Below are 72,089 nucleotides of genomic sequence, written 5' to 3' on the forward strand. Positions count from 1 at the left end.
GAGTGGCTATGCCGGACACTCATCTGACGCCCATTCACGAGTTCCTTTCTTGTTTGCAGGTGTCACCGAAGTCATTATCTTCACTCAAATTCCTAAACACTAAAGTACTGATTTGATCCCGTGGAGCCCCTTTACCCAACTCATCCATTTCATCGAGATCACATCATTGGCGCCGTCTGTGGGAACTTGAGACTAAGACGTTGATATGGCTCCAACCAGAAGAACTAACAAGGACAATTCCCGGGCTCCTGGAGATGGTGCACATACTTCGGGACAAGGTAGTGCTCCTCCCACAGGACTTAACCTTATCACTATGTCTCCAAAAGATCTGGCTCGAATTGTATCTGATGCAGTGCGAAAAGCTATGGCCCAGAAAGACCACTCACATCATGTTACCATTCCAGGGAGGGAGCAGGAGCAGGATCAAGGAAGGAGGGAGGAGAAGGAAGTGAGAAAGGAGGACGGGGAATCTAGTGCTGGGTCAAAATCCCCAACTGTGGAGGAAGAATTGTTAAGAGTTAAGGCAGAAAATGAAGGTCTTGGAAGGACAGTTGGAAAGTCGGGTTACTTCTTGGACAATTGCCAAAGGATGCCCGTTTGCTGAAGTCATTGTCCGGTAACCTCTTCCCGGGAACTTCAAATCTACCAAAGTGAAAGATTACAAGGCAATGCAGACCCCGAGGAGCACCTAGCCAGGTTTGAAAATATGGCCATGTTACACTGATCGAGTCAAGTGTAAGGTGTTCCTAACAACGTTGTTAGATTCTGCTCATTAGGTGTTTTTACACCATTTTAGCAGCAGCAAAAAGTACAAGAAGACTGCATTTAGTCTTTTTGAAGTCAAACAGAGCCCGGAGGAGAGTTTGATGGCTTATGTAAGGAGATTTAATAGAGTGTCTTTGGATGTTCCCACTTGTGCCACCGAGGCAAAGACAACTGCTTTCAACCAAGGTTTGAAAGAGGGTGAATTCTTTCGATCATTGACTAAGAAGGTGCCCGGAGATTTTGAGTACTTATTATCTCGAGCAGAGAAGTACATTAACATGGAGGAGGCACAGAGGTAGAAAAGAGAAGCGGGGAGGAAGGAGAGGGGAGATCGGATGGTAAAGCCCGAGGAGAGAGGTCCGAGGAAGAACAATCAGAGGAATTTTTCTCTTCATGTGCCTTTAAAGATTACCCGGTATAGGAAGGTTCAGGAGTGCAGTAGAGATCTGACTCCGGATTATCAACTCACCCAGCCTGAAAAAAAGGGATTCTGTACTCTTTATGGGGTCTGTTACCATAATACTGAGAAGTGAAAAACTATGAAGAGAGACTATGCCCCGCCCTCTACCCAGGGACATAGCCAATCCAACAAGAGGCCAAGAGGGTCACCTTGGACTTCTCGGGAGCAAGGACCCAGCACCCGGGTTGATGCAAGAGATGTCCTGAGGAGTGACCCCGATAAGAGGAGAGATTAGGAGACAGAAAGGAAGAAAGCCTCGCCCCCCGCGGCGGGGTTAATAAAGATGATATCGAGAGGCTCTACTGATGGAGACTCCAACCGGGCAAGGAAATCAAGAAGTAGGAGGGATTGCATGGAAGTGGAAGGAATGAGGGGGAGTGAGACGGTGATCAGTTTCGGCCCTGAAGATTTAAAGGGGATAAATCTACCCCATAATGATGCCCTGGTTATCCAAGCCCGGGTGGCAAATTATGATATTCTGAGAGTCTTCGTTGACTCGGGAAGTTCCGTGAATGTTATTTTTAAGGAAGCCTTGATGCATATGGATTTACAAGGATTTCAGCTGGAGACCGTGGAGACTGCACTTTTTGGATTTGCTGGCTATGTGGTTTATCCGGAAGGGGAGATTGTCTTGCCGTTCACTTTGGGCTCCCGGGATCTCAAGAAAACAGTGATGACCACTTTCACTGTGGTGGATTCCCCATCATCATATAACATCATTCTGGGGAGGCCCGCCATGAATGAGCTGAGGGCCGTGGCATCCACTTACCATCAAAAGATCAAGTTTTCCGTGGGTAGACAGGTGGGTGAAGTCCGGGGAGATCAACCCTCCTCCCGAAAATGCTATGTGGAGGCAGTCCGGGTAGATCAAAGTAAAGGGAGGAAGGAGGGGAAGAGAGCAAGAGTTGATGAAGTAGGAAGAAAGTAGTTGAGAAGGGGGAAGTGCATTTTGTAGCAGAAGAAGAGCAGAAGGTTGTGGAGATTGGACCAGGCCGACAGATCCGGATGGCTCGGGACCTCAACTCATCCACCCGGGTCAGTTTACTTAACTGTTTAAAAACTAATATTCATGTTTTTGCCTGGTCCCATCAGGAGTTGGCAGGGATCTCACCCCTGATGTCCGAGCATCATTTGAACATTCTCCCGGGATCTCACCCGGTGAAGTAGAAGAAAAGGAACTTTGGTTTGGAGAAGGACAAAGTTATTGATGTGCATGTGAGAGAGTTGTTGCAGGCCGGCCACATTCGGGAAATCCAATTTCATACGTGGCTCTCGAATGTGGTGTTGGTACCCAAGTCCACCGGGAAGTGGAGAATGTGCGTGGACTTCCGGGATCTCAACTTTCCCCAAGGACCACTATCCATTGCCCCAGATTGATCAATTGGTGGACTCAACCTCGGGCTATGAGCTGATGAGTTTCATGGACGCTTACCAGAGGTACCATCAAATCCCATTGGCAAAAAATGATCAAGATAAGGCCAGCTTCATCACTTCGGGAGGTACGTTTTGTTACGTTGTAATGTCTTTCGGGTTGAAGAATGCCGGGACCACATACCAGCGTCTTATGAACAAAGTCTTCGAGAAGCAGCTGGGCAGGAATGTGGAAGTATATGTGGATGATATTCTGGGCAAGTCTAAAGAGGTTGCAGACTTCATTACTGATTTGGAAGAAACTTTTGCCACTCTGATGCATTATGGAATCAAGCTTAACCCTGCCAAATGTATCTTCGGCGTGAAGAGTGGCAAGTTTTTGGGTTTCATAATGACAGACCGGGGAATTGAGGTGAATCAGGAAAAAGTCAAGTCTGTATTGTGCATGCCATCTCTCTGATCTGTTAAAGAAGTGCAGAAGCTGACCGAGAGGATTGCTTCTCTTTCTCGATTTATATCCCGATCAGAGCTTCCTGTACTGGTAAAGCCGGAGCACGGGGAGAAATTGTTTGTATACTTACCTACTACAGAGTATGCTGTCAGCTCGGTACTGATAAAGGAAGAAGGCTCTGATCAGAGGCCTGTCTACTATGTCAGTCATGCTCTGAGGGGCCCCGAGCTTCGGTACAGTGAAGTAGAGAAGGTAGCTCTGGCTTTGGTTATTAATGTCCGGAAGCTGCGGCCTTATTTTCTGTCGCACCAAATCATTGTTCTTACTAATAGTCCTCTGGGAGGATTATGACTCATTCGGAAGTATCCGGGTGGATGATCAAGTGGGCAGTAGAGTTGGGCGAGTATGATATTGAATACAAATCCCGGGTGGCCATCAAAGCACAGGCCTTGTCAGATTTTCTATTCGAGATGGTTCAGCTCGATGAAGAAGAAGTATGGAGAGTTTTTGTGGATGAGGTGTCTAGCCTTGCTGGATGTGGAGTAGGGGTGGTGATAATATCTCCCCTTGGATAAAAGATTAAGTTGGCCCTCGGAATTGATTCCCGGGTAACTAATAATGAGGCTGAATACGAGGCTGTCCTTGCCGACATCAGAGCTGCCCGGGAAGTTGGAGCTTCCCGGATCATTTTATACTCTGATTCACAACTGATTACACATCAGATCAAGGGTGTTTATGAGGCTAAAGACGATAGAATGCTCAAATATCTACAACTCATCAAAGCCCAGTCAGAAGTCTTTGTGGATTGGAGTATTGAATAAATACCTCGGGAAGAAAATAGTGAAGCAGATGCCTTGGCAAAAATGACTGCTTCTCTATCAGAAGCCAATACCCGGGAAGTGCTACATGTTTCTCGACTAGTCCTCTCCGTAGAAGAAGAAACATCGCCGGTACCTGAGGATTCTTGGATGGCCCCCCTGATCAACTTCATTATAAATATTGAATTACCTGAAGACAAAGTCCGAGCTTAAAAAATCAATAGACAAGTTCTCAGGTTTGTTCTTTTAAATAAAGTCTTATACAGGAGATCATTTCAGGGGCCCTTATTGAAATGCTTATCTGAGAGAGAAGTGGATTATGTCCTCCGGGAGATTAATGAAGGGTGTTGTGCTGAGCATCTCGGGGAATATCTTTGGCCCGGAAGACGATGCTTGCTGGATTCTGGTGGCCAACTATTAACCAAGACTCGGCTCGAGTGGTCCGGGCTTGTGAGGGTTGTCAACATCACTCAAATTTTCAGCATAGCCTGGCCACTCCTATGAAGCCTATTTGGGCATCTTGCCTCTTTGACCAGTGGGGTATGGACATCATGGATCCTTTTCCAATTGCCTGGGCTCAGAAGAAATTCTTGCTGGTGGCTGTGGATTATTTTTTCAAGTGGGTAGAAGCCGAGCCTTTGGCCAAAATCACTGAACAAGAAGTTTTAAAGTTTTTGTGGAACAACATAGTGTGCCGATTTGGATTACCCAGGAGACTGATTTCAGATAATGGAAGACAGTTCCAGGGAAGGGAGATTACATCTTGGTGCCGGAAAATGAAGATCACTCAGTCTTTCATCTCTGTTGCTTATCCTCAAGCTAATGGCCAAACAGAAGTTATGAATAGGATTCTTGTGCAAGCACTGAAGACTAGGTTGCAATGCAAAGGAAAAGACTGGGTGGAAGAATTATCCAGTGTTATCTGGGCATACAGAACCATTCCTCGGGCACCCACTCAAGAAACTCCCTTTAACTTGGTATATGGCTCTGAAGCAGTCCTACAAGTTGAAATTGAGCAAACTTCCTCCCGGGTAGAATCTTACCCAGACAACAATGATCAAAGTCGGGCCATGGAGTTAGACTTGGTAGAAGAGAAGAGAGATCGAGCTTTAATTCGAATGGAAGCATAACGAGGCCGGGTTATGAAATCGTATTACAAGAAAGTCCGGATCCGAGACTTCCAGGTAGGGGATCTGGTTATGAAGAAAGTTAATCCAGCAGGAGATGTGGAGAAGCTAGAAGCTCGGTGGGAAGGACCTTACAAAATAACCCGGAGAGTCAGCTCAAGATCCTTTTATCTTGAGGATGCCCAAGGACAGGCTCTCAAGAGTCCCTGGAATGTATTTAATTTAAAGAAGTATTATGCTTGATAGATGTAATTATTTGTTGAAAGATATAATAAAAGATCTATTTTCTCAAAGAAAAGTGTTATGTATGGTTCTTATATCTTAGCCCAGGAGGTACAAAGCCCCGGTTTATTATAAACCCAGGGCACTACACCCTGGCTCGGAGAATCACACATCGATCAACAAAAAGCCCAGGAATCCTTCATTAATTGCATCCCGGGCCTTGGCCAGATCTGCCTGAGCCGACTCTACAGAAGCCCGGAGGGTGGCCACCTCTTCTTCACGAGCAATCTTAGCCTGGGCAAGCTCGACCTGGAGTTGGTCATGAAGCTCTTGAAGTGCCCGGGATTGGTTATTCTTTTTGGTAGCCACCGCAGCCACCTCCTCGAAGGCCGAGACCATCATTTGAGCTGCCTGTGCAAAGGAAGTTAAAAAAAGAAAAAAAAATAAAAAGAAAAGAGAAGATAAAAGGAGACTCACAGATAATAGAAGTTTTGAGCCTTCAAGAAATCGGGTAGCCGGCAGGGAGCTCTTCAAATGAGCCTTCTCAGCAGGAATGAGCATCTGCTTAAGGAGTTGAACTCCGATCGGAATAGCTCCCGCCGTAAAAATACTAGCCCGGGTGGGCTGTTCAGTCAGCAGGGGCTCTTGGAGAGGCTTCTGGTTGGATTGCTGGCCGGGAGGGGTATGTGATTGACTTGCCCGGGAGGAACCCTGACCTCCTTCACTCTCAACCAGGATCGGCCCGGGGCTTGAGGTAGCCTTTCGTTTTCTCTGGCGGAGAGGAATGTGATCTTCGGAATCCTGGGACTCCACCCGGGAGGCCTGCTTCACCGGGGGGGATTCTGCCCGGGTTGATTCTTTTGTCCGGGACGCCTCTTCCTCGGCCTGTTTTTTCTTCTCAGCCGCAGCTTTCCGGGCGGCCAGCTTCTTCTCTTTTGCCGTCCTCTCAGCCTCCCACTTCTTAAGGAAGGCTTCTTGCATCTTGTCTGCATAAGAAGAAAGGGTTAGTACAAATTACAAAGTATAAATAAGATGCAATAACTATAAGCACAAGAAAATGGGAAATTACCAGGTTGAGAGCCCGAGCCAGCCACCTCATAAATTACCCGGTCCAATGGGTCCTCAGCCCGGACACTCAACCCATAAGCAACCAAATTCTCCTGGGAGATAAGAGTGGATGAGGAGTATTTTTTGCCCTCCACCAAATCTTGGCTTCGGGTGTAAAAGTCCTCGAATTTTTATGCTTTGGGGAGGGTAGGTTGTGGAGGCAAAGAAGGAAGGAAGCCGGTAAGACAGGGGAGGGGGCCCGGGAGTTGAATAAAGAAGAATCGTCCTTTCCATCCCTTCTGAGATGAAGGGATATCATCAAGGAACCGGGCATTCAATCGGGCAGTCTGGAAGAAAGCATTATCCCCGAGTCTGCAAGAGAAGAATTAGTGGAGGATGAGAGGGTTGATGACAAGATTGTTCATCTTGAAAAGGACATAAGCCGAGGCCATAATCCTGAAGAAATTGGGGTGGAGTTGGTTAATAGGTACGCCAAAAAACTTGGCCACCTCAATGTAGAAAGGAGGGGCAGGGAACCGGATACCATTCCTAACTTGGTCCCGGAAGAAAGTTATATACCTGGGAGGAGGGTTATCGGTCTTATCAGATGGACCGGGTTTCAAAATGGGGAAGGTGGAAGGAATGGAGCCCAGAACCCGAATTTCCTCGTCCGCCCCGAGCGCAAAGTTCTGCTCATTGAGGAAAACCAAGGAATTCCTGGAGTCTCAGTGGTAGGAGGACGTGAAGCCCGGGCTTTGCCTTTACCCTTGATCTTTTGCAGATCCCGGGAGTGGCCAGAGAAAGAAGGCTTTGAGAAAGATGGTTTGGTTTGATGGGCTGAGGGTTTTTGGAAACTTGGGTAGGAATACGATGACGAGAGGGAGATGGGGGTGAATCAGAGCGAAGTGCGGTGGACTTGTCACCAGGCGAGCCTCGCGCATTTGCTCCTGAAGTGGAAGAAGTAGAATCATACATTGCTAATGAAAAAGGAAAACTTACGAGTTTGGGGAAGGAAAGCGGTGGAGGATCGCCGGAGGTGGATGATTTTGCGCGACGGAGCTTTGAGGAGAAAATTTGCAAGGGCTTGGCCGAAGTTTTGAATTTGAAAGTAATTTTCGAAAAACTGGTGAAGTACTATATATAAGGGGAGTGAATCAATCTCCACCGTTGATCTAGGTCGTATCGGGCGATCAGAATGAGTCTAGGAAATTGTGCAGGCAGATGAAAGGACGCGTATGGATATCGAGGAGACATGCTCATTATTACCTCGGAATAGGAAACGCTTTTTCAGCGGTTTAAATGCTAAAGCATGCGTCAAAATGACACCCCTCTGACCGCCCGAGAATACTAAACGACAAAAATATTCAAAGTCCGGGAGATATGAGGCCCCGACACAAAATTCAAAGTTTGGGAGATATGAGGCCCCGGCACGATATTCAAAAACTGGGAGAGTTAAAGTCCCGACATATTAGATATGAGGCCCCGGCACGATATTCAAAAACTGGGAGACTTAAGGTCCCGGCATCTTATCCTATATCCGGGTGATATCAGATCCCGATATCTCGTCACATCTCTGGGATATTTGAAGCCCCCGACGTTCTTACACACTCTAAATTATTTTGCTATAAAAGCACAAGTATGATAGATCGAAACAGCGAGTATGACTCTAGCCCGACTATTTTAAGGATGAGTGGTGATATCTCCATAAGGATTCGGGTCATGAATGACCCGGGATATTAATTGGATAGCCCAGATCAGAGCAAATATGCCGGGTACTCTCCTCATTAACTGGGCATTGATTCTCCTCCCGGGTAATCGAGAGCCCGGGCTCTCATACAAGTGCCCGGGAACTTCCACCCGATCTACCTCGAGAATTGCACCACACCCGAGTGTGATTGATACAGGCTGTCAAATCTGTCAAAGCAACATGGGTTTGGAGTGTTCAAAAAATCATCAGAAGCTATAGTACGGGCAGTCGACTTGCCATACTTAGTTGGTGGCACTGGAAACGAGGTACCTACCCCATTTTCTACTATAAATAGCAGGTATTAATGTCATTTACAGATTCTGAAATCTTTAAAACTCTCAAGTACTTACACATATTCTCACGTGTTCATCTTCAACCTGCTGACTTAAGTATCGGAGTAGTTGCGTTGGACACTCATCCGGTGCCCATTCACGAGTTCCTTTCTTGTTTGCAGGTGTCACCGAAGCTATTATCTTCACTCAAATTCCTAAACACTTAATTACTGATTTGATCCGGTGGAGCCCCTTTACCCAACCCATCCATTTCATCGAGATCACATCAGTACCGTTTAAAAGATTTTAGTTGCACATTTATGATCAGATATAACTTTTGCTTAGTCCTGCATATTGGCTACGCAAATTGACTCGAGATGTTAGCATGCACATGGGAACAACTAGCATGGAGCTTTCAAAACCATGATATTAATTTCATATTTTTATCCACAAAATTTTGCATGGGGGACCAACGTTATCTCCATAATAACAAGAAAACGAAACAATTAATGAGACTGAAATCGTGTTAACTCTGCTCTCTTGATTCCAACTGGCCAAAGAATACGACCTTTGCCCCCTTCAACGGAAGGGATTTTCCATCTATATATTCCGAAGTCATCACTCAGACACTGATCTTTCCAACACATATCTTGCTATGGCAACTTGTTTTTATTCGAGGGTGAGTTTGGATAGAGTAATTTGAATCGAATACAACGTGCATGGTATGAAAAATGACGTCGGAAAAGTGTTGTTTTATTTTCCGGTCACGAAACAATCCCTTGAAAACCGTTCAATCTCATGTTATTCGAAATTTCTTGAATCTGATATCAATTATTATCGTACATAATATTGGTTTTGACGATTTTATTCATTTTTCATCGGAATTTTGGCATAACGTCAGAAAATCATGACTTGACACTACGATAAAAAATACTAAAGTTAGTGAAAAAACCGTGAAAATTGATCGATAACAAGAAAAATAAGTTTAAAAAATCCAAATTACATGACTAAAAATGTGATTTTTTTGCTTAAATAATTATACTGTCAAAAATCATATAAAAAAATATTCATATAAAAATATATTCTCTAAAGCTCTAAATTTTTATATAATTTAAAATATTGTACAAAATATTATTTATCAAAAAAATATTTTAACATAAAATACCAAATTATTTTATTAGTGTGGATAAAATGTGTGCAGAGAACCCTTTATATCATTGCGTGCGGCCCTCTGTTCTGAAGACACCAATCTGTCATTGGTAGGCATTGGTCAATATCCCACACCTTAGTTACAGATACACCAACGAATATTTAATGTGCATCTTATTCTCCGATTTAATTCTTTCAATTAGAAGTTTTTCGTGAAATAGTTTCGTAAATTTTTATCTATGATACAGATCAATCTTACTGATATTTACAATAAAAAGTAAGACTTTTAGCATAAAAAATAATACCTTTTCATGAATGATCCAAATAAGAGATTCGTCTCATAAAATCCGTCACACAAATTTTTGTCTTCTTTCACATGTACACCAAAATTTTAATTTATTTTAAAATTCTTTCAATTTTCTTTTAAAATTAAATTAAAAGTCAAATAATATTTAGTAAATATCTTGTCAGACGTTTATCCGTGAGACGGGTAAGGCCAATCTTGTCTATATTTACAAATAAGTAATATTTTTGACATAAAAAATAATATTTTTATAAGCGATCTAAATACAAGATATGTCTCATAAAATTGACTCGTGATACTGTTTCACAAAAAGTTTTTGTGAATGACATTCAAGTAACCCACCCGTTTTGTGTTAGGGTATTAAATTGAAATTACTTTAAAATCTATGTTCAAACTTTAAAGCGTATAGTTTTCGAAAGATATATAATCATTGAATATTCTCATTTAATTTTTAATGTATGGAATCCGTAAGAAGATTTATATATAGGCTTTCCGAATGATTGGGGGCCGATTCTCGAAAGATTAAATGCGTCTAAGAATTAAAAATAATGACAAAAATTTGTGTGAGACGGTCTCACGGATCGTATTTTGTGAGACATATATTTTATTTGGGTCATTAATGAAAAAATAATAGTTTTTATGCTAATGATATTACTTTTTATTGTGAATATCGGTAGGGTTGACCCTCTCACAGATAAAGATTCGTGAGATCGTTTCAAAAGAGACCTACTCAAAAATAATAATAAATTTATTTAAAATATTATTTTATTTATTGTATTTATCGAAAAATATATATTACATTTTTTAATAAATAACATATAAATGCCAATTTCTTTTGTATAGTTGAATAAAAACACTTTTATTTGTGGGGGCAGCATATTTAAATATTCTTTTTATAAAATCAATTAATAACAACATCTATTCATAAAATCAAATCTTTAATTTGTTGACTTCAAAACTATTCCTTTCCCACAATCCAATTATATGTAATGTCAGAAAATAGACAAAAATAAAATAATAAAGAATGGGAATTGGATTTCACTTGATTTGGATCCAAATCCCTTCACCCGGAATATCTCCATGAACCACGAATAAAAGATAATAACCGGCCGGGGCGAGATTACTCGAAACTGGTGTCACGACCCGAATCCGAAACGTAGAGTTTCCCACTACGGAGACATTTCCGCCACCAAGAACCAATAGCCTTTGGTTCATTGAAAATGAATGCGTAGTAAATGGTGGAGCCACCGTTGTTACCATGACGGGAGCTCCGTTTACTATGCCTTGCGGAATGGAGAATTGGATATCCAATTGTTGCGCGTACCCGAATTTGGAGTGCGAGACGGGTAAAATTATCTTGGGTCGTAAGTTGACTGAATTCGAGTCCAAGTACGATGGAGAAAATGTTTCTAAAGATAAATCGGTCGGAAATAGAACTCCAGTAAAATTATAATACGTGTGAGGATTGCTGCCACCAACTAGTACCCGACCGTCACGTAACAAGACTGCGGTTGAGTGATACATCCGAGGGGTGGTGCTCGGGTTTTGCACCTCGAATCTCGACCCGACCGGGCCATCAGGCCTGTAAATAACCGGGGTTAGAACCGGGTTCCGACCCAATTCCCAACCGGCAGTACCCAAAGCCGCCCCGTTTATTATCAAGACATTACCATTGGGTAACAAAACCATATCTCCCATGACCCGACCCATTGGCATGATCTCCATGACCCATTGAGGATTCTGGTCATTTATTCGGATCCTCCCGCATGTATTGAGCGCCCCGGTAAAATTACCATTATTTGCACTGATGAAAGCTCCCTTCGGAGCGCCGCCACAAACAAGAACTTCAGCTGCAGAGTTGTTCTTCAATGGCAGCAAGACGGCGGAACCCGAACTCGGATAGCTCCTCGGATCGCCTCCCGGAATCGCCGGGTAGCTTTTCAAGACGAGCCCTTTTACATAATCGAATAATATAGATCGATTGTTCGCGAAAATGAACAAATTCCCGTCCACATTCAGGAAAACAAATGGATATAGATTGTTCTCAATCCTCGGATCATTTGTCTGTACGAGAAAAGGTAGATTATATGACCTTTCAGAAGGCTTTTTCGGGTAGAATTCGTAATTGAACTGCCTCCGGCCGCCGATGATGATCTCCCTGCCGTCCGGCAAGATATGATTCGTAGCATACCATCTTCTCTGCGCAAGCCCATTTGTGATCTCTCCCCAGTCGCAAGAACTATCAGCACATGGTTTGTAAACTCTAACCACGTGATCCCCGTCGTTGAATCCGCCGGTCTGTATCAAAGTCCCGTCCGCCATAACCGCGGCGGAGGAGCACCACACGTCGGTGAGAACCATGAGGGCGCGGACCGAGTTGGCGGCCACGTCGTACTCGACCGAGTGCGCGGTGCAGTCGTGCTGCAATGCGGTGTCGTTCAGGTCGTCGCGGCATCTTCCGTCGGGGAGGGAGATGTTGGAGCTGCCGAAGTCGGTTCTGTCAAAGATGACTACTCGATCGGTGTGGAGGAGCTGCATGTGCATGGCTGATATGCCGATGTCGGAGAGGAGTAGGTCCCATTCTCCGGTAGCGGCGTGGGCGAGAATATTCCGGTGAAAAGGTGGCGGGATGAGGAGAAAGAGGAGGTGGGAGAGTATAAGAGTTGGGATTTTCATGGTTGGGGTGAGTTTTTTTATGGAAGTATTGAACTTTAAATTGCTGCGGTGAAATGTGAACTGAGTTACCATCACAACTTCACAAGCAATAAAATTAATGAATTACCTCTCTCGAATAAAAGAGTATGTGATTGTTTGATCAATGATAGTATATTTGTTTTTCTCTGTTAATACGTTTTTTGGATAAGTGTGTCGTACATAGTTGGTCACAATATAATTTATCTGTTTAATGTGATTTGTAGACTACTACGTTAATATGAGATTTACTTAATGTACCCATAAAAATAATGACTATGGGTTCCATTGTCATTAAAAAAAAAGTTAGTAAAGTTGGGCATCTTCTTTTTTTTTTTTTTTTTTAACTTGCAATAACCTATGTTTTGTTAAAAAAAAAGTATTTTGACAAAATTTAAATTATTTATTTTTTAAATTTAATATTTCTATAAATAAATTTTATTTAATTTTATATTTTTGTTATCATATGAATATGTGGTCCCTCATAATGTGAAGTGGGAATGGTGACTTTTTGGATCTGGACCCTATGATAAATGACAATGATGTAGACATTCAAGCAAAGATAGAAATTTGTGTGAAACGATCTCACGGATTATATTCTGTGAGACAAATATATTATTTATGTCATCAATGAAAAAATATTATTTTTTATGCTAAGATTATTACTTTTTATTGTGAATATCGTTAGGGTTAACCTGTCTCACAGATAAAAATTCGTGAGACTGTATCACAAGAGACCTACTCTTAACTAAATAGGTTTATAATTGTCAATTTTAAGTGTCATACAACTTCATTTTCATAAATCAAATATTATGAAAAATAGAATACATATGATTTAGGTATATATTTCTATTCTAATAGTTTTTGTCGTGTGGAAACAGACAAGTAACATAAATTTTTTTCATAGAAAGCTACATATTTGTTTTAGTAGAATTCTAATATAGGAAGAAAAATTATATTTTATTTATATGTTTTTTTTGTCATATCATTAGTTAATTTACGATCTTCATCAACTAATTTGAATTTTTTAATTGATGCGATATTCATCGTGCTCGTGCTCGTGCTCGTGCTCAATCTTATTGTCTACCCATGGTTTTCTTTTCGGATCGTGCTATATTATTCACTTTGTTCATTTAGTCTTGTGATTGAAGGGTTGTCGAAAGTTTGAGAACAACGTGCCCTAAAAGCTGTTGAAGGAGCCAATTCGATTCTCTACACTGCCCAAAAATGATTGCAGTGTACATATATATTTTTTTTTCAGAATGAGTGGTCAAGGAATATATGTTATTTTTCTGATAAAAGGGTGAATTTGCATTTTAGCTACTTCTTTTATTTTAAATATTTTGTTAAAAAGGAAATTTATTTAATTCGCTACAATCCCAAATATTTTAAAAATTTTGTAGTTAAAATCCACAACAACAAATTTTTTTATGATAATGAATGATAGGTAGGGCCCAAGAGTGGAGTACTCAAACTAAAAAAATGATAAAATAAAAACCAATACGTAACATATCTTTTATACATGATCGAGCTTAAGTCGAGTTCGAATAGCTCGAGTCAAGTTTAGGTTTCGGTTGCTTATATTTGACTAGTTCGATTTACTCAACTTGATTTGACCGAAGTTAAGTCGAGTTCGTATAGCTCGATCTTTACTCGCATCGATTTTTAGTTGTTTAAACTTCATTATGTTGAATATTTAAGTTTTGGTAAATGAAAAATAACAACATCAAACTGTTTCAAATTCCAACTACTTTTCTTATGTATATATAGGTTTCTAGACGTTTGACAACTCAAGCCGCTCAACATAATAGCAAGAGGTCAAGCTACAAAACATCGGAAGATCATCTCAAGAATCTGCTTCAAAATCGGACTACTGAAATTATCAATGTTTAATTGTTCAAGTCTAATCGGTCAGACTTCAACAGATCAAGGTGGATTCTGCAACTCGAGCTGTTCTGTAAGGACCTCGTATCGTATTATCATAAATCATATTTTGATTCTCGATAATTCATGAAATTGTCGTATTATTAAGTGTATGAAGTATATAATTCATAATGAAAGTAAGAAAATATGTTGTAATAATGAAATATTGTAATAGTAATTGATTTGTGTTTGAATGGTGTGTTGAACTGCAATAGAGAATGACACATGTTACATTTTTCATCATAATTATCTGAGTATTAGTTCAAATGAAATGAAACTAATGTCATTAGAAAGCTAATACATGGTACTAAAAATTTCATATTTTGAACTTTGTCAAAATTTGTAAGGCTCGAGATGTATTAGTCTTCATTGATGTGATATTCGGAAGATATGAGTATGCATGACATGTAATGAGAAGCACTAAATGAGATTATGAAGTGGTGCATAAAGTCTAGACCGCACCCGCGCTACGAACAAGACCGCACCTGCGGTTGATGGACAGAGAGTTGGAGATTAATTACGGAAGTGACACCGCACCCGCGGTGCTAGACAGACCGCACCCGCGGTTCTGCTACAGTGAGGTCAGCGCACCCGCGGTCGTTGTTTCTGAAATTTTGGATGATGATCAATATGCCTAGCGCATCCGCGGTGTGAGAAATGCCGCACCCGCGGTGAAACGTGCAGTAAGCACATTTAGCCATGGGCCTTACATGCAATGTGATCTATATATATATATATATATATATATATATATATATATATATATACCTGCATGCAAATTCATGAGAAGGAAGGGAGGAAAGAGCCGAGGGAAGTGCAAAAAAAGAATTGAAATATTCTTACGCCTTTTGTGAGAAATCCGTCCGTCTGTTTTTGAATTCGACTTCAGTACTGTGTTCCTATCGACACAGGCTACAACTGGACGTAAGTTTCTTTACGTTTAGACATGATTTGAATTTATGATATTATCAGAATTGAATATGAATCAGATATGATGTTTCTGCTACAGTAGACATGGTATAACTGAAGTCAGATTAAAGAATAGACTGTTTATGGAATTGTTATGAATTTCAGAGTTGATTTAGTTGAGATTTTATATCAGAGTTGTGTTATTATTCAGATTATGAGTTGTACTGATACTGGTTTGAATTCTGGTATTATATCGGTGATGTTGAGATAGACGGGGTTATCGTGACTGTATTTTTATGCCGTCGAAACATCAGTAGATTGATGTTGATCAGATTCAGTAATGATTTCGATTGTATCATGATATCATTGATATGAATTAGATTGTACCTTGTTCAGATATGGATCAGATTATATATTGATTTGAGTATTGATCAGAACAGGTCTTGAATTGAATTATATACTGATATTGTATTTATACGATTGTCATTGCCAGACTGGTTATGGACAGATTGGAATACAAGACTTCGTCTTCGTCAGACCGGGAAGACAAAGGTATAATTCATGTTTTGTTTTGGGGGAAGACACAACTCAAATGAGATTCAATTTGAGTTGCCCAACAAAATCACATACTAGGGTTGTTGTTTACCTTTTGATATAATTGATTTGTTTATGAAATTATATTCAAATCTCTTGATATGACGATGCCTTGTTTATAGATTTATATTCAAGCATTTGACATAGGAGAGTCATTGGCAGACTTGCCAAACTAGATGTTCGGTGGTATCGACGCTTCGGATCAGATTCAATCCGATTGTAGACATTCGATACAGACAGGACCGAAGTCTAGGAATAAGACGTACAGTTACCCCGATTGGGAGGGTAGGTGACAGACAGTGACGTCTTATTCACACCGGGACCCCTAGAGTTAGAGTCGAGTCGAGTCAAGATATGAATTGAATTGAGTTGCATGCTTATTTTATTTTGATTCCAGAGATTATGGAATCCATTGTTACTGCATGCTTATTTTGATTTGGTTTCCCAGACTATGAAACCTATTGTTATGAATTTTATGCATGATAATATGCTTTATGATTTATATTGTGTATATGCATGTATACATGTTTTATACTGGGATTTATTCTCACCGGAGTATCCGGCTGTTGTCTTGTTTTGTATGTGTGCATGACAACAGGTGGGACAGGATCGGGGTCAAGAAGATGATGAGAGAAGATGAGTTAGAGTGGTGATTCCGGACTTATTTTCGACTTGGTTTAATACTTGAAATTTAGTAGTTGAACCTTAGACTAGTTTGAATAATTGTTGTACATTATTGTACTTTTATACTGAGATGTATAATAGATTGATTCCATTACCTTCCGCATTTTAAAGAAAAATTTTTAGACCCTGTTTATCTTAATTGATACTTAAATCCCAAAGATGATTAGCGTCCGGGTCCCCACAACAGGTGGTATCAGAGCGATAGATCCTTTAGACTGAGATAGAAGAGAATGAACGGGGTAGATTGAGTTTTCTTTCTTTGCATGTGATTGCTAGCATGAGATTTATTTTAATGTTGACTTACATTGTGTGTGCTAGCATGACATTATGCTTTATTGCTTTGAAATACATGTTTACCTGATTATCTGATTTGAATTGGTAATATGTATTATTGAGTATGAATCAGATCTGATTCATGATCAGCAGTAAGATGATCAGAGAAAGATTGGAACAGATTTGTAGTATTTGAGTACTAATGCTTTGATAAGCAGATATACCTCCACGGAGAATTCCAGAAAGGGGTAGTGCTTCGACTGAACAGATAGATGTATCAAAAACTCAGATGGAAATACAGTTGGAAGAATTTCAGTTATTTCAGCCGCCGATTCTGAGTGGGGCCGAGATGTCTGAAGATTGTGAGAACTGGTTTTATGACATAGAAATACTGTTTGATTTACTTGATTATTCAGATGAGCAGAGAATTAAACTGATATTCCACCAGTTACGAGAGACTGCCAGAAGTTGGTGGATTACAAGTAAAAGAATGCTAGAACAGAGAGGTACAGTGATTTCGTGGGAAATATTCAGAACTGAATTTTATCGAAGATTTTTCTCAGTTTCGTACCGGGAGGACAAGGAAGCAGAATTTGAGAATTTGAGACAAGGCCAACTGAATATTGAAGAATATGTTGCGAAATTCTCTACTCTACTGCGTTTTGCTCCTCAGGTAATTGGAAATGATGAAGCTGTAGCGGATCAGTTCATCAGAGGATTGAACTCGGAGATAGTTGCATTGATGAATATGCAGCGACCTTATCATTTTGCTGATGCCTTGAGTAAAGCTAAGAGAGCGGAGGCGATTCTGATTAGACAACTAAAAAGGGTGTGTGCGATGCAACCCCAGACACAGCAATCCCCTCTCCGATTTGATCGTGGCAGCACGGGTGGAAAGCAAGATTTGCTGAAAGCTCGAAAGAAACAGTTTAAGAAGTTAGGGAGCGGACTGAGTGGTTCGTCTAGCTCCAGTAGTTCCAGCCCGAGTCATACTGGAGTATATTGCAGAACTTGCGGAGGGAGACATTCCACAAAGCAATGCCAGGGAGTGACTGGTAGTTGCCATATTTGTAGACAACCAGGACACCTTGCTAGAGTTTGTCCTCAGAGAAGTTCCCGAAGATTTTAGGGAGCAGAAGACCGAGGAACAGACACCGGACACACCTGATGATAGAGTGGCAGGTACTATTTTTATGATTATATTGCATATGTATTGATATATACTAATGCATTCCCTATGATTACCTTTGACTGAGTTGCATTGAGATATGCGGTACCTGTTGAGTCTGATTGTACTGTAGTATTGATTCTCTTACTTGTTGAAAAAGAAAGATTGATATCAGAGATTTCTGTGAAATATTATATACTACAGTAAGATGAGAATGAGGTCGAGTTAGATTATGATGTGCTTGTATTTCTGAGTTGACCGCATTATTTATATTAATATGCTGAACAAGTACAGAACTATTATAGATTCTTGTCAGGAGAGTATAAGATTCAGACCAGGTATGGCTGATGAGTAGAGATTTCACGGTAAGGATTCTAGATTCAGAATTCCTTTGATATTTGTGTTGTCTAGGGACTCGATTATTACAGAAAGGAGCAGATGTCATTCTTATGTATTCAGTAGACATACTGAAATCGAGTCTAGCATTGACAAATTTGCCAGTGATGTACGAGTTGGCTGATGTTGGCCCAGATAAGATTTCAGATTTGTTTTATATCAGACAGATAGATTTCAGAATTGAATTGATACCAGGTACTGTTTGTTTTATTAGAATTCAGTACAGAATGATATTGAATGTGCAGAATGTCACTGAATGAATTGAAAGAATTGAAAGATCAGTAGAAGAGTACCGACCAGGAGTTACATCTGATTTAATGTTTCTCTTTGGCATATTTCAGTATGTTCGGAGATATTCTGATGATTTCATGCTTGTTGTATCTATGATAGCTTGATATACTTACAGCATCTGAGTGATTGAATCGAATATCTGAAGATTGTATTGAATACTCTGAGAACTGTGATTATTGTATACAGAAATTATTCAGATATGAATCCTGCTTGAAACAGAAATATAATCGGAATATGCGATATCTGAAGTTAGTATACCTATTGATTTTGACACAGTTGAGATCATGATCAGTAGATAAGAATAATACCGATATCAGACAGAGCAGAAATGTCAGAAATGTCAGAAATGTCAGAAATTTATTTTAGTCTGAATTGACAGATTTTCGTATACGATTGTTGTTTTTTGTCTGTCTGAGTATTGTTATTGTTCTAACACAATATTTGAGATAGCTTATATTGTTTGAGGACATACTATATTTGCAGATGATATATAGCAGTTGATCAAAACGACATGAAGACGTGATTGATTAGTCAGAATTGATAATATTGCCAGGAATTGCCGTTTTATGAGTTTACTAAACTCACTAGATCAGTATAGATTATTGATATTATGAATCTGATTTGATAGTACTGTTATTCTGAGTCAGTGTTTGATATAGATTATTCAATCCGAATCAGAGTTGAATTCGAGAACTTCAGTAGAATAGAAATATAATCAGAATGTTCAGAGCTTAATTTCAATAATCAGAACAGAGCATCGATCAGAGTGACAGATATGTGATTGTACGGTATGAGAATGATTATCTTGTGATGTCAAATGTTTCAGAATTGTACAACAGAATTTGATATCGACAATCAGAACCGAATACCAGGTAGGTATTTTTCTTTAATTCATATTATTAACTGATTGTTTGTACCAAATAGTTCGAATTGGAAATGACAGATAGGGTCAGAAGCGCACAGAAATGGATTCAGTAGTCGTTCAGGTAACAGAAAGTATATGATGATTCGAACAGATAGTTTTAATATAGACAGATTAAATCAGTTATGGCAGAATTTATGCTGAAATTTTGGCAGAATTTGTACTGAAATGTCTGAATCGCCAATAAATGAAGATAGAAAGATAGAGATCAGAAGATTTATTACAGAATTTGTATATTCTTGACTAGACATGGGGAGTATATTTCGATGAAATTCGTAATGAAATTACTGCAATACTTTCCAGATTGTGATATAATATGATTGTGATTGACAGATTGTTCAATCTATATCTATTAGTTTGTACCAGATAACGTACAAACATGACCAAATGACACAGATCGATGTCAAAGAAAGAGTCAGACTGATCAGAATATAGAACTAGACTATATCAGACTATGATTTTGATTGAGTTTGTAATTGTGGTAGAATATACCATGAACTCATTCATATATTATCCACCGACTGACAGATAGCCAGAGTGTACTATCCGGATATTGAGAGATATCCAGGGAGTGGCAGTGCTGGATGCTAGCACCAGTTGATATGACATATTGTCACTGTGTGAATTATTGTACGATCATAGTTATCAGATAACCAGATGGATAATGAAATAGTTACAGACGATATATTGTACAGTGAGTACTGCAGATTTCTTTGGTATAAGAATAATATCTCGAAGACACCTGAGATAAGATTTGATACGGTCAGAGATATGACAAAGAAAATGTAGCTAATTCAGAAGAGAATGAAGATAGCTCAGACCAGACAGACTTAATATGCCAACGTCGGATGATGACGATTGGTATTTAGGGCCGAAGATTTAATATATCCTTGACTGGGATAAACAGATCTGATATCAGCGAATGATATTGATTTGGTATGAGCTATTGATTGGTATATACAGATGTTGTATAGCCAGTATTGTAAGATTAATTCGGTCAGAGTTATTTCGAAGGGTATTATGATATTATGCTCTTGAATTATTATCCCAATTTAGAATCACAGATCCGTACAAGAAAGATATTTCAGAATGAAGACTATTCTATTATTAAAAATACAGTAAGTGACAGGGCCTCAAAGAGACTATCTGAAAGACAGAACTTGTCATGAGATTAAGATTTCAGAATGGATTAATTGAGATGAGTTTTGATTTAAACTCTGTATACATTTCCTCTGATATGTGTGAATTGATTACTTGTGATTTCGAGGACGAAATCATTTCTTAGAGGGGGAGAAATGTAAGGCTCGAGATGTATTAGTCTTCATTGATGTGATATTCGGAAGATATGAGTATGCATGACATGTAATGAGAAGCACTAAATGAGATTATGAAGTGGTGCATAAAGTCTAGACCGCACCCGCGCTACGAGCAAGACCGCACCTACGGTTGATGGACAGAGAGTTGGAGATTAATTACGGAAGTGACACCGCACCCGCGGTGCTAGACAGACCGCACCCGCGGTTCTGCTACAGTGAGGTCAGCGCACCCGCGGTCGCTGTTTCTGAAATTTTGGATGATGATCAATATGCCTAGCGCACCCGCGGTGTGAGAAATACCGCACCCGCGGTGAAACGTGCAGTAAGCACATTTAGCCATGTGCCTTACATGCAATGTGATATATATATATATATATATATATAGACCTGCATGCAAATTCATGAGAAGGAAGGGAGGAAAGAGCCGAGGGAAGTGCAAAAAAAGAATTGAAATATTCTTACGCCTTTTGTGAGAAATCCGTCCGTCTGTTTTTGAATTTGACTTCAGTACTGTGTTCCTATCGAAGCAGGCTACAACTGGACGTAAGTTTCGTTACGTTTAGACATGATTTGAATTTATGATATTATCAGAATTGAATATGAATCAGATATGATGTTTCTGCTACAGTAGACATGGTATAACTGAAGTCAGAAGAATAGACTGTTTATGGAATTGTTATGAATTTCAGAGTTGATTTAGTTGAGATTTTATATCAGAGTTGTGTTATTATTCAGATTATGAGTTGTACTGATACTGGTTTGAATTCTAGTATTATATCGGTGATGTTGAGATAGACGGGGTTATATCGTGACTGTATTGTTATGCCGTCGAAACATCAGTAGATTGATGTTGATCAGATTCAGTAATGATTTCGATTGTATCTTGATATCATTGATATGAATTAGATTGTACCTTGTTCAGATATGGATCAAATTATATACCGATTTGAGTATTGATCAGAACAGGTCTTGAATTGAATTATATACTGATATTGTATTTATACGATTGTCATTGCCAGACTGGTTATGGACAGATTGGAATACAAGACTTTGTCTTCGTCAGACCGGGAAGACAAATGTATAATTCATGTTTTGTTTTGGGGGAAGACACAACTCAAATGAGATTCAATTTGAGTTGCCCAACAAAATCACATACTAGGGTTGTTGTTTATCTTTTGATATAATTGATTTGTTTATGAAATTATATTCAAATCTCTTGATATGACGATGCCTTGTTTATAGATTTATATTCAAGCATTTGACATAGAAGAGTCATTGGCAGACTTGCCAAACTAGATGTTCGGTGGTATCGACGCTTCGGATCAGATTCAATCCGATTGTAGACATTCGATACAGATAGGACCGAAGTCTAGGAATAAGACGTACAGTTACCCCGATTGGGAGGGTAGGTGACAGACAGTGACGTCTTATTCACACCGGGACCCCTAGAGTTAGAGTCGAGTCGAGTCAAGATATGAATTGAATTGAGTTGCATGCTTATTTTATTTTGATTCCAGAGATTATGGAATCCATTGTTACTGCATGCTTATTTTGATTTGGTTTCCTAGACTATGAAACCTATTGTTATGAATTTTATGCATGATAATATGCTTTATGATTTATATTGTGTATATGCATGTATACATGTTTTATACTGGGATTTATTCTCACCGGAGTATCCGGCTGTTGTCTTGTTTTGTATGTGTGCATGACAACAGGTGAGACAGGATCGGGGTCAAGAAGATGATGAGAGAAGATGAGTTGGAGTGGTGATTCCGGACTTATTGTCGACTTGGTTTAATACTTGAAATTTAGTAGTTGAACCTTAGACTAGTTTGAATAATTGTTGTACATTATTGTACTTTTATACTGAGATGTATAATATATTGATTCCATTACCTTCCGCATTTTAAAGAAAAATTTTTAGACCCTATTTATCTTAATTGATACTTAAATCCCAAAAATGATTAAGAAGATGATTAGCGTCCGGGTCCCCACAAAATTTATTTGGAAATTGGGGCAAAATCATCCCGAAATGTATCGTGTGCATTGAAATTCTTGCACTGACACATTTTGGGAGAATGATCATAACTCTCGCGTTCAATATCCAAATTGAGTGAGGTTGGTGACAAATGAAAGACAAGACATAGATCTACAATTTTCAAGTTGATCAAATTTGCTAATTCGAAAACAAAAATAGCGTTTCGGACATAATACAGTGCGCCCCTGCAGAGGAACCCGCGCTCGTGGCTATGTAAAACATGTTTCGGGTAGAACTAGGCGTGCGGCTGTGCCACTTCTCACGCCCTTGTGCGCATACCTGGGCTGCACAACTTTTAATGTTGATAAGCATGAGTTTTTCTATACGACTCTTTTCATTTCCTCTTAAGCTTCGAAGGGAAAAAGTTGGAATTCACGTTCTATCGTTAGAATCCACCTCGAAACTTTGTCGAAACTCGAAACAAATTATATATTCAGAATTCTTGTGTTGAGATCGTTCTTTTGAGGTAAATTTCTTCTCGATTCATAACTTTTATTTATTAAATCGTTGGAATAGCATGTGTTTGAATTTGAGATCAATATATGTGATAGAATAACCAGCGAGAAACTAACTTTCAAAGTCCGAATTGAATTATGTTTTGATTTCAATTTTATAGGAATTTTCAAAGTTTCAAAAAATTTTGAAACTTCAAATTTGATTATAAATGATTGTATAATAATAAGTTATTAGGATTTATAATACAATATAATTATCCTAATAACGTAAAAGTTAAACTGAATAGTGTAGAACGAATTGATACATTCAAATACGCTATTAGAGTTGCATTTAGATGAATTCATTGATTGAAATGAATATTTTGATTATGTAGACAGATTTTCTGTACGGAAATCCTAAAGCCACATTGAACAAGAAACGAAGAATTGGGGTATGTTGCGACCGAGTAACATACGACATATATCTGTGTCATATGATATATGATTGATTGATTTGACTGAAAATATGTGTCTATATGCCTTATTTATTGATTTGATGTGGCATACACGATATTCATGATTGGTAGATCGATGTATAAAATTAATATTTTGTTAACACACGTCATTTTATACATACATCAATACTTGACATGCACGCTGAGCTATGATCCTTGAATACCTTTATGTCATTGGATTTTGATTATGGGGTTTGGAGCACGATGCTATGTTTGGCATTATGTAGCATTTAAAAATATAGTCATTCGTGGACCCTATGATTGATTGGTTGAGATTTGGGATTTGATGGCGCTTTGTCGACGCTATCATACGGATATTCCCTTATACTTGACTGAGGCCGGTGTGCCAGCTCGACAATTGATTTGATATCGATTCGATTGGTGCCGATATTTGCTCAGTGGATGAGCATTTGACCTGATATCTCCACGACATGCATTGCATATCATATATCATTGTGTAGATACATGTTGTAGATATTATTGTTGTTCCATACGGAGCGTTTGCTTACCCCCAAGGGTGGCTGTTGTTGTCTTTTTGTGTAGATAATGGAAGGCACTCCAAGTTATCAGGAGACCGGAGAAGGTATTTCTGGAGGAAGTCACATATGAGTTGAGGTTGAGTGGTCAATCCTAGTATATATATGCATCTATATACTGGGGCATGTCCCGAGGAAATGATTTGTTTGTTTGTAATTGATGTCAGTCGTGTGTGAGCATATGTTATGATGTGATATGTTTAGACAAGAATTTGTTATATACTATTTTTAGTATTATAATTATAGTTGACACATTTGGACTCATTGTAAATAAAATTTTTACTCGATTTTCGCTGTAATTAATTAAATCTAATAAAATTGCATTGTAATAATATTTAGGAGTTAAGGGCCTCACATGTTCAATGACCACTAGTCGGAGTAATCAAATCACAATATCCAACTTACTCTCTATTGAAATAATGTTTTCTAAAAGGTCAAACGATGAATCAATTTTTCAGAGGTTAAAAGAGTTAGTAGGAAAAAAAGTGACATTAAATGGAATTAATTTAGTGTATGGTGATTGAAAGCAACGAGTTCATTCGGTAGGAGTTAGTATATATAGTCGTTCAAAAGAATTTTCTGACTGTTGAAGTTTTTAAAATATAAATATGCAAATTCAGAAGTGGAAAACAACGGAACAACAATAACCAAGAGAGAATATTACCTTTAAATTTTTGGGGCGTTACATCTAATCTACATTATAAGATCTTGAGCATACTTATTATTTCAACATTAAGCTGCTCACTTAGAACATGCTCATAAGATTTTATCAGATCTTTTAAGGATCATTTGAACTACCCTACTAAATCAAACCGTCAAAGCTAACCGTTGGTGTTTATATTGTTTTCTAGTGAATTGGTGGTTCTTAAACAAATGGAAGTTGTTGAGTGATTACTAAGAGTTTTGATTTAGATAATGATAAATTCTAGTAGCAATGTGTTGTTAAAAAGTATTGTAAACCAAAGTCCTGTAATGAAATCTTTACTAAGTTGAAGTGGAGGGAACATAAGAGTATCCATCTACGAAATCCATAAACTTTGTTTCTTTTACATCATACACTTTATACTCTCTATTTGCATATCTAGTCATTTTGTTAACTGTTGCTTACGTTAATATATATTTTATCACTTGTCTAGTCAAACCATTTTTGTTCAAGATATTCCGCTGTTATTGAAGGATTCCGTGATACAAGCTGGATATTTAATGTGAAAGACTCAAAATCTATAAGTGGATTCATATTCATTTTAAGAGATGCAACAATTGTGTGAAAATCTTCTAAACAAACTGTAATAGTCAGATCCACGATAAAATCCGAGTTTATAACTCTTGAAAAATGTGCTGAAGAGGCTGAATGGTTGCGTCAATTATTAGAAGATGTTCCGAGATGGGAAAAACATGTTCCAACTATATGTATACATTGTGATAATCAATTTGCGATTAGAAGGGCACAAAACAATATGTATAATGGTAAGTCAAGTTATATATGTCGTAGACACAATATCATTACACAACTATTCTCAATTGGAGTTATCTCTGTTGACTACGTAAAGTCAAAAGGATAATATAGTGGATCCGCTAAACAAATGATTAAACAGAAAGTTAGTTGCGACATCGTCAAGAGAGATAGGGTTTAAGCCTATAGAATAAATTGGTGAAAAGGAAAACTCAATCTACGCTTACTGGAGATCCACGAACTAGGTTCAATAGGAAAACTTAATCACACTAATTTGGTGGATCATTGTGGAGGTTATCCCTAGCTCATTCCTATTATAAAACAGTGAATGTTGAGGATAATTATATGATTTTTAATGATTCTGATGATTTGCAAGGTTAATTAATTCTATAACCTCTTGCAGAACCAGGAATGTGTTCATGGTCAAAACGAACACGATCATGAGAACTGCATAGTATCATGGAGAGTCATGTGTGAAATATATCTTAATTTACACAAACGGCTGTACAGTTCAAAAGCATCATATCTACTGTCAACTAGTGAATTGTTGTGTTTTCCCAAGAGAATGTTCAAAAGGTAATACCTACATATCCTATGCAAGATTCAAGTGTTGAACTTTGTTGGAATATTTCATTATCGCAATATTGATTTTGATGTTCACAAAACTTGTTATTTTGTTTCTAATAATTTTATCTAAGTGCGCAGAAACTGGAACTGATCTGGATTCGAACTGATCAGTTATCGAGCTAAAACTAAATCTATCGAGACACAAACTGAAAGCACCAACTGATCGCCCAAACTAAACCATTTCAACTGATATATCAAAAGACCAGTTCAACTGATTGTCCAGCAGATAGGCAGTTCAGCAGAAGACCTTCAGAAGTCTGGCCAGCTGATGAAGAGCTCAACTAATGAAGAGTCCAGCTGACCAGTTCAACTAAAGCAGTGAAATCAGTTCAGCTGACGAGCCAACTGATTTCACTGAACCAGTTCAAGATCAGTTCAACTGACCAATTCAGAACATCAGTTAGAAATCAATCAGTTTGTAGAACACGACATTCAATAGAATCTAGTTGTGCGCACTTAGGAAAAGCTTTTGTCCAGTCAAAGGACAATAATAGAAGTTGCAGCAGTGCTTAAAGTCAAAACGTTCCAGAATAACTGTCGGAAAGTACAAGACAAATATCGAGGAACAGATTCAAAATGCAACGTTCATATTTGATGAGTTTAGGTGTACGGTCTCATTGTCTCTATAAATAAGATCAAATGTGTGAAGATCGAAAAGAAGAGAAAAAGGGCATGCCAACTGCTTAGTCTAGAAGCAAAATTCTCAGTGTGTGAGAACACTTTCGTTTTGTATTCATAGATCAGTTTTCACACAAGCACACACACAATCACTCACATATACAGAGAGTTGAGCTTATTGAATAGCTGAGTGAGTCTTGCACAAAGACGTAAAACTTGTGCATGTAGTCTTTGACAAGTAGATGTTAAATAAGTGTTGGTTGGAAGGTGTTGTCTTTAGTCTAGGCTAAGAGTTCAGTTAGCCAGTAGGGTAAGTCCTAAGCTGAGTGGGTTTGTACAAGGCATTGTATAAATCAAAGTATTCTAGTGGAACCTACCCGAGGTGGTAGAAGGAGTGATGTAGGAGCAGTTGAAGTCTCCAAACATCCATAAACATATCTTATGTACTTAAATGTTTAACATTTTTTTTCAAACTGATTTGATCAGTGAGAGCTGTTATCAGTTCAGTTCTTACCATAAATGAACTGATATATGCAAGAACTGATCCCTCTTATATCAGTTAATCAGTTTACACAAGTTAAAATCTTTAAACTGATTAAATTTCTTAACAAATGATTTTTTCGAGTATTTTCCGCTTGGTTTAAAACCAAACTCGATCTAATTTATCGGTATTTATATTCTTAGAACACGAGCTATTGCAGCTCACTGAGAATACTGTGTTTGAAGCACCTTCAAAGGTGCCTGAACCGATCCATCAATTGGTAGAACTTTATGACAAGAATATAATTTTCAATTTCCATTCATGTGGTAGATTGTTGAACTTTGGACTTTGGAGGATTATTGGGCTTTTTCCATTTTTAATAGAAATTGGATAAGCATCTTATGGCTTTGATAAATGGATTATTAAGTATGGAAAAATATTGTCTCACACAGTAAAATAATATAAACATGAGTGAGCTTATATTGAGTTATACTTTGTGAAAATATAAGAACGATCGGTCAAGAAGTTCTCTTTCTCTCCCGCTTGCACAGGATGGTGGAAATCAAGGGCCCGATTTCACTGGAAAAAGCTTCACTTGTGTGTGAGCGTACAAGAGCGACGAGAGTGCGTCGAATGTCGGACCAATCAAAGCAAAATTTCCCATCAAAATTCACTTGGATTTCGCTATTTTCATGAATTTTTATTTTCGAAAATTCACTTCAGATCTTTCAGGATGTGTCCTTTCACCTACCTGACTATAGGTGCTCCATATGGCTGACTGTTGATGCTCCAGCTGAGCTTGGCCTTTCGGATGGTCAATCTATGACTATCCATATGCAATAAGTGTCTATATATAGAGGCAGTCTCGAGTCCTTCAGACATATCTCACACTCACCGGATGAGACGAACATATTTGAAAGACATTGTATTTCACACAGGCATCGGTTTACTTTACTAGTTTCACCTACTGTATTTTCATGCGACATCGTTCATTAGTTTATATTCGGCATTATGTAGCTTTTAAAAGTTTACAATACTTTATTTTTTTTTCGAGAACTACGATATTAAATAACTGAAATCCTCATACGCAAGACTATAAAAGTAATATATTCGACAATCATGATTCTTATAAAAAACAAGAAAATTGATGGTACCATCCCCATATCAGTCCATTGAAGAATAGGAATTTACATGTGCAAACACGTCTTATAACAAAGAGAAATATATAAGCAAAATTTCGTCTGTATATGATTGTCAATTTATCCTTGTTCTGTATCCAATATTTTGTCTTCGACATCACCACGATGAAACTCCGATATCCCACTTGGTTGGCATCCACAACACACCATTTTTTCAAATTCTTTCATCATCTTCAAGTTTTCGTAGATTTCAATAGATTTTTGCATCTATGTAAGAAAAAAGCATCAGCATATGAGCAAGAGAGAAAGACATTTTTTGCATCATCTGGGAGACGGATCAACCTGTCCATATATTTGAAGTCCCATCTCCCGCGACGTCATTTTTTGCAGCTTCTCTTTCTTTTGAAGTCCCATCTCCAGCGACATCATTTTTTGCATCATCTGTGAGACTGATCAACATGTCCATATTTACAATAATAAGTAATATTTTTTTGCATTAAAAATAAATTTTTTTATGGGATAACTCAAATAAAAGATTTGTCTCACAAATTGACCCTTGAGACCATCTCACAAAAAAAATTTGTGCTTTCTAGACGCATCATGACATAGTCGATTTTTTTACCCTACAAAATTACATTTAAGGTCAACATAAGAAAAAAATATACAACATAAATCTCGGTAAAAGAATCTGCATAACACTCGAAGGGGAAATAAAGCCTTAGCCCTAATCACAAATTTAAAATATAAATTCATTCTATAAAAAATGCATTAAAAGATAATTTATATATATAATGCATTAAAAGATAATTTATATATATAATGCATTAAAAGATAATTTATATATATATAAATTCAAATCTACTATAATTTATTTGATCTAAAAAATTCGAAATAATATAATAAATATAGTATGATTTCGTTATAAATCTTTTTACAAATCCATCTCTAATTATAAATCTTATTTCATCAATAAATCAATCCCATTTCTAAGCTTTTGACCAAATTATAGATTTAGTAAAAAATTAGAGAGAATCATCAAATCCCATCTCTATGACCGAATAGTAACACTAGCATATTGAAGATGAAATTTAGTTTCAATACCAAAGCTAAAAATTTAAATAAAAAAATTTCATCAAATCTCTGCAATGAATAAATACCTGGTTTTAGCCTATCAAATAAAAATTTCTCCAAAAAAATCTTAGATATAGCTACAACAGCCAAGACCACGTGTAAAAAGGCAAAAACTTGTGTGGGACGGTCTCACATGTCGTATTTTATGAGACAGATTTCTTATTTGGGTCATCCATGAAAAAGTATTACTTTTTATGCTAAGAGTATTACTTTTATTGTGAATATCGATAGGGTTGACTCGTCTCACAGATAAAGATTTAAGAAACCGTCTCACAAGAGACCTACTCGTGTAAAAATTACAAAAAATAAGAAATTTATTTTAAAATACATTGTGCTGTTTCATTGAATGTATTATCTAAATACATTGTACCATTTTAAAAACAAATATAAATATAAATGTTAAAAAAAAGAAGATAAAGAATGGTAATTGGATATCACTTGATATGGATCCAAATTCCCTCACTCGGAATATCTCCATGAACAACGAATAGAAGATAATACCCTTCCGGAGCGAGATGACCCGAAACCGGAGTCGCGACCCGTATTCGGAACGTGGAGTTTCCAACTACTGTGACAACCTTACCATGAAGAACCAATAGTCTTTGGCTCATTGAAAATGAATGTGTAGCAAATGATGGAGCCACCATAGTCGCCACAATCCGAGATCCATTCGCTATTCCCCCGGGAATGGAAAATTGGATATCCAAAAGTTGCACGTATCCGATCTCCGAGTGCGAGTCCGGCGAAATGATTTTAGGACGTAAGTTAGCCGAATTCGAGTCCAAATATGAAGGAGAAAACGCTTCCAAGGATAGATCAATCGGATATAATACGTTCTGGAATTTACTATACTTGTGAGGATTACTGCCACCAACAAGTACCCGACCATCACGTAACAATAGAGCGGATGAGTGATACATCCGAGGGGCGGTGCTCGGGTTTTGCATCTCGAATCTTGACCCGACTTGATTATCGGGCCTATAAATGACTGGGTTTAGAATCGGATCTCGACCCAATTCCCATCCGGCGGTACCAGAAGCCGCTCCATTTATGATCAAGACATTACCATTGGGTAACAAAACAATATCCCCCATGACCCGACCCATTGGCATGGTCTCCATGACCCATCGAGGATTCGGGTCGTTTATTTGGATCCTCCCACACGTGTTAAGCGCCCCGGTGAAAGTACCCTTTTTGGCATTGATATAAGCTCCTTTTGGAGCGCCACCACATACCAAAACGTTAGCTGCAACATTGTTCGTCAATGGCAACAAGGCAGCAGAACCCGTGCTCGGATAGTTCCTCGGATCGCCGCCCGGAATCGTCGGGTAGCTTCTTACGACGACCCCTTTTACGTAATCAAATAGTATTGCTCGATTATTCGCAAAAATGAACAAGTTTCCGTCAACATTAAGGAAAACAAACGGGTACAAATTATTCTCAATCTTCGGATCATTCGTCTGTACGAGAAAAGGTAAAAAAAATGACGTCTCTGAAGGTTTCTTGGGGTAGAACTCATAGTTAAACTGCGTGCGGCCGCTAATGATGATCACCCTGCCGTCCGGCAAGATTTGATTCGTAGCATACCACCTTCTCTGCGCCAGCCCTTCCGAAATCTCGTCCCAGTCGCAAGAATGGTCGCTGCAGGGTCTATAAATCCTAACGACGTGATTGCCAGACCTGAACCCGCCAGTCTGGACAAGAGTCCCATCCGCCACGACTGCTCCCGACGAGCACCAAACATCGGTGAGGACCGTGAGGGGGCGGATGGAGTTGGTAGCCACGTCGTACTCAACCGAGTGTGCTGTGCAGTCCAGCCACGACGCGGTGCCGTTAGAGTGTTTGAGGCATTTTCCGCCGGGTAAGGTGATGTTGGAGGGGCCGAAATCGGTTCGGTCATAGATGACGACTCGATCGGTGTGGAGGAGTTGCATGTGCATGGCGGATACACCGATGTTCGAAAGGAGCAAGTCCCATCTCCCGGCGGCGGCATAGGCGAGACTGTTCCGGTGGAACGACGGAGGAACGACGACGAAAAGGAGGAGCTGGAAGAGTACCGGAGTTGGGAATTTCATCAGTTTGTATATCAAATATTTTGTGGGAAAATGGAGCTTTAAATAGTTGGAGTGAAATGTGAACCGAGGTAGCATCACAAGCAAGAAAAATTAATGGCCTTGTGAAATCAGGAAAAAAATTCAAAATTTGATTTTCATATATTAACTTGATTGTTTTATGTCTTTTTTTTCGAAACCACTAAATTCATCAAATATAAATTATTTGACACTGATTCAATCTTACGTGTATACGTGACAAAAATAAAATTATATTACATACATTAAAATAGACATAAACAAAAATAAAAGAACCGTCAAATTTTTTCCTTCTGATTTTGAAGTATTGAGGGTCGAATTGCTTTATTTTTCCATTTATTTTTATCACATTAATTTTAATTTGAGTAATATGAGATTTATTCCTTCTACATATGTCATGTATGATAGAATCAGTGTCGAATAAATCATATTCAATTCATTTATTGGTTTCGGGCAAAAATGATCAAAACAAAAAAATACAAATTACCATATGAAAATCAAATTTTAACAAGTTATAAGATTAAAACAAAAAATATGTCAATTTATGGAACTAAAATTATAATTTTCCCTTTAATTTATGTTGGAGGTGCATGTGCTTTCAATATGGAAAAAGTGGACATTTGAATGGTTAATTTTTTTTAAAAAAAAAGTACATGAATTTAAACAACAAAATTTTTAAGTTGGTAACTTCAAAAAAATTTAAAATATTATATTTTGTCTACCGGGAAATTATATATTAAAGTTTTGTCCCACCTGATTCCGTAATTCTGGTTATATATATCCTTTTAGAAAGAAAAAAAATAAATTCCAGATTTTCAACATACTTTGACTAAATCGATTTTACGCGTTAAAAATAATTAATTGTGAAGTGATTACTTCAATATATTCTTGAAAAGAAAAGAAAATCTAAGAATCTGATTAATGGAATAAACCTTCCACCCTATTCAAAATGAGTAGGTATCTTATGAAACGGTCTCACGAATCTTTATCTGTGAGACGGGTCAACTCTACCGATATTCACAATAAAAAGTAATACTCTTAGCAAAAAAAACAATACTTTTTCATGGATGACCCAAATAAGATATCTGTATCAAAAAATACGACCCGTGAGACCGTCTCACACAAGTTTTTGTCATTTAAAATAGTTTGTTTAAGACAAAAACTTGTGTGAGAATGTTTCATGGGTCGTATTTTGTGAGAAGAATCTCTTATTTGGGTCATTTATAAAAAAATATTACTTTTTATGCTAAGAGTATTACTTTTTATTGTGAATATCGGTATGGTTGACCCGTCTCACATATAAAGATTCGTGATACTGTCTCACAAGAGACCTACTCTTTGTTGAAATATCTTATCAAATTTATATTTGGTTAATTAAATGGTGCATTTAGGGCGTAAAGTATAATCGTTCGTGTATTCAAGAGTTCATATTTCAATATGTAAGTATTATTAATTAATGTTGTTAGTGTTAATAGGACAAAAAATAAATCGTTAGATTTAAAGTTAAGAGAATATCTTAAAGATAGCTTGAAATACCCCACCTCGTATGCTTAGATTAAATTATTTTATCAAACATATATGTTTCATAAATACCTCTCAAAACATTAAATTAAGTGTGAGAAAAAGAAAAGTAGCTAGATAAAAGATAAAGAGTAGGTCTTTTGTGAGACGGTCTCACGAATCTTTATCTGTGAAGCGGGTCAATCCTACCGATATTCACAATAAAAAGTAATACTCTTAGCAGAAAAAATAATATTTTTTCATGAATGACCTAAATAAGAGATCTGTCTCACAAAATACGACCCGTGAAACCGTCTCACACGAGTTTTTGCCAAAGATAAATATTTTAGATTTATAAATTTTTGACAAATTATGGGTTTTTCTGATCATGTATTCCAAAACAAATATATGTGACAAAAAATGTATGTGGATTTTGATGCGAGTAGCGGTCATACTAACCGTTTTCTGAATTTTGTGGGCGTGCCACGTGCATATAGTACGAATTTTGAATGTGAAAAATAGAAAATCTAACTTCTTACCCGAGTCTTAAATTTGACCTTTTAGTTCTAGCTTCTTCGATTATGCAATTAAACGATAAATTTACTGAAAAATAGAAAAGAAATTCTTCCAATGGCACGAACACGAGGTTAAACCAATAAGAATCGAAATCAACAATTTTGCAAACTATAAATATGAACGATGATGTGTGGATAATTTAAATAAATATGAACAAAGATGTTAAATTTCGAGAGCTTGAATATTTGTCTAGTGTTCGCAGTGTTGGAGTGATTGTGTTTCCAATACTTAGGTTAACTGTCCAGAAATCCAGCTTCTAACTTTCTTTTGCCCTAATTGGGCCAAATCAATTTATTTTTCTCAAGGACTATTTCCTACTAAGCCAAAAATTATATTTTTAGGAACAACAAATGCCCCAAGGAAATTTGGTCAATATGCCAAATTTGCCTATTTTTATGAGTTATGCTCGTGTAATGTCTGAAGTAAATATCACAATTTGTTGATTTAGTAATGTGAGATTACTAAATAATTAATGCTTTTTAAAAAATGAAATATGACATATTTCGGACATATGAAGTCCAAATGATTTGAAATTTGGACATAACGTAGAAAACTCAAAGATATAGAAGTTTCATGTTTTGAGTTTTGGCAAATTTGATTGTTTGACTAGTCCAAATAGGTATACCTATGTTAAAAATGTTAAATATGATATATTATATTATTTTATTAATATAATATAATATAATATTAAAAAAAATTGCATTGATTCGGCCAAATTCAGCAGAGGATATCGACAGAGAGGTGAGGCAGTGAAGATGATATATCATTTTAATTTTTTGTTTCGATCTTGCGACTTATGGGTTTATCCAATCGACGAACCGACTTCAGTTCTGGAATCATTGACACGAGGTCTTCGATTTGAGGTATAAATTTTATATTTTTGGTGATATTTGAAATTCGTCGATTTTTGGAATAAATCCGATAAATTGTTAAATCATACGGAAATTGAAGATTGTTGAATAGTATATGATTTTAACGAAGTAGAGAAGATTATAGTAGTGTTATTTTGAATTATTCTCAATTTATTATAATTAGGGATTTTTAATCGTTGGATTGAGATTGGAGAGTTGTTTGTCAGTTGTTATTAATTCTGATTATATATTTGAAGTCTACGAAGTATAGGCTACACATTGATATAAAATTTTCGTAATTTGACGGATGTTGTAAAATAGCCTATTATTTGAAGTTAATTAATTAGGATGTATTTGATGGTAGTATTGTGAATTAAATACACTAGAATATTAAATTGTTGAACAATACGAATTTATAATCGAGTTTTATATTTTGTTGAATTAATTGTTGTTGGGCTATTTGTTGTTATATGTTGAGGCTGTTATGATTGTGTTGATACGGTGATAATGATCTGATATTGTTGTTGAATTATTTAGATACATCACAAGCCTCGGGATCAAAGAAATAGCCAGATTTTATATATACTCGATTATCAGGTACGTGTTGACGTACAAGCATACGTTGTTATTGTTTAGTATTGATAAATACTATTGTGTTGAACAATGATAAATCACCAGAATTGGGTGATTTGATATTATATTTACTGTTGTTTATTATTGTTGATGTTGTTGGCTGTCGTTGATGGGAGACGTCACGTTGATGTTGTTCGTTCAACGATATTGATGTCGCCGGAGTTGGGGTGCGACGTATCGTTGATGTTATTCGTTCGACGATATTGCTGTCGTCGGTGTTGGGGTGCGACGTATCGTCGATGTTGTTGTTCGTTCGACGATATTGCTGTCGCCGGAGTTGGGGTGCGACATATCGTCGATGTTATTGTTGCAGTGTGATGTTGTTGAGGTTGTTGAGGTTGTTGATGGCTGATTGTCTAGAAACGGCAAACATGGTATTTATGTTATCATTTCATTTATATCTTACGTTGTTGTTAATATAACTGTTATGTATTACGATGATGATTGTTGTGTATGCTCACCCTTTGGGGGCTGTTTGTGTTGGATAGGTTACATGATTATGCCGTGAGACATGATAGTGGTGAAGGACTAGATGTGTCTAGTCAAACATTCCTGTAGTTGATAGGAGATAGAGACAGTATAGCTTATTGTCTTATTTGAGTTGTATATGTGTGTTTATTATACTGTTTCTGCTATACTGATGTAGATAGTGTGATGATTGCACTATTTTGTCGTATATGCATTATATTATTACGTCGTTGAAAAGAAAATTTTTATGCATATGACATCACATGTTGTTTGACTACGTGGCGAGGTTTGGGGCACCAAATTGGTGGTATCAGAGCATATGTTAGATGTCTGTGATGGTTAGGAGTTGGGTTTGTGATAAGGGAGTTGGATGGCGATATTATTTGTGTGTGTCTGTGCATTTGAGTTGGTCTTTATGATTTCTTGATATGATTGATTGTTCTTTAGTTGCGTGTGCTTTCGTGCGAAAGGTGTGATGATGATTACTGGATTGTAATTGTTAAATGTTATGATTAACAATTTGATTTCTAGTGATTACATCTAGAGAACAGGTACATCCACACGAGGAAATGGAAGAGGTTGAAAGTGGGTTTGGACAGATAAATCCATTGCCACCTCCTCCTATGGGACATGCACCTGCAGATCAGCCTTTATTGCCTGGTGAGTTGACTTTGGCACAGTTTAGCAGTTATCTTCCGCCAAGATTTGATAGCTCTGAGATTGGTGAGCGAGCAGAGGAGTGGATTGAGAGGATAGAGAAGATATTTGTGACCACTCCGTGTGCTAGGTCTGCTTGGTTACGATTGACTACTTTTCAGCTTTCGAGGAATGTACTATTGTGGTGGCAGACGACTGAGGCCGGATTGAGAGCCCAGGGCCGTACTGTTGATTGGGATGTGTTTCGCTCTCGTTTTCTTGATAAGTATTTTTCTATAGCAGTCAGACAAAAGAAAGAGAGAGAATTCGAGGATTTGAGACAGGGCAGTATGTCTGTTGCTGAGTATGAGTCTCGGTATTCTGCATTATTGAAATATGTGCCACATGTTGCTTCGAATGTTCATGCTAAGATGAGGCACTTCTTGAAAGGGTCTTGATAGTAGTTTCTGACAATCTTCCTTCTATTTCTAGCCTCGAACTTTTTTTATGGTATTTTTAGATGGCGAATGAAGCCTAGTCGGCCAGCATGCGAGTTGGTTAGCTTTTGGATGATGAATGTTATTTGGTATTATTGTATAACATGTACTCTTCCTATGAATGAATGACAATGAAAAATAAGCTGTGACGTCCAAAAAAATCAGTCCACGTAAACCGCATGCATGCAAATTATTTAAATTTCTTATTTATTTATTTTATTGATTTTAAATGCTTAAATGATATATGTTATATGATTAAATGTTTAAATTGTATGATTTCATGAAATTAAGGATTTTGTCCGGATATTCGATATTAGGCTGGGGAAAGGAGATCGGTGACGATCAAAAAAAAATAATTTTAAGGCTCGATAAAATAATGTAATAGGATTAAAATTTTCTAAAACTGATGGAAAATTATTTGACGAGTCGAACTTTATTTTATCTTGGAAGCCGGTTTTAGTCAAACGAAGAATTTTTGTTGACCCGAAAGTTATTATTTTTGAAAAATTTTATTTTATATTTAATTGGGCCTTATTGGCCTAATTTAACTAGGATTAATGAGCCTAATTATTTTTAAACAAGAGTCCTAAAAATCCCAAACTCTAAACTCCTAAAACACCTACAAATTTCGAAATTATAAAACCAAACCTAGGGCTTGAGGACTCCTACCAGCACTCGTTCCCTCCCTCTCACAACCGCACACAAATTTTCGTAATTTTGAGAGCAAAATTCAAGGTCGTTCGTCGCTCATTCATTCTTCTTCGTAACCCACGCCAATGATCGAATATTTCAGCGTTCTAAACGCAAAGGCACTCGAAACTTTCTTTTTGCACCATTCAAATCATAATATGTGTTTTTTATATTTGAAAATATGAAAACTATGTCGATCAAATTATTTTACGTTTAGACGTATATTTTCAAAGTTTCGCCGTTTCTATGCATATAAGGATTACGTTATATGTTCTGAGGGACACGCTACCAATAATAGACGTTAGGGGTCATAAAAAGAGTCGTTTAATGGAAGGAAGTAGGCTGGAAACAAGCAAGGTTAAGGAGAAGATGAACCTAGGGTTTTATAGGGTTACCCATGAACACATGATGGTCTCGGCTAAGGGGAGGCAGTGCCAGAGCTTGGACCAGGTGTTGTGTGGCTACAGCTGGAGGGTTAGGAAGGCTCAAGGCTGGCTGGACGGAGGCTAGGTGAAGGAAGACAACAACCGCAAGCCCTAGGACCCATGTGTTGCGCGCGCGGCTTGATGATTGAAGGAAGGGGTGCGCAGACTGTAAGCTTGGACCAAGGGGCTTGGTAGGGTCCTAGGTAGAGGCTCGAGGCTCGGCTTAGGTATGGCTAGGCGCTAGTGGTCCAGTGATTCGAGAGAAGGGAAGCCGCAAGCCCTAGGAGAAAAAAGAGGGTTGGTCACAGTGCCGGGCTATAGGGTGCCAGGGGCTGGTGTGATGGTCTAGGACGGTTCAAGGTGGTCCAAGAGGGAAGGCTGGTGATCTGGGTGTGGGCTGGTCCAATGTGGCTTGAGAGTTTTGGGAATAAAGTGGCTCGATTGGGTTTAGGGTTCGAGAGTGGCTAGGAAGGGAGATGGGGTTTGAACCATGGCTCACTGGGGTTGGTTCGTGGTTTACAGGGATAGTTTAGGGATTAAAAGCTTATGTTTAAAATTTGAGAAGAAAATATTAAGTTTTGAATTTATTCGGGTTTAAAAAGCTTTACGATTTTGCTATTAGGTCAATAAATCGAAGGTTCGGGTTTATGTCTAAGAAAAATATTAGAAGTCAAAAATAAGATTAAATGATGCTATGGATAGGCTCGAGTCTATAAAAGTAAGAAAAATCCAAAATTTGGAAGTTCGAGGTCCAGGGGTGAAATGATCATTTTATGTCCCATGTAGTTCGAAAGGTCTGGTAGTGTCCCGAAGAATCATAATACATGCTAAATGATATTTTAAAATTCTTATGATGAAAATATGATATTTTTATGATATACGCAAAAGCTATACGATTTTTTCCATTAAATGCTATTTTTAAAGGACACGTTATTTTATAAATAAAAGGAAATGAAAAATATTTTGAAAGATGTGAATTGACTATGACACCAAATCTTTAAGGGATATCGTGAGGAAAAAGGCCCTAAAGGGAGCCCTTTTACGGAAAAAAGCCGCAGAAAGAGTCCGACGATCGTATTTTCATATTTGGCCACGACCAAGTAATGAGCATTGCTGACGCCTCGCCCCCAGGTACTTGGTATAGCTAGACTGATCAATCGACCATGATGATATGATATACGATAGTCACTTTCAAGTATCAAATTTCACCCAAAATGATATACGATGATGAAAATCTTTACGATTTAATGATTTATGATATGATATATGATTACGAGCCTGTATATGTATTATTTCTTATGTATGTTTAGAACGTGCAAAGTCATTAGACTCACTAGGTTTGGACGGTCGCAGACGATGATGATTTTGAGGGAGGCTCTGATGCTTGAGTAGATCGGGAACGACAGTAAGCTACTGAGGGACTTTTGTTTTCCACATAGCTTAGTATTTAAAGTTTTAAAATAAAGATTTTGATGATTATGATTTAAAGATTTTATGCTTTATTTTGAAGTTTAGTTTTGGATTATTTCAAATTGACGTACAATTTTGTGGTTGACGATTTATGGATTTTTATGCATTTAAGATTTTTAAATATTATTTTTTATGTTGGATGGTTTTGAAGATAGAATAAATATTTATATATATAAAAAAATCCTTTTATTTATTTACATTTTTAAAGTAAAAAATAAGGGATGTTTTAAAGCATGTTTTATTATTGAATATATCTGTTTTGTGACTGGTTGTGTTGCTCACGTTCATTTCTTTTTGATATGTGATGTACTTGGGGGTTGTAGATGATGATATTTACAGGAAAACTCTGCAGATTGTTTTGTTAAAATTGACTAAAAGACTTCTTTAATACGCTATATCTCACGACCAATATACCAACCATCTTTTAATAATCATCAATCACGTATATATAATTACGTCTCTTACATATTTTCAAATGTAATCACAACATATTTCAATCAATTTGCAGATTCAGCTTAACACCATCAACACAAAATTATTTACCAATAACTAACTGCGAGGAAAAATCACCAACTCAATGATTTAAGGCCAAATTTTGGCCACATTGGATGTAATCATGAAATTGGTTAAATAGACAATTTTACAGCAAATTTAAAAATTGGATTGAAAATCAATTCATTTACAATTTAACAAAGAATTCTTTCTCAAGAACAATGGGAAAGTTGGAATGTTGTTTGGCAAAGTCAAGGTTGGAAGGCAAGGGATTCAAAGAACAATGGCAACAAAAACAGCGAGCCTACTAGCCAAGGACTCGCACGACCAAGGATATTGCAGGATCGATGTCATATGTTGAACATAGAGCTATTCTGATAACTAACTTGTTTATTGTCAAGGTTTACTATCGTACGTATTTCTTATAATCATACTTATTATAGTAAGTAATAATATTATTGTTATTCAATTTTGAATTCAGCGTCAACGGCATGAGCGAGACCTTACATCATGAGAGTTATACGTACACACACATAGGGAAGGAGATGGGACATTATTTGATGAGAGATCATGACATGTGAATGTAAGTTTTATGTTCGAAATTTATTGAATTAATTCATGTAATAATTGTTAAATAATTATAATTCAAATAAGTAATAAAAATTATATTCTTTCTCACAGGAAGCAATGGAGTCATATATAGCTGAGTCGTTGACGCCATATGAGGACGAGACGATTCCAGAAGCTTCTAGTACAAGAGAGGTCAACACAATGTTCAAGATGGTCAAATGTGGACCCAAAAAAGAGCACATATATGGTTGTGGATTCGTGGCTTCCACGATTTATCCTGAGAAGATAGCTCCACGTCGACATGGAGGTTTTAGTAACGCTGGGAGTTCAAAGGCAGCTACGACTGAGGAGACCCAAAAATTGAGGGAGGATTTAGCTGCATCAAATGTGTGGTTTGATGTACTCGAGATGGAATTTCAGGAGTCGAAGAAGCAGAACGAGTCGTTGAGAACTCGAATGTCATTTTTGGAAGATCAAGTACGTCTTCTGGTTGCTAGAATGTCTCAAGGAGCACTTATACAACCTCTCTTGCAGCCATACAACAGTGCATTTTACCCACGTAGCTCATCCCATAGCAGCCGCAGCAGCAGGATCACATAGCTGCCGCTTCGTCGCCGGACCTTTACACGAGAGTAGATCCTTATATGGACGCGGTTACTCACATCAGTATATCGAATCATCACCTTACTTGGGCCACGACGACGACGATGGACACGAGGATGGTGACGGTGAAGACCACGACGATTATGACGATGACGAAACTGAGACACCGTAGGATTTTATTATATTTATTGCCATTATTTTATATATCCGTCGGATTTGAAATTTTTTTATATATAATATCAGTCGAATTTAGTTTAATATATATTAGTTTATTGTTATTTTTTTGGAGAAATTATAATTTAAATTTATTTTATTTGATAAATATAGATGCATTATAATAACTTTTTAAAATAAAAACATTTTGATAACTAAAATTCTGAGTATAAAAATGAATAATTTATTAATTATAAAAAAATTTATATGATAATTTCATTTAAAAAATAATTTAAAATAAATAATTTAGCTGCACTTTTTCTAAAACTACGATTTTATACAAAACCATGCAAAGTGCGACAGTTTTTGACTTTGTCGCTAAATCTTTGCGACTGTTTTGAAAGTCCAACGCTAATGGTCAACGACCATTGACATAGGAACGAAATTCAAAATTGTCGCTAATAACCGCCGGAAACTTCCTTTTTGTGGTGTACTCATAAAAATATAACTTCAATTGTTTTAGTTCAAAATTATTTCTTCCCATGCACAATCCAAATTATGTGTGGTCATATTTGCATCTAACTTGATTTGGATCCAAATTCCCTCACTCGGAATATCTCCATGAACCACGAAGAGAAGATAGTATCCCGCCGGAGCCAAATTACTCGAAACCGGTGTCACGACCCGAATCCAGAACGTGGAGTTCCCGACTAGGGTGACATCCCCACCACTAAGAACCAGTAGCCTTTGGTTCATGGAAAATGAATGTGTGTTAAATGATGGAGCCACCATAGTTACCACAATGGCAGCTCCACCCACAATGCCCCGAGGAATGTAGAATTGGATATCCAATTGCTTTCCGTATCCGATTATAGATTGCGAAATGGGAGAAATGATTTTAGGCCGTAAGTTAGCCGATTTCCGGTCCAAATACGACGGCGAAAAGGCTTCCAAGGATAGATCCGTCGGAAATAATACTCCAGTAAAATGATGATATTTGTGAGGATCGCTGCCACCAATAAATACGCGACCATCACGTAACAACAGAGCAGTTGAGTGATACATCCGAGGGATGGTGCTCGGGTTTTGCACTTCGAATCTCGACCCGACCAGACCGATATCTGGCCTGTAAATAACCGGGTTTAGAACCGGATCTCGACCCAATTCCCAACCCGCAATACCTGAAGCCGCTCCGTTTATGATCAACACATTGCTATTGGGTAACAAAACCATATCCCCCATGACCCGACCCATTGGCATGGTCTCCATGACCCATTGAGGATTTGGGTCATCTATCCGGATCCTCCCACATGTGTTAAGCGCACCAAGGAAAGTACCATGATCTTTTGCACTTGTATAAGCTCCTTTTGGAGCGCCACCACAAAGCAAAACTTCGGCTGCGGTGTTGTTCTTCAGTGGTGCTCGGATAGTTCCTCGGATCGCCGCCCGGGATCATCGGGTAGCTTTTTACGACGACCCTTTTTGCGTAATCGTATAGTATGGCTCGATTATTCGAAAAAATGAATAAATTCCCATCCACGTTTAGGAAGACAAATGGGTACAGATTGTTCTCAATCCACGGATCTTTTGTCTCTGCGAGAAATGGTAAATTATACGACTTCTCAGTGGGTCTTTTCGGGTAGTATTCACAGTTAAACTGCCGGCGTCCTCCGATAATGATCATCCCGCCGTTCGGCAAGATATGATTCGTAGCATACCATCTTTCCTCAGCAAGCCCGTTCGGAATCTCTTCCCAATCGCAAGAACTTTCCCAGCAAGGTTTATAAATCCTAACAACATGATTTCCAAGCCTGAATCCACCAGTCTGGACCACAGTCCCGTCAGCCGTAGCAGCTGCCGAGGAGCACCACACGTCCGTGAGGACCATGAGCGGGCGGACGGTGTTGGAACCGACGTCATATTCAACCGAGTGAGCGGTGCAGTCATGCTGCATCGTGGTGCATTTGCCGGCGGGTAAGGAGATGTTGGACTTGCCAAAGTCGGTCCGATCAAAGATCAGGACTCGGTCGGTGTGGAAGAGCTGCATGTGCATGGCGGGTATGCCGATGTTCGAAATGAGAAAGTCCCATCTCCCGGCGGCGGCATACACGACAATATCCCGGTGGAACGGTGGCGGAACGAGGAGGAAGAGGAGGATCACCAGAGTTGGGATTTTCATAGTTTTGTCTGTCAAAATTTTGATGGGAAGATGGAGCTTTAAATAGCATCACGAGCAAGATAAAGAAAACTAATTGTAGTGTGAAATTAGATAATTTAGGTTTATTTAATTTATTGAAATATTCTTTTGAGATTTGAGTTTAATCCCTTTTCACTTCCCTTTTACTGGAATCTATAGTTCAATAATCTAAAGAGTGATTTAGGTAATAAAGATTTTTTGGCAACAATAAAATGATTTTTTCTCAATTAACTGGTCATTTTATTTATTTTTTTTGCCTATTATGTTCTCAAAATTGGCAAAAACTTGTGTGAGACGGTCTCACGGGTCGTATTTTATGAGACAGATATCTTATTTAAGTTATCTATAAAAAAATATTACTTTTTATGCTAAGAATATTACTTTTATTGTAAATATCGATAGAATTGACCCGTCTCACAGATCAAGATTCGTGAGACCGTCTCACAAAAGACCTATTCCTCAAAATTTAGTTTCAGTAAACTACATTTCTTTTTATTTTATGTTGTTTTGGTCCTATATCTAACATATTATTGATAAAGACGGTATTTTTCAATGACATGTCATTATTTTTCGATAACACATCAACAATTGGATCAAAATAGCTGAATATTAAAAGTTAGTGAATCGAAACAAAACGTAGAAAACTAAGTGACCAAAATCTAAAATTAAATGAAAAAAGTATTAATTTCAATTTATTATTTGATATTTGCATGGTTGATTTTGGGTGTAAATAATTTGGCCAATCATTCAAATTTTTTGTTATTTAGTCGAAAGAAGATAGATTAAAATCTGCATAAAAAATATAAAATAACAATTAGTGAAAGAGACTAGAAACATAATTCGATTTCTTTAAGCGAATTTGTTTAAAAAAAATGGGCAAAATAAAACCAAACAAAACTTCATTAGTTCAAAGAAGAGTTATTACAAACAAATAACAAAAAATCGGAAATAAAACAGCAGCATCATAGAAATTATGTGGACTAACATAAGAATTGTTTATGAGCAACCACATTCGCTTATCGCCTAACAAACCGAACTTTATAATCTGGTTCTCCTGAGATTATGGAGCAACATTATGAAATTATTGTTCCACGTTCATTGCGACAGATAAAGCAAAACGAAAACATAAAATGTAAATTATATTAAAATAAAAACTTTTATTACAAATAAGTCAATAAATTTATTAGCCAACCGTATACTCGTATGTCCTATAAGGCGGTTGATGCTGGAGCATGTGTTGCATCAATGTGAGTCAGGTATTGAATTCAGTATAAAAAATGGGATTTCTTACACCTTTAATTTGCATTTGTCTTATAATTTATATTGGAAATATCAAACCTTTTATTTTATTAATTCAGTCTAACTTAATTAGATTGAGAAATAAAAATCCTAGTAAAAATATAATAAAACTTATGGAAACGACTTGAAGTAACTTTCGATTTACTAAGCCTTTTAACTTCCATAAAATCTCTTCTGTTATTTATTTTTCAGCACTTATTGTTTTTTAGGATGAGTAGGTTTCATGTAAGACGGTCTCACGAATCTTTATCTGTGAGATGGGTCAACCCTACCGATATTCACAATAAAAAGTAATATTTTTTCATGGATGACTCAGATAATAGATATGTCTTACAAAATACGACCCGTGAGACCGTCTCACACAAGTTTTGCTTTGTTAAATTAGTGACTTGATTATATTCTTCTCTAAACCCAACCGGACTTTTCGCGCTTTGAAAAACCATTTATAGTGGTCCAGACGCATTTGTACGGTCGAGAAAAAGGATTTTACGGTTAACAACTTTTGATCAGGTTTGAAAATCATCTCTAACACAAATATTTCGAAAAGAGTTTCAAGATTCTGTTCACCCTTCCTCTAAACTCTAAATCCTCGATCCTAACAATTTTTTTTTATCATGTTAATATTTTTGATAAAACAATTAAATATAAATTATAAACAATTAAAAATAATAATAATCAACTTAAATTTAACAAAAATTGTGGCAACCAACTCGGGGTCTAACTTTCGCTAAATGTGACATTTCTTACGAATACTCCGTGAGGGGATTTTTGACCCCTTTCGAAGTATCGCATGTGGTAATAATTAATTTAACCCCTTTCGAGCATGAGTCAAAAAAATTCTTTTATTTATTTACATATTTAAAGTTAAAAATAAGGGACGTTTCATAAACATGTTTTATTATTGAATATATCTGTTTTGTGACAGGTTGTGTTGCTCATGTTCTTTTCTTTTGATATGTGATGTACTTGGGGGTTGTAGATGATGATATTCACAGGAAAACTCTGCAAATTGTTTTATTAAAATCGACCAAAAGACTTTTTTAATACGCTATATCTCACGACCAATATACCAACCACCTTTTAATAATCATCAATCACGTATAAATAATTACGTCTCTTACATATTTTCAAATGTAATCACAACATATTTCAATCAATTTGCAGATTCAGCTTAACACCATCAACACAAAATTATTTACCAATAACTAACTGCGAGGAAAAATCACCAACTCAATGATTTAAGACCAAATTTTGGCCACATTGGATGTAATCATGAAATTGGTTAAATAGACAATTTTACAGCAAATTTAAAAATTGGATTGAAAATCAATTCATTTACAATTTAACAAAGAATTCTTTCTCAAGAACAATGGGAAAGTTGGAATGTTGTTTGGCAAAGTCAAGGTTGGAAGGCAAGGGATTCAAAGAACAATGGAAACAAAAACAGCGAGCCTACTAGCCCAAGACTGACACGACTAAGCATATTGCAGGATCGAAGTCATATGTTGAACATGGAGCTACTCTGATAACTAACCTGTTTATTTTCAACGTTTACTATCGTATATATTTCTTTTAATCATACTTATTATAGTAAGTAATAATATTATTGTTATTCAATTTTGAATTCAGCATCAATGGCATGGGCTAGACCTTACATCATGAGAGTTATACGTACGCTCACATAGGCAAGGAGATGGGACATTCATTGATGAGCGGTCATGACATGTGAATGCAAGTTTTATGTTCGAAATTTATTGAATTATTTTATGTAATAATTGTTAAATAATTATAATTCAAATAAGTAATAAAAATTATATTCTTCCTCAGAGGTAGCAATGGAGTCATATATAGCTGAGTCGTTGACGCCATACGAGGACAGGACGATTCCGGAAGCTTCTGGTACACGAGAGGTCAAGACAATGTTCAAGATGGTCACATGTGAACCCAAAAAAGAGCGGATGTATGGTTGTGGATTCGTGGCTTCCACGATTTATCCTGAGAAGATAGCTCCACGTCGACATGAAGGTTTTAGTAACGCTGCGAGTTCAAAGGCAGCTACGACTGAGGAGACCCAAAAATTGAGGGAGGATTTAGCCGCATCAAATGTGTGTTCTGATGTAATCGAGATGGAGTTTCAAGAGTCGAAGAAGCAGAATGAGTCGTTGAGAATTCGAATGTCATTTTTGGAAGATCAAGTACGTCTTTTGGTTGCTAGAATGTCTCAAGGAGCACTTATACAACCTCCCTTGCAGCCATACAACAGTACATTCCACCCACGCAACTCCTCCCATAGCAGCCGCTTCACAGCAGGAGGATCACACAGCTGCCGCTTCGTCGCCGGACCTTTACACGAGCGTTGATCCTTACATGGACGCGGTTATTCACAGCACTATATCATATCATCACCTTACTTGGGCCACGACGATGACGATGGACACGAGGATGGTGATGGTGACGGACACGACTATTATGACGATGACGAGATTGAGACACCATAGGATTTTATTATATTTTTTATTATATTTATTGCCATTATTTTATATATCCGTCGGATTTGAAATTTTTTATAGATAATATCAGTCCAATTTAGTTTAATATATATTAGTTTAATGTTAATTTTTTGGAGAAATTATAATTTAATTTATTTTATTTGATAAATATTCAGATGCATTATAATAATTTTTTAAAATAAAAACATATTGATAATTAAAATTCTAAGTATAAAAAATGAATAATTTATTAATTATAAAAAAATTATATGATAATTTCATTTAAAAAAAATTTAAAATAAATTATTTAGGTGCAGTTTTTCTAAAACTACGATTTCATACAAAACCATCGCAAAGTGCGACCATTTTTTTATTCTGTCACTAAAACTTTACGACTGTTTTGAAAGTCCAGCTCTAATGGTCAATAATGACCGATATAGGAACGAAATTCAAAATTGTCACTAATAACCGCTACAAACCGCCTTTTTTGTGGTGTCTATTCATAAAAATTTAACTTCAACTGCTTTAGTTCAAAATTATTTCTTCCCATGCACAATCCAAATTATGTGTAGTCATATTTGCATCTCACTTGATTTGGATCCAAATTCCCTCACTCGGAATATCTCCATGAACCACGAAGAGAAGATAGTATCCCGCCGGAGCCAAATTACTCGAAACCGGTGTCACGACCCGAATCCAGAACGTGGAGTTCCCGACTAGGGTGACATCCCCACCACTAAGAACCAGTAGCCTTTGGTTCATGGAAAATGAATGTGTGTTAAATGATGGAGCCACCATAGTTACCACAATGGCAGCTCCACCCACAATGCCCTGAGGAATGTAGAATTGGATATCCAATTGCTTTTCGTATCCAATTATAGATTGAGAAAAGGGAGAAATGATTTTAGGCCGTAAGTTACCCGATTTCAAGTCCAGATACGACGGCGAAAAGGCTTCCAAGGATAGATCCGTCGGAAATAATACTCCAGTAAAATGATGATATTTGTGAGGATCGCTGCCACCAATAAGTACGCGACCATCACGTAACAAGAGAGCAGTCGAGTGATACATCCGAGGGATGGTGCTCGGGTTTTGCACCTCGAATCTCGACCCGACCAGACCGATATCTGGCCTGTAAATAACCGGGTTTAGAACCGGATCTCGACCCAATTCCCAACCCGCGGTACCCAAAGCCGCTCCGTTTATGATCAACACATTGCCATTGGGTAACAAAACCATATCCCCCATGACCCGACCCATTGGCATGGTCTCCATGACCCATTGAGGATTTGGGTCATTTATCCGGATCCTCCCACATGTGTTAAGTGCACCAAGGAAAGTACCATGATCTTTTGCACTTGTATAAGCTCCTTTTGGAGCGCCACCACAAAGCAAAACTTCGGCTGCGGTGTTGTTCTTCAGTGGCAGCAAGACAGCTGAGCCCGTGCTCGGATAGTTCCTCGGATCGCCGCCCGGGATCATCGGGTAGCTTCTTACGACGACCCTTTTCGCGTAATCGTATAGTATGGCTCGATTATTCGAAAAAATGAATAAATTCCCATCCACGTTTAGGAAGACAAATGGGTACAGATTGTTCTCAATCCACGGATCTTTTGTCTCTGCGAGAAATGGTAAATTATACGACTTCTCAGTGGGTCTTTTCGGGTAGTATTCATAGTTAAACTGCCGGCGTCCTCCGATAATGATCATCCCGCCGTTCGGCAAGATATGATTCGTAGCATACCATCTTTCCTCAGCAAGCCCGTTCGGAATCTCTTCCCAATCGCAAGAACTTTCCCAGCAAGGTTTATAAATCCTAACAACATGATTTCCAAGCCTGAATCCACCAGTCTGGACCACAGTCCCGTCAGCCGTAGCAGCTGCCGAGGAGCACCACACGTCCGTGAGGACCATGAGCGGGCGGACGGTGTTGGAACCGACGTCATATTCAACCGAGTGAGCGGTGCAGTCATGCTGCATCGTGGTGCATTTGCCGGCGGGTAAGGAGATGTTGGACTTGCCAAAGTCGGTCCGATCAAAGATCAGGACTCGGTCGGTGTGGAGGAGCTGCATGTGCATGGCGGGTATGCCGATGTTCGAAATGAGAAAGTCCCATCTCCCGGCGGCGGCATACACGACAATATCCCGGTGGAACGGTGGCGGAACGAGGAGGAAGAGGAGGATCACCAGAGTTGGGATTTTCATAGTTTTGTCTGTCAAAATTTTGATGGGAAGATGGAGCTTTAAATAGCATCACGAGCAAGATAAAGAAAACTAATTGTAGTGTGAAATTAGATAATTTAGGTTTATTTAATTTATTGAAATATTCTTTTGAGATTTGAGTTTAATCCCTTTTCACTTCCCTTTTACTGGAATCTATAGTTCAATAATCTAAAGAGTGATTTAGGTAATAAAGATTTTTTGGCAACAATAAAATGATTTTTTCTCAATTAACTGGTCATTTTATTTATTTTTTTTGCCTATTATATTCTCAAAATTGGCAAAAACTTGTGTGAGACGGTCTCACGGGTCGTATTTTATGAGACAGATATCTTATTTAAGTTATCTATAAAAAAGTATTACTTTTTATGCTAAGAGTATTACTTTTTATTGTGAATATCGGTAGAGTTGACCCGTTTCACAGATAAAAATTCGTGAGACCGTCTCACAAGAGACCTATTCCTCGAATCTTAGTTTCAGTAAACTACATTTCTTTTTATTTTATGTTGTTTTGGTCCTATATCTAACATAGTATTGATAAAGACAGTATTTTTCATTGATATATCATTTTTTTTCGATGACATATAAACAATTAGACCAAAATAGCTGAATATTAAAAGTTAGTGAATCGAAACAAATCTTAGAAAACTTGAAAAAAGTATTAATTTCAATTTATTATTTGATATTTGCATGTTTGATTTTGGGTGTGAATAATTTGGCCGATCACTCAAATTTTTTGTTATTTAGTCGAAAGAAGATAGATTAAAATCTGCATAAAAAATATAAAATAACAATTAGTGAAAGAGACTAGAAACATAATTCGATTTCTTTAAGCGAATTTGTTTTTAAAAAAATAGGCAAATTATAACCAAACAAAACTTCATTAGTGTTAGAGTAGATGTCCTGCAAGTCAACGGTTGGCTAGGGATTTTATTGGCTCAGTTGTAATAAACAATCTTTATTTTAATATAATTTAACTTTTAATGGTTTCGTTATACTTTATCTGTATACCCATGCAATAAGCATAGATAAAGTCCTTGATTATGCTTTAACACAAATGAATCGTAATTCGATGTTGAGACTCTTTTGTAAACACTGCATATTCTGAATTCGTTCCTAGTCGATTCAGCCGCCTAAAACATGGATAAAGATCGCTTGAGCTCGAGACTAGCATCTGTGATGTTGTGTACTGCGTTCTTGGTAAGGGCATAGAGATGTCCAAACATGCAGATGGGTAGTCATATGATGATTATACCGAACAACCCTCCCTCGAACTTTCCAAGTGGTTATCATTCATCGAGAGGATAAGTCCGTGGTTATGATTGTACACCATTAGTCCTTACGACCCGGGACAACACTGAGGTTCTGTATGCTAGGGCTGTGCTTTGACTCGTTTACCGGCTACAGGAGAGTCATCAGGTGGCGAGGTTGGGTACAGTTGCGACACATATAGGAGCCAGTGCATTGTAGTCGGGGATTCACCGCTCACCTGCGGGTGTGGATATCCTATGTGATCTGATGAAATAATAGTGCATGGAATCTCTGGCCAGAGTATGAGATGTACGTTAGAGAATGAGTTCTCAAATAGTACACGCGATGCCACTATTATAGTTATCACATAGTTATCGAATTAATATGCAACCCTCGATGAACCAATGGTTGCAGATTCGATCGGGATATATGAGATGAAGGGACCGTACTGTACGTTAATCATAATCGACTGGTTCTTGCAGGCACTATCAGTGATACCTAGGGGATCATGGGGCGATGCTACTAGACGCTCTTACCATGATCCGATGGGTGCAATCAGAAATGAGTTCTGACATTCTTGATCAAGGTGTTGATGAAAAGAATGAGGCTAACTAGGGTAAGCCCGAATAAAGGATTATGTCCTGAATCACAAAGAGTTGTGAACCCACGGCTAGCTGTATCCCTGAACCACTGAGGGTCACACAAGTACTGGATTGTTTGTTCCCGTTGAGAGAATAAATTCAAGAAGTTGAATTTATTTTATATAGTAAATTCAAGGAGTTGAATTTATGATAATTAAATTTTGAGAGAATAAATTCAAGGAGTTGAATTTATAAAATTTGATAATTTAATTTATTAAACTCAAAAGTTGGGTTTATTAAATATTAAATTTTGGAGGTGATAAAATTCAAGGAGTTGAATTTATAATTTAAATATTAAATTCAAATGTTGAATTTATAATGTATTTAATTTATTAAAGCTCAAAGGTTGAGTTTATTAAATATTAAATTAAATATAATGAGAAGTATGTTTAATGGGCTTGTAGGAGTACAAGTCCAACATACTAAATAATTAAAATTTAATGAACTTTGATTAATTAATTAAACAAGTTGGACTAGTCCAATTAATTAATCAAGCTCATTAATGTTAATTAAATGGGTCCAATTATTATATTATGGTAATTAGGCCATAGATGTTTTATTTAAATGAGAGACCTAAAAACCTAGCCTCCATAATATATGCATCGAGATTCACAATGGGAGGGGATGCAATTTTGGAATCTTTAATTAACTTATAAGTAATTAATTAAGTAAATAAAAGATTAGAAAATATAAAAGAATTTTGATTCTTAATTGAAAAGATCTCATCCGAAAGTTAAGGGGCAACAGAGATCATTATTTGGGATCCTCCCAATTTTATGGTGCTCTCTCGAAATTTCTTTCTTTGTGACAAGAAGAAACTTTCGGCTCTTTGAATGAATTTTCGGTTCTTCCAAAAGAATTCAAATGCTGCTCTCGATTTTAGTTCTTGTTCCAAGAAGTTTTCGGCAATACATTGAGTCGTCTTCTTCGTGTTCCATCTCTGCGCAAAAGATCTTCTAAATTTCTAGTGCAATTTAGAAGAGGAACAAATATTCCAGTCGTGGACCGGATTAGGAGATCGAAGAATGTTCGTAGGGATTTAAAACAAGAGCTACGTCCGCTAATACCGGGGTAGTTGGAGCCAAGTGAATTATTCACTAAAGGTATAACGATTCTAACATCCTATGTATGTTTTTTGTTAAATCATATGAGCGCCCAAAGTAAAACATATTTTGATTGTCAAAATAAAATAACAATTTTTAAACTTCCGCTGCGTTTGAGCGTGTAGAAAACCGAGATCCACCAGTGGTATCAGAGCAGGGTTTTTCTAAATCGTATGGTTTTGATATTGAATAATTTATTTCTAAGCACACAAGAAAATTTTTCAGAAAATTGTAGCACCATTAAAAAGTTTATTTTTCCAGAAATGAAAAAAAAAAATTAATCTGCCCGGAACTGTTCCCGGCAGTCCGTGCGCGTCAGCGTGCGCGCGCGGTGTCGGACTCCCGTGAGCAGCACGGCAGCGCGCAGCGTGTGCGCGAGGCGTCGGACGCCCGCGCGCATCATGGCAACGCGCGCGCGCGGCGTAGGACGCCCGCGCGCAGCACAGCAGCGCGCCGCGCGCACGACGTCAAAGTGGGCCTGGTTTATGGCTCGTTCCCACCCCATGAGATGTGGAACTCATGGCGACCGTCTACTACAATTCAACATTGATGGGTCGGTTTGACACGCGAAAATAAACGGCGTCATATTATTGGATCCTTATTAAACGTGAGGCAAAACACGCGGAGGTTGCATAGGGATGCAATTGGATTCTATCTTTTAGAAATTATAATTGGCTGATATTATTCGGGATTATAATTGGCTAATTGGACTCTACGTGCCCACTAAGGAAATACGATTTCCCTTTTTCACCAGAGGGTGGTGAAAATGTCAAAATAGTGGGAGGAAAATTTATAAAATAAAATCCATATTTTATATCTTAAAATTATTTTAAAATAATCAGCAACCATTATTCTGTTTCCATATCAGTATATTTTCGATTTCGTCACGTAATTCATTTTTGTTATCAACAAGCTAATCGAATCTAATTTTCAAGACTGGTTGGGAAAATTGTTCTTAATTCGGAGAAAATGACATACACACTATTGTCAGTCCTGCTGAACTGACAAAGCATGCAAGATGATAAGACCATAGTATACATGCTAAAGTGTAACATGCTCGCTTCTATGTCAAATGAACTGTAGGGACAATTTGAGGAAATTTTGAATGCTGCTGACATTCGAATGCACATGCAAGAGTTGCATGGTGCATGAAACTATGCACACCACTTTCAAGGAGCTCATGACTACACATATGCAAGACAGTGCTTTGGCCCATGAGCGTGGTGTACGTATGACTGGGCTTATTGAGAATGTGGTGGGCCAGGAATATGTGATTCCTAACGAGTTAATTGATGACATCAATTTGTTGTCTTTTTCTTCCTCATTTGACGGGGTTATGGTGAACTTCAAGTTGAATAAGATATATGATAGCCTTGAAAAGATAGTCAATACGCTTATGACTTATGAGATCACCATGAGATAAGAAAATCGTTGTTTTTATTATGGGCCTCTCGTCAGACGAAAATGGCCCACAACGTAAGGGAAAGAAATGTTATGCCCCTCACAAGAAAAACAATCCCAATAAGAGGCAAACTCTGAAAGACACTTAAAAGGCCTACAAAGCCCGATAAGTTAGAACATATTTATTTCACTGCAAGAAGTCCGGACATAAGAAATTATATGTGCCAGAAATGTTCTGGAAATGATAAGTGAATGTCCAAGTAAACATGATTTCAACAACAAAAAAAATAAAGTTAGATGATCCAAATCCCACACAAATATGGCACGCTAGACTAGGTCATATTTCCCAAAGAAGGATGCACAAGCTAGTGGGAGAAGGCATGTTTGACTTGTCAGACAAAAATTCTCTACCTGCTTGTAAGTCATGTCTAAAAGAAAAAATGACTAAGACTCTATTAAAAGGAAACGTGGAACGTGCGCATGGTCTATTGGATTTGATCCACACAGACATTTGTGGCCCCTAAGTGTTAGCACAAAATTTGGGCATTCTTACTTCATTACCTTTATTGATGACCATTCGAGGTATGGGTATGTTTATGAAACACAAATCTGAAGCATTTGAAAAGTTCAAAGAATTCAGATCTGAAGTAGAAAAACAGCTAGAAAGGAGTATTAAGATACTTCGATCTGATCGAGATGAAGAATACTTGAGTGCTGAATTTTTGGGTTATCTAAAAGAGAATGAGATTCTCTCACAGTGGACTCCACCAGCAACACCACAATTGAATGGTGTTTCTGAACGTCGTAAGAGAACCTTGTTGGACATGGTTCGATCCATGATGGGATTCACTGAATTGCCTACATCGTTTTGGGGCTTTGCGCTTGAAACTGCGGCAATGTTGTTGAATAATGTCCATACTAAAGCAGTGGATAAAACGCCATATGAGATATGGATGGGAAAAACTCCTAGATATTCTTACATGAGAATATGGGGATTTTCTGCTTACGTGAAGCAGACAGTGAGAGACAAATTGGATAGTAGATCCACTTTGTGGTACTTTGTAGGATATCCAAAGAATTCTGTTAGATATCGTTTCTATCATCCCAATGAAACAAAAGTGTTTGTTTCAAGAAATGCCGTCTTTTTGGAAAAGAAATTTCTATTAGATAGAAAATGCAAGATAATAGAACTTGAAGAAATTCAAGATACTCCCTCAACTATAGTAGTTGAATCTAATCCCCAACAACCAGTAGTTGAAGTACAAGCTCCTAGAAGGTCTGATATGGTTCTTAGACCACCTGCAAGATATACGCTTCTTCATGAACAAGGCCATGATGAGTCTTGTATTGGATGTGATCCAATGAATTTCAAAGAAACAATATCTGATACTGATTTAACCAAATGGCTTGAAGCCATGCAGTCAGAAATGGACTCTATGTATTCAAACCAAGTATGGACATTAGTGAATCCACCTGAGGGAATCGTTCCCATAGGATGCAAATGGATCTACAAAAGAAAGCTTGGGGCGGATGGGAAGGTAGTGACCTTCAAAGCAAGGATGGTTGCAAAAGATTATACTCAAAGGCAAGGAGTTGACTATGAAGAAACTTTTTCACCAGTTGCTATGTTTAAATCCATTAAGATACTACTAGCCATAGCAGCATAGTATGACTATGAGATATGGCAAATGGATGTAAAACTGCATTCCTCAATGGAGACATCAAAGAGGAAATTGATATGTCTCAACATGAGGGATACGCATCAGTGGGAAGTGAGCATAAGATATGCAAACTTCAGAGATCAATATATGGTCTCAAGCAGACGTCAAGGAGTTGGAACCTCAGATTTGATAGCACTATCAAAGAGTTTGGTTCTGCTAAGAATCCTGAGGAACCATGCGTGTACAAGAAAGTTAGTGGGAGTGCAGTGACATTTCTAGTACTTTATGTTGATGATATCCTGCTCATTGGGAATGATGTAGGATTACTACAATCAACTAAAATATGGTTAGCAAGTAAATTCTCCATTAAAGACATGGGTGAAGCATCATATGTATTGGGAATACAAATCTATAAAGATAGATCAAGAGGATGCTGGGGCTCACCCAATCCACTTATATCGATACCATTCTGAAGCAATTCTCTATGGAAGAGTCCAAGAGAGGATACTTACCAATGTGTCATGGTGTTGCTCTATCTAAAGCTTTGTGTCCCAAAATTGATGAAGAGATAGAGATGATGACATGTATTCCATATGCGTCAGCCATTGGTAGTATCATGTATGGTGTGATATAGACACGTCCTGATGTTGCTTACGCTCTGAGTGTTACAAGCAGATCTCAGGCAAACTTTGGTCCAATGTATTGGAAGGCCGTGAAAGATATTCTTAAGTACTTGAGAAGGACTAAGAACTTGTTCATGGTCTATGGGGTGGAGAATTGAAATTGGAAGGCTACACTGATTCTAGCTTCCAATGTGACGTAGATGATTCGAAATCGACCTCTGGCTTTGTATTCATGCTTAATGGTGCGGTTGTCTCTTGGAAAAGTTTCAAGTAAGACACCGTTGCGGATTCCACCATTGAAGCTGAATACATTGCTGCATCTGATGCAGCCAAAGAGGTAGTTTGGATGAGGAATTTTGTCCAAGAGTTGGGCGTTATTCCTAATGGACTTGATCCAGTCCCGTTGTACTGGGACAACACTGGTGCCATTGCACAAGCAAAGGAACCAAGGTCTCATTAGCGATCCAAACATGTACTGAGGAAGTTCCACATCATACGGGAGATTGTGGGAAGACGAGACATATCAGTCGAAAGAGTCCCCTCTGCAGATAATGTTGCTGATCCACTTACATAGCCCTTGCCAGGACCATTGTTTCAGAAGCATCGCGAAGCAATGTGATTAAAGTTAAGGGTAGTTGGCTCTAGGGCAAGTGGGAGATTGTTAGAGTAGATGCCCTGCAAGCCAACGGTTGGCTAGGGATTTTATTGACTCAGTTGTAATAAACAATCTTTATTTTAATATAATTTAACTTTTAATGGTTTCGTTATACTTTATCTGTATACCCATGCAATCTGCATAGATAAAGTCCTTGATTATGCTTTAATACAAATGAATCGTAATTCGATGTTGAAACTCTTTTGTAAACACTGCATATTCTGAATTCGTCCCTAGTCGATTCAGCCGCCTAAAACATGGATAAAGGTCGCTTGAGCTCGAGACTAGCATCTGTGATGTTGTGTACTGCGTTTCTTGGTAAGGGCATAGAGATGTCCAAACATGCAGATGGGTAGTCATATGATGATTATACCGAACAACCCTCCCTCGGACTTTCCAAGTGGTTATCATTCATCGAGAGGATAAGTTCGTGGTTATGATTTTACACCATTAGTTCTTACGACCCGGGACAACACTGAGGCTCTGTATGCTAGGGCTGTGCTTTGACTCGTTTACCGGCTCCAGGAGAGTCATCAGGTGGCGAGGTTGGGTACAGTTGCGACACATATAGGAGCCAGTGCATTGTAGTCGGGGATTCACCGCTCACCTGCGGGTGTGGATATCCTATGTGATCTGATGAAATAATAGTGCATGGAATCTCTGGCCAGAGTATGAGATGTACGTTAGAGAATGAGTTCTCAAATAGTACACGCGATGCCACTATTATAGTTATCACATAGTTATCGAATTAATATGCAACCCTCGATGAACCAATGGTTGCAGATTCGATCGGGATATATGAGATGAAGGGACCGTACTGTACGTTAATCATAATCGACTGGTTCTTGCAGGCACTATCAGTGATACCTAGGGGATCATGGGGCGATGCTACTAGACGCTCTTACCATGATCCGATGGGTGCAATCAGAAATGAGTTCTGACATTCTTGATCAAGGTGTTGATGAAAAGAATGAGGCTAACTAGGGTAAGCCCGAATAAAGAATTATGTCCTGAATCACAAAGAGTTGTGAACCCACGGCTAGCTGTATCCCTGAATCATTGAGGGTCACACAAGTACTGGATTGTTTGTTCCCGTTGAGAGAATAAATTCAAGAAAGTTGAATTTATTTTATATAGTAAATTCAAGGAGTTGAATTTATGATAATTAAATTTTGAGAGAATAAATTCAAAGAGTTGAATTTATAAAATTTGATAATTTAATTTATTAAACTCAAAAGTTGGGTTTATTAAATATTAAATTTTGGAGGTGATAAAATTCAAGGAGTTGAATTTATAATTTAAATATTAAATTCACATGTTGAATTTATAATGTATTTAATTTATTAAAGCTCAAAGGTTGAGTTTATTAAATATTAAATTAAATATAATGAGAAGTATGTTTAATGGGCTTGTAGGAGTACAAGTCCAACATACTAAATAATTAAAGTTTAATGAACTTTGATTAATTAATTAAACTAGTTGGACTGGTCCAATTAATTAATCAAGCTCATTAATGTTAATTAAATGGGTCCAATTATTATATTATGGTAATTAGGCCATAGATGTTTTATTTAAATGAGAGACCTAAAAACCTAGCCTCCATAATATATGCATCGAGATTCACCATGGGAGGGGATGCAATTTTAGAATCTTTAATTAACTTAATTAAGTAATTAATTAAGTAAATAAAAGATTAGAAAATATAAAAGAAATTTGATTCTTAATTGAAAAGATCTCATCCGAAAGTTAAGGGGCAACAGAGATCATTATTTGGGATCCTCCCAATTTTATGGTGCTCTCTCGAAATTTCTTTCTTTGTGACAAGAAGAAACTTTCGGCTCTTTGAATGAATTTTTGGTTCTTCCAAAAGAATTCAAATGCTGCTCTCGATTTTAGTTCTTGTTCCAAGAAGTTTTCGGCAATACATTGAGTCGTCTTCTTCGTGTTCCATCTCTGCGCTAAAGTTCTTCTAAATTTCTAGTGCAATTTAGAAGAGGAACAAATATTCCAGTCGTGGACCGGATTAGGAGATCGAAGAATGTTCGTAGGGATTTAAAACAAGAGCTACGTCCGCTAATACGTTGTAGTTGGAGCCAAGTGAATTATTCACTAAAGGTATAACGATTCTAACATCCTATGTATGTTTTTTGTTAAATCATACGAGCGCCCAAAGCAAAACATATTTTGATTGTCAAAATAAAATAAAAATTTTTAAACTTTCGCTGCGTTTGAGCGTGTAGAAAACCGAGATCTAACAATTAGTTCAAAGAAGAGTTATTACAATCAAAAAACAAAAAATCGGAAATAAAACAGCAGCTAGCATCATAGAAATTACGTGGACTAATATAAGAATTGTGTATGAGCAACCACATTCGCTTATCGTCTAACAAACCGAACTTTATAATTTGGTTCTCCTGATATTATGGAGCAACATTATGAAATTATTGTTTCAAGTTCGTTACGACAGATAAAGCAAACAAAAACATGAAACGTAAATTATATTAAAATAAAAACTTTAATTACAACTAAGTCAATAAATTTATTAGCCAACCGTTTACTCGTATGTCCTATGAGGCGGTTGATGCAGGAGCATGTGTTGCATCAATGTGAGTCAGTTATTGAATTCAGTATAAAAAAATGGGATTTCTTATACCTTAAATTTGTATTTTTCTTATAACTTATATTGGCAATATCAAACCTTTTATTTTATTAATTCAGTCTAACAATCCTAGTAAAAATATTATAATACTTATGGAAACGACTTGAAGTAACTTTCGATTTACTAAGCTTTTGAACTTTCATAAAATCTCTGTGTCATTTATTTTTCCACACTTATTGCTTTTTAGGATGAGTAGGTTTCATATGAAACGGTCTCACGAATCTTTATCTGTGAGATAGGTCAACCCTACCGATATTCACAAAAAAAAGTAATACTCTTAGCATAAAAAGTAATATTTTTTCATGGATGACTCAAATAAGAGATCTGTCTTACAAAATACGACCTGTGAGACCGTCTCACACAAGTTTTTGCTTTTTTGGATTGCTTTGTTAAATTAGTGACTTGATTATATTCTTCTCTAAATCCAACCGAACTTTTCGCGCTTTGAAAAACCATTTATAGTGGTCCAGACGCATTTGTACGGTCGAGAAAAAAGATTTTACGGTTAACAACTTTTGATCCGGTTTGAAAATCATCTCTAACACAAATATTTCGAAAAAAGTTTCAAAATTTTATTCACTTTTCCTCTAAACTCTAAACCCTCGATCCTTACAAATTTTTTTATCAAGTTAATTTTTTTGATAAAACATTTAAATATAAATTATAAACAATTAAAAAATTAATAATCAACTTAAATTTAACAAAAATTGTGGCAACCAACTCATGGTCTAACTTTCGCTAAATGTGACATTCCTTGCGAGATACATATTTGCAGTTCGATGTTCAAGTGTAGCATCCAAGTCGACCTTCTCAGAATACGATAGAATGATTGGAGATAATATATATATGTTCAAGTCGTTTTAAATACGATAGAGTAATTGGAGATCGTAGATATATGTTCAAGTCATTTTCCATTATTTTATTACAACAATACTGATTTAACACTAAAGAGATAATCTGATTATAAGAAATATTAATGAATTTGCAAGCCAAAACAACGAAATAGAATAAGAATATTATAGAACATTTTTGTTAATTAAGATGAAAATTGAGATGTAATTATCATGTTATTTTAAGTTGGAATATAAATAAATATTTCCTTCTTTCTTTCGACGGTGTTTGTAATTTTTAATATAATATTATTTTATATTTCAAGTGAAATAATAATTAAAAATATTACGGTGTCGGACGTTCAAATCCCTCCTATTTTTTGTGAAATAATATCACGAATTTTTATCTGTAAGATCGATTAATTCGACCTATTATTATCATAAAAATAATATTTTAAAAAATATATATAATTTTTATTAGTCAATTGACGTTGGCGGATCATCGACCCATAAGAGCACCCGCTGTCCACTCATTCATTTTATTCTTACTTTAAATTAAATAAATTCAATTTTAAAATTTTTAAGAAATTTAAATTATTATTATTTTATATTAATAATAATATGTTTTTATATATTTAGTACGTAAAATAATTAAATTTTATGAGTGTCACTTATTTAAAATTAAAAATGTATTATAAACCTAAAATAAAACGATACAACATATAATAATAAATAACACTTGCATACAAATAAAAGAAAATAAATTAAACTTAAGAGAAGATGCAAAATATTAATTCAAGGATTGTTGTTGTATTGTGACCAAATATGTTCAACTAAGTCGGCACGAAGTTGGTGATGCACATGAGTGTCACGTATTTCGGAATTTGTTCGGAGATATTCATGAAATCCTCGGTTTGAGCCTTGGACGGGTTGTGCGGGTTCGTCACCTTCATCGTTGTACCAATTTGTCACGTGAACCTCCTCATCTTCGACAATCATGTTATGTAAAATAATGCCCGCGTGTCAGCAAATCAGCGACGGTTTCTAAAAAATCGTCGTTAATTGTCCAATTTTTTTAAAAAAATAAACTAACACAAAGGCGTTAAAAGGAAACGTCATCGCTGACGTTGGCGGACTCCTCTCCTCGTTCGATCTCAGTTTCCACGAAATTATTCATCTTCGCATATATAAATTGCACGGTTCTTCGTCAAATCAGTTCATCCGAGGAAACTTCGGATGAAATTCAATATCTTTCGACCCCGAGAGCTTCGTTCGTTGTTGGAGGTCCGAATTGTCATCACAGAAATGGCGGAGGGTGTAAGTTCATCCGCCGCTGCCACCGGCGCTGCTGCGGCGAAGAGGCGTTCCCTGTGGCCGTCAGTTCTCCGTTGGATACCGACTTCCACCGATCACATCATCGCCGCCGAAAAACGTCTCCTCTCTATTGTCAAGTAAATTTTTTCGATACAATTCGTTTTGGTACTTTACGGTGTGAACGTTATTTTTTAGGTTTTATTAACGTAAACGATTTTGATTTCGTAGGACTCCTTACGAGCAAGAACTAGTTAACATCGGGTCAGGGCCGCCGGGTTCGAGAATCCGGTGGTTCCGGTCGGCGAGCGATGAGCCAAGGTTTATCAATACGGTGACATTTGATAGCAAAGAGGGTTCTCCGACGCTCGTGATGGTGCATGGTTATGGTGCATCTCAAGGCTTTTTTTTCCGTAATTTCGATGCGCTTGCCAAACATTTCAAAGTCATTGCAATTGATCAATTAGGGTAGGTCCTGTTTATTCTATCTGAATAATTTGATCATCCATTGGTTTGATAAAATTGGATAATATTTGGTCGCGAAGTTTTACAAATATCCTATTTTTGGGACTTGGGAGAACATACGACCAACAAATGTAAGCTAAAAAGGAGTGCAAAATTCCGAATTGGGGATAATCAGAAGAATGATTAGTCTTGAAGAAATACAATAACTTATGGATTAGTGTTTTGCATTTCACTCATCTTTATTGCTCCTTTTGTGTACAGCTGGGGTGGATCAAGCAGGCCGGAGTTCACGTGTAAAAGCACTGAAGGTTCGTTGTTTTAGTATCCACCTAGCCTGTCTGAGTATATCATTATAATTTTTCAAGTTGGAGGATTTGTTCCCTGTTTTACATGTTCTGTACAATGTTGTTCAGAAACCGAGGCATGGTTCATCGATTCATTTGAAGAATGGCGTAAAGCGAAAAATCTTAGCAACTTCGTTTTACTTGGGCATTCCTTTGGGGGTTATGTTGCCGCTAAATATGCAATCAAGGTATTCAACCTTTTTTTTGTAGGATAAACATGTAATTGATAAAGAAATTGTTAGTGGGGATATCTTTTTTTCATTGTTGATGGCTCTTCAATGCTTTTGCAGCATCCTGAGCATGTTCAACACTTGATCTTAGTAGGACCTGTTGGATTTACCTCGGAAACAGAACATCGGTCCGAGTGGCTTACGCAATTTAGGGCAACGTGGAAAGGTGCAATCTTAAATCATCTATGGGAGTCAAATTTTACCCCTCAGAAGGTTATAAGGTATTTACTCTTTCTAACATTGGCGTAGCTATATGCTAGAGTGCTTCAAAATGGAACAACCTCTACTGCTTTTAATTTATTTTTTATTATTTTTAAACATAATATTGTTTGTCATGCTTGCTCTGGATCTTTGTTGCATTATTCATAACTTCGACATTTACACCTAGTCCCTCCACCGTATTACAGAGTTTGTAGTATGCACGTGCCAGATATTGGTTTGATGAACCTCATAAAGTTGGGGTTTCTTTTTTCTAAACCCGCTTGCTAATTTTATCAGTTTGACTTGAAATTATACAAAAAGGTAATGAATGCACCTGTCTTCAATCTGGCTGGATCTTCTTTAACATGGATTTGGTGTATTCCATTCAGTATTATGCGTAGCGATCGATCTCTTTTTAGTGTTTGAAATCATGATTATTTGGGTGTGATTTTACAACATATATGGACTCGATTTTATATGATCCTGCAGGGGTTTAGGTCCTTGGGGTCCAGATATGGTACGGAGATATACTAGTGCGCGGTTTGGTGCATATGCTAGTGGAAACGTGCTGACTGACGATGAATCCAGATTACTTACAGGTAGCTTAGTGATTACCTTTTCTTTCCATAACTTTGTTGAATTTTCCTAATCTGAGTTTTCTTGTCCATTTATAGATTATGTATATCATACACTGGCAGCTAAAGCTAGTGGCGAGCTGTGCTTAAAATATATATTCTCCTTTGGGGCTTTTGCTAGGATGCCTCTTTTACACTGGTTAGTTGCTTCCTTGCATTCTTTGGTTTTATGTGAGTGAAAAAATTATAGGATCTTACACCATGGGAAATGTTTCAAATTTTTACAACACTTTCTTCATTTGAGGAAACACGAACAAGTTATAACATTCATTTGTTGCTTATAATTCATTCGCTTATAGTTTAATCAATATAATGAACTTCAAAACCCACAACTTGCAATCAACTCTTAAGAAATTTTTGTTTATATTTTGCACCATTCCATTCACCATCTCCAAGAGAAGACACAATGAGTCAGCATTTAGGTGTATAAAGAAGCTGTTGCCTCTCTTTGGTGCAGTGCTTCTGAATGGAAAGTGCCGACAACATTCATATACGGTGTCGAAGATTGGACGAATTACAAAGGAGCACAAGATGCTCGCAAGAGAATGAAGGATGTTCCGTGTGAGATCATAAGGGTTCCTCAGGTATCTCTCACCGCTTCCCTTGCTTTAGATATAAAATATGACTCCAACAACAAATGCCACTTCGGTTTTGTGCTATCCGATTGTTTCCATGTAGCTTCAACGTTTAATTGAGGTATTCTTATATATAAACCCAGGCTGGTCATTTCGTCTTCATAGACAACCCGTCTGCATTCCATTCGGCTGTAAATTATGCTTGTCGCAAGTTTTTCTCGCCAGAGAAGGGCTGTCACACTCTCTCAGAAGGCCTGCAATCTGTTTGAAGGGGCAGTGTTTCTGGCTTATTAGTTAATTCCTATTCTTGTACTTCAATTTTGGAAGGGGGAAAAAAAAACCGGCATAGAAGTGGCTATAGCATGTATCTTGTAAGAATTTGTTTCTCTTCTCTTTATCAACATCAACCATTTATTGTACAATGCATGTTTACATTGTGAATTTTGTAATATATTCTAGCATTTTGTATCACCCCATATGTCATCTCCAACTAGATTTGTCAAACTGGATTTGATATGTGGAATTGGCCCGTCCTGCCATAAAAATGAGGTGGGTTGGTTGACAAAATCTCAACCTATTTGAAGATGAGTCAAACGGGTTGAGCCCGTTTAGATTGCGGGTTAGATCAAGACGGGGCAGAGGGCCGTCAAAGTAAGATTTTATTTTTAAATTTTTTATATATAAAATTGTATTTTTAATTTTTTGTTGAGATATATATTTTTAAATTTTGTTTAGCTTACCTTGAATAATTTTAATAATAATTAATTTTAAAATATTTTTTTAGTTTCTAAATATTTTGTTTAACTAGTTAATTTTATATATTCTTAATTTTTATTGTAATGTGTAAATTTTGTTGAACTATTTGATTAAGGTTTATTTTTCATTTTATTAGAATTTAAAATGTTATTAGCATTTTTTTATTAATTTTTTTTAGTTGATTAAGGTTTATTTTTCATTTTTTAACATTTCAAATGTTCTCATCATTTTTTTATTAAATTTTTTTAGCCTTTTTTCCAATTTTTTATTTTTAAATTAGGCGGACTGACCCGCCTAACCAGAGGCCCAGGACGATTGGACTGAGTTTGCCATTTAGTGGCCTGATAGCTTGTTTCGACATCTATATCTTCAACCATGAATTCTATTTTAGTACAAGTTTTGTATTAAAATAATGTAATTTTTCCATCAAATTCAACATCTAACTCCAACTCATTTATTTCAAATTTAATGAAAAAGAATATTTTTGAAATATTTCTTTTATTTTACATATATTAATTTTTATATTATATTATTAAATATAATAATATTTAAGTTTAATATTTAATTATTATATATTATATATAATAAAAAGTAATACACAAAATTATTAAATTGATTAATAATTTGAATAAATGAAATTTAATTAAATATAATTTCGAACATTTGACCTACTATATTCGTCTCATAAATGATCAATTAAGATATTTTATAGTGTAAAGCAAGCGTTTCTGTTTTTTCAATCTTTTTATCAACTGATAAATTTTTTAAATTTGATATGCTCATCGACAAATATTTTTAAGTCCGAATTTGGTTTTCTCTCACATCCGGAATGGGTGTACTGAGGTCACGTTCATATTCGATAATCATATTGTGTTTTGTGATATATGATGTCATTATATCATATAAACGACATTTCTTCAGAGCACTTTATGTGGACACTATAATTGTAAATCGTGATTAAGAAAACTAAATGCACGTTCCACATCTTTTTTGCATGATTCTTGTTTTATTGCAAAATATTTTTTTTGATCTCGAGAATCATGAATACGTTGCATAATAATTGACAATTTCGAATAAATGACATCGGCTAAGTAATATCTCATATAACCGTCCAATTGTATAATGAGTTGGGATTGCAATACCTTGTGCAAAGTTAGACAATAGACCAGATGTCTCCAAAATATTTGTATCATTATTGATTCACAGCATACCAAAATATGCATGACATATCCAAAGATATAAATACCTATCATTTCTAAAAAATGATTGTTGGATAACCACTACGACCTGCCCAAGACGCGTAACAAATTTTTCACTTTCAGTACATATAGTAGAGATTTCCCAATGTCATTTGGAATTCTCGTTGTTTATCAATATAGATCACAGAATTAGGTGATCTCATATATCGCTTCGCAAAAACTTCCACCACATCCCCACAAAATCGTTGCATACACTCAACTACAGTAGATTATCCAAATTTGATATATTCGGTGAATAAAATATTTTAAAATTAGTAACGCACCTGTTATTTTTGAAAAGTCGATAGATCGAGTCAAATTTGGTGATTGTGTTTTGGTGCAACAATTAGGATTGGAAGCCCATTTGTATCACCGAAAAGGTGTTTCTTGTGTTACATTATAGATATCCTAACGAGTGAGTGTATTTTTTAAAATTTTTTAAAAAAATTTCAATTTTAATATGTTATTTTTGTGTGATAATTTTATCATTTTTATGTAACGTGGTATCAATGCAATACTGGTTTATGTATTGTTAAATCGACACTTCAGATCAAAAAAACTGAAATTATTAAAAAATATAAAGATACAATATTAAAATTTTATAATGTCAAGTATCAAAAGAAAAATATAAAAAATAATAATATAATTTTCCCAAAATTTAGTTATATTTTTTTAATAAATAAAATTTATTTCAAATATTGAGAATCAGTGTTAAAAGAAATTGAGAAATCTTTGTAATTCTCACTAAACCTGAGAAATGGACGCTCTTCGGAACCTCAGTATCGGACTATACGGCCACCGCCTCCTCCCGCCTCCGCGCAAATTCTCCGCTAGGAAACCTCACTTCAAACCCCACGCCGCCGTCAGTGGAGGCTCCACCACCAGAAAATGGGCGGATCGCCTGCTTGCTGATTTCCAGTTCCTTCCGGCTACTTTGGACCCTCCCGACCCCATTACTCCCCAGCCCCTCCCTTCCCTCCCGGAGCGCCACGTCTCAATGCCTCTCGACTTCTACCGTATCCTAGGCGCCGAGTCTCATTTCCTCGGGGATGGGATTCGGAGGGCATATGACGCCAGGGTTTCGAAGCCTCCGCAGTCTGGCTACAGCGACGATGCTTTGATTAGCCGAAGGCAGATTCTTCAAGCCGCTTGTCAGACGCTGGCTAACCCTAGCTCGCGCCGCGATTATAACCAGAGCCTTGCGGAGGATGAGTTTGATACTATTCTGACCCAAGTTCCGTGGGATAAGGTTATTTGTTTTTCTTATTTTTTTTTCCTTTCTCATTGTTGTTATAAAAGAAAGTATCACAATTTAAAGCAGATGGGAAGATTTATGATAGACCTTCCAAATATGAGAATAGTTTCGAAGCTGAAAATGGCCCTTAAGAAAACGGAGAGAGTAACTCTTTTTAAGATGGTTGTGCAAATTTTGTTATGAAAATTTGGGTTGTGGTAAGAAGAGTTCATTTTGCTGTGTTATAGGTTCCTGGAGCATTAAGTGTATTGCAAGAATCTGGGGAGACAGAGGTAGTGCTTCAGATTGGAGAGAGCTTGTTGAAAGAAAGGCTGCCCAAATCATTCAAGCAAGATGTGGTTCTGTCCATGGCACTTGCTTTGGTCGATTTATCCAGGGATGCTATGGAACTGTCGCCTCCGGATTTCATTAGAGGTGGTGAGGTACTTGAGATGGCTCTCAAGTTGTTGCAGGTTAGAGTTATTATCATACAATAATGGCGGTTGTATTTGTCTCCTTCTTGGATTAAATTCTAAATGGTGTCGCCTGTCTATCTTGCTAGCTTACGTGACAGACTGTGTTTGTTTTTGCATAGTGTTTGGGAGATATGATGTGCACTGTTATAGATTATTAAGGAATTACAGAACATGGATGCTTCGGTATCAAATCAGACCTATAATCTTCATATCTTTTTGTTTTGTTATTCTTTTTTGCCAGTTGGCCAAGACAAAATTCACTCCAGGTAAAGGATGGTGTAAAAGTGTAGATCATACTAAATGGGTTTGGTTGGGTGAGTGTTGTTCCTATATCATATTAGACCACTTGTGAGTCCCAAAATGAAAGAACAATCAATGTAGCTTGTGTTGGTACTAGCACTAGATCTACATCTTTCATAGAACTCATAGCAAACTCCAAAATTAAGTTAGAATATATAATTTATGAGAGGAGAAAATGGGAATGGTATATTTCTGTAGTTATTATTATTTTTTAATTTAATTTAGCAGTTTTTTACTTTTTTAAAAAAATTGGAGTGCGAGGAGTTGTGTGTGTGGGATTCTCTGTTATTTGTTGAAAGATATGTTAATTTGTTTGTAGGAAGAAGGTGCAAGCAACCTTGCTCCAGATTTACAAGCACAGATTGACGAAACCGTGGAAGAGATCAGCCCACGCTGTGTTCTTGAGCTTTTATCTTTACCTCTTGGTGACGAGCACCGGTCGAAAAGGGGAGAAGGTCTTCAAGGTGTGCGAAATATATTGTGGTCTGTTGGAGGAGGAGGCGCAGCTGCTATTGCTGGAGGATATACACGTGAAGATTTCATGAATGAGGCTTTTCTGCGCATGACAGCCGCAGAGCAGGTAAATTTTGAATTTAATGGATTACATTTTATGTCTGAAGAGGGTATCATTCCCGTATCACTGTGATCTCTGGGATATGAAAAGTTTTATTATTTTTTGAAGGTTGATCTCTTTGCTGCTACGCCAAGTAACATACCTGCAGAAAGTTTTGAGGTCTATGGAGTGGCACTTGCCCTTGTATCTGAAGCCTTCATAAACAAAAAACCTCATCTTATCCAAGATGCTGACAATCTTTTTCAGCAACTTCAGCAAACCAAGATCACAGCTGTGGGGATCCCTTCATCTGTTTACAGTGTTCGAGAAAATCGAGAAATAGACTTTGCCCTTGAAAGGGGGCTTTGTTCACTTCTTGTTGGTGAGGTTGACGAATGCCGCACTTGGCTGGGTTTGGACAATGAAGACTCTCCATATAGAGATCCATCTATTGTTAATTTTGTCTTCGAGCATTCTAAGGATGACAATGAAAATGATGTCCTTCCTGGACTCTGCAAACTGTTAGAGACATGGTTGATGGAGGTAGTGTTCCCAAGATATAGAGAGACCCAAGATGTCGGGTTCAAGCTTGGGGACTATTACGATGATCCTATTGTTCTGAGATATTTAGAAAGGTTAGAAGGTGTTGGTCGTTCACCTTTGGCTGCTGCTGCTGCTATAGTGAAGATTGGAGCTGGGGCCACTGCTGTGCTCGACAACGTGAAGGTTAGTGCTATTCAGGCACTTCAGAAAGTGTTTCCTCTTGGATCTGGAGAGAAGACTGCTGGACGTTATGGGGAGAAGCAAATAAGCAATAATGATTTAGCAGATGCAACCCAGGAATCTGTGGTTGATCAAGATGATTCCTACACGGTTGGAGCTACTGGGAGGAATAGTTCTGCTGATATGGAACAGCTAGAAAATATTACTGACAAGATAAAAGACACAACCGTGAAGATCATGTGTGCTGGTGCAGCAGTTGGTTTGCTTACATTGTTGGGGTTGAAGCTCCTCCCACATAGAAGCGACTCTTCTAATCTACGTAAAGATGTTGGCGCTGCAATGGCTTCTGATGTCATCAATGTGGGTATGATTTTATTATCAGTTGTTTTATTTTACTTTGGTGGTTCACTAAGACCAAAATTGTTCTGTCCACTAGCTCGACCTATCATTTCTGTCTCTTAAATCTCATTTTTACCCAAGCTGGAATCAAGTGAAACTAAAACCCTGCTCATTTGCATCAAAAATTAGTTTTTTTTTTAGCCATGACTTCTTTTCCTCTCATCTTTGGTTCTCAGCCTTCGCTTCCATTCCAACACACACATCTATCAATTTACTGTCAGGGGATCCAGTAGTTGATTCTGATGAAATACCTCGAATGGATGCAAGATTTGCGGAGAGTCTTGTTCGCAAATGGCAAAGTATCAAATCTATAGCTCTTGGACCAGATCACAATTTTGGAAAATTGACAGAGGTGAGAATCCATACGGATTCAAATCTACCTAACTCCTCCAGTTTTTACATTCATTCGGGTTTACAAATGAATGACGATAATCCCTCCTGGAATAAAAATCTTTAGTTTGATCGCTACCATGTGGGGGGTGGAAACTCTCAAGTACGGTGCTAAGGGAAGGAATTAATCCATCCATAAAACCCTTCCCCCAAATATCTTAGCTGCTCTTACTTTGTACATTTTTTTTCATATGGAGAACAATCTTTATACTTCCAGGTATTGGATGGCCAAATGCTAAAGATCTGGACAGACAGAGCCACAGAAATCGCTCAACACGGCTGGTTCTGGAACTACCGACTTTTGAACCTTAATATCGATAGTGTGACTGTGTCAGTTGATGGCAAGCGTGCAACTGTGGAGGCTACCCTCGAGGAGTCAGCACAGCTGACGGACAATGCTCATCCTGAACACAATGATTCGTACAGTACCACCTACACAACGCGGTACGAGCTATCAGGTTCGAGATCAGGTTGGAAAATCGTAGGAGGAGGAGTTCTCAAGTCATAATTGGGACTGTAAATATTAAATAATGACTAGCGTGTAAATGCCATCGTTTTATTTTCTGCATTTGTTTTGTATTTTTTTTATTATTTCTTGGGGCTATATTTTACTTCAGACCTAAAATCAGTCAAACCCAAGTTCCAGAAGAAAGAGAGGTGACAAGAGTGGATAAGAGGACATCTTTGAATTGGTTTGAATAAAGCAAAGATATGATGGAGAGATAATTGGCAAAATAATGGATTAGAGTGGGAAGAATCGCCCAAAAATCAGAAGAAAAGATCGGTAGAAACAGAAAAACATTGAATAATCTTGCACAAATGCTAAAAGACTATTTACAGAAATCTTATAGCTTAAGATATTTTTTTTCTTCAGATTTCGATAATGTTATTTCGTTGTATTTTAATGTTTTATAAATATTTACATTTTATTAAAATATAAATCATATTATGAGTTTATCTCTCAATTTTCAGTAGTTTTTCTTTAGTTTTCTTTATTTATGGCGTTGTATTTGTTTGGAAGATCATAACGCACGGTCAAATTTAATATCTACGTTTTTTTTGTTTTTAAAAATTAGATTTTTATCATTTTTACACAAATTGATGCATTTTTGTATCTGACAACATCGCATAACATAAATATTATTCAAACATTATTATTTTTTCTAATGAAATTAAAATAAAATTTGCCTTCATGGATCGGTTAGCTGTCAATCAACGTAAGTCATAAAAGAAATAAAAAATTATGAAAATTAATAAATTTTGCAAGATTAATACGTCTCAATAAATACTCAATTCATTTATTATCTTGTTAAATGCAACAATCTACAAGTTGTCTGAAACGAAAAATTTAATGTTTTGTACACTAATGATTTGCTTTGTAGTTTTAGCAAAAAATATCGTTCCTTAAACTATTTATTATATTTGAATTATCCACATTAGGGTGAGAATGGGGTGAGTCTTGTCCACCCCTATCCGCTAATCTAAAACTTGTTCTCATCTCTACTCCAATCTCCGTTTTTTCTAATAAAAGAGTCCTCATCTCTGTCTTGCGGGGACTAAGTTCTCATCTCGATTCTATCTAATTGAGGAATACCCATCATCGACTTCGCGAAAATTAAATATCCATCAAAATCCCCATCCACGCTTCAAATAGTTTAGATCTGCTTGATATAGTTTATGAATGATAATAGAAAGAGGTTG

General features: G+C 37.1%; 5 protein-coding genes and 1 pseudogene across 7 annotated transcripts; 2 read left to right on the forward strand and 4 right to left on the reverse strand.

Moving 5' to 3' along the window:
• Positions 1-10,609: 10,609 nt before the first annotated feature.
• Positions 10,610-12,498, reverse strand: LOC142521413 (aldehyde oxidase GLOX-like). Its single transcript, XM_075624615.1, has one exon. The coding sequence runs from the start codon at positions 12,479-12,481 to the stop codon at positions 10,772-10,774; it is 1,710 nt and encodes a 569-aa protein (XP_075480730.1). The 5' UTR covers positions 12,482-12,498; the 3' UTR covers positions 10,610-10,771.
• A 17,811-nt stretch (positions 12,499-30,309) lies between these two features.
• On the reverse strand, positions 30,310-31,914 carry LOC142521340 (aldehyde oxidase GLOX1-like). Its single transcript, XM_075624557.1, has one exon. It carries the CDS (start codon positions 31,813-31,815, stop codon positions 30,310-30,312), a length of 1,506 nt encoding a protein of 501 aa, XP_075480672.1. The 5' UTR covers positions 31,816-31,914.
• A 9,879-nt stretch (positions 31,915-41,793) lies between these two features.
• On the reverse strand, positions 41,794-43,708 carry LOC142521012 (aldehyde oxidase GLOX-like; annotated as a pseudogene).
• A 4,135-nt stretch (positions 43,709-47,843) lies between these two features.
• On the reverse strand, positions 47,844-49,726 carry LOC142520954 (aldehyde oxidase GLOX1-like). The gene has a single exon (XM_075624118.1). The coding sequence runs from the start codon at positions 49,717-49,719 to the stop codon at positions 48,100-48,102; it is 1,620 nt and encodes a 539-aa protein (XP_075480233.1). The 5' UTR covers positions 49,720-49,726; the 3' UTR covers positions 47,844-48,099.
• Positions 49,727-61,675: 11,949 nt separating this feature from the next.
• LOC142520988 (putative 1-acylglycerol-3-phosphate O-acyltransferase) lies at positions 61,676-64,790 on the forward strand. The gene is made up of 9 exons (XM_075624154.1): positions 61,676-62,009; positions 62,101-62,337; positions 62,596-62,642; positions 62,748-62,866; positions 62,969-63,129; positions 63,599-63,708; positions 63,784-63,883; positions 64,202-64,328; positions 64,463-64,790. The coding sequence occupies exons 1-9, from the start codon at positions 61,795-61,797 to the stop codon at positions 64,586-64,588; spliced, it is 1,242 nt and encodes a 413-aa protein (XP_075480269.1). The 5' UTR covers positions 61,676-61,794; the 3' UTR covers positions 64,589-64,790.
• Positions 64,791-67,032: 2,242 nt separating this feature from the next.
• Positions 67,033-70,972, forward strand: LOC142520616 (protein ACCUMULATION AND REPLICATION OF CHLOROPLASTS 6, chloroplastic). Of its 3 annotated transcripts, none has more exons than XR_012813962.1 (6): positions 67,033-67,562; positions 67,796-68,020; positions 68,643-68,903; positions 69,006-69,959; positions 70,220-70,350; positions 70,606-70,833. XR_012813962.1 is itself a non-coding variant. In XM_075623668.1 (6 exons), exons 1-6 carry the CDS (start codon positions 67,071-67,073, stop codon positions 70,894-70,896), a joined length of 2,403 nt encoding a protein of 800 aa, XP_075479783.1. In that variant the 5' UTR covers positions 67,033-67,070; the 3' UTR covers positions 70,897-70,972. The 3 variants fall into 3 exon arrangements, 2 of the variants coding, with proteins under 2 accessions (XP_075479783.1, XP_075479784.1); XM_075623668.1 differs by having other exon boundaries at positions 69,006-69,963; positions 70,175-70,350; positions 70,606-70,972; XM_075623669.1 differs by having other exon boundaries at positions 69,006-69,963; positions 70,606-70,972.
• The last annotated feature ends 1,117 nt before the right edge of the window (positions 70,973-72,089 follow it).

The sequence above is a fragment of the Primulina tabacum genome, chromosome 12 (assembly GCF_025594145.1).
Source record: "Primulina tabacum isolate GXHZ01 chromosome 12, ASM2559414v2, whole genome shotgun sequence".
Taxonomy (NCBI): domain Eukaryota; kingdom Viridiplantae; phylum Streptophyta; class Magnoliopsida; order Lamiales; family Gesneriaceae; genus Primulina; species Primulina tabacum.

Bases quoted from the DNA above. Each gene is read 5' to 3' on its own strand.
- LOC142521413 (XM_075624615.1), bottom strand. From the start codon at position 12,481: ATGGTAACTCAGTTCACATTTCACCGCAGCAATTTAAAGTTCAATACT.
- LOC142520988 (XM_075624154.1), top strand. From the start codon at position 61,795: ATGAAATTCAATATCTTTCGACCCCGAGAGCTTCGTTCGTTGTTGGAG. The intron at 62,338-62,595 runs GTAGGTCCTGTT...TTTTGTGTACAG, and splicing joins ATTGCAATTGATCAATTAGG to CTGGGGTGGATCAAGCAGGC. The intron at 62,867-62,968 runs GTATTCAACCTT...ATGCTTTTGCAG, and splicing joins CCGCTAAATATGCAATCAAG to CATCCTGAGCATGTTCAACA.
- LOC142520616 (XM_075623668.1), top strand. From the start codon at position 67,071: ATGGACGCTCTTCGGAACCTCAGTATCGGACTATACGGCCACCGCCTC. The intron at 67,563-67,795 runs GTTATTTGTTTT...GCTGTGTTATAG, and splicing joins CCCAAGTTCCGTGGGATAAG to GTTCCTGGAGCATTAAGTGT. The intron at 68,904-69,005 runs GTAAATTTTGAA...TATTTTTTGAAG, and splicing joins GCATGACAGCCGCAGAGCAG to GTTGATCTCTTTGCTGCTAC.
- LOC142520954 (XM_075624118.1), bottom strand. From the start codon at position 49,719: ATGAAAATCCCAACTCTGGTGATCCTCCTCTTCCTCCTCGTTCCGCCA.
- LOC142521340 (XM_075624557.1), bottom strand. From the start codon at position 31,815: ATGCACATGCAACTCCTCCACACCGATCGAGTCGTCATCTATGACCGA.